The 60948-nt window shown below is 32.4% G+C and overlaps 2 long non-coding RNA genes and 1 pseudogene across 2 annotated transcripts in view; 1 reads left to right on the forward strand and 2 right to left on the reverse strand.

Moving 5' to 3' along the window:
• Nucleotides 1-8407, forward strand: part of LOC136275162 (uncharacterized) — a 12462-nt gene extending 4055 nt beyond the window's left edge. The window contains exon 3 of the long non-coding RNA XR_010713693.1: nucleotides 7664-8407. This is a non-coding gene — a long non-coding RNA (uncharacterized lncRNA). The remainder of the gene's footprint in view (nucleotides 1-7663) is intronic.
• Nucleotides 8408-24730: 16323 nt separating this feature from the next.
• Nucleotides 24731-26588, reverse strand: LOC136275044 (S-methylmethionine--homocysteine S-methyltransferase BHMT2-like; annotated as a pseudogene).
• A 29773-nt stretch (nucleotides 26589-56361) lies between these two features.
• On the reverse strand, nucleotides 56362-59250 carry LOC136275163 (uncharacterized). Its single transcript, XR_010713694.1, has 3 exons — nucleotides 59216-59250; nucleotides 57856-58038; nucleotides 56362-56710 (listed from the first exon to the last, which is right to left on the reverse strand). It is a non-coding gene; the product is annotated as an uncharacterized lncRNA (long non-coding RNA).
• Between the last annotated feature and the right edge of the window lie 1698 nt (nucleotides 59251-60948).

Below are 60948 nucleotides of genomic sequence, written 5' to 3' on the forward strand. Positions count from 1 at the left end.
ATTTATCACATGTTTATCCCAATGTACGGTGGATATCACTCATGGGATAAATTTTTGATATTCCACTGTGTGTTCTTACGCCACGTGACGTCATAGTTAATCATTACGCAGGTTTAGACGGTTGATTGGCATAGAATGAAAAAGTAAATAATTAATTCAGTTGAGGGGTGTTGAGATATAAATTTGAAACATTTAATGTTGTTTCAGTTATTTGCCATGAATTCATAAAAAAATGTTAAAAAATGAATGTCTGTTTGTTAAACTTCAAGGAACTTTTATTCCATGCGTAACGTTGTTGACGTGTTGTAAATAATGTGTTGTGCGGCTCACAATCACAATTTTTACAGAAATAGTTGGGATAAACAAAATACTTGGTAAAACATGTGATAAAAAGAATCTCTCATGATTTGCGATGGTATATGATTTTTATCCAACGAGTTGTGTGTTTTCTATCCCCTTGCCAAGGCTCGGGGATAGAAAACACACAACTCGTTGGATAAAAATCATATACCATCGCAAATCATGAGAGATCCTATATATATAATAATGTATCATATGATATATTGTTTTCCCTTGGACTGAAATGTCACACTTTCATTGGTTTAAACTTAGCACGTGATTGGCTCATATATCTCTATATTTGTTCTGTGAGAAATAATATTAGGCAATATGGCCGTCACTGGCCGACGTTTCGTTTACTCATTTCGACATTTCATAGTATTTAATACATAAACGGCATGCCGTAAGTTCTTAAAGTATTTGGAGTAGTTGCCCCTTGAAATTCTTTAAAATTAGAGTAGTTGCCCTTAGAATATTGACGTCACATTGTTTTGTCTGGAGCAGAACAAAATGGCAGCGCCGAAATTTGCTCAAATCTCTGCAGAGAAAGGGAGTTTCTGGCTCCGCCTCCGGCTCGTGCACTATGTATCAAACCCTGACTACTATTTAGGCATAGTACATGCACAACACAACACTATTATATAAATATAATATCATATGTAACAATATTTTGATTTATTATGTGATATAATATTATGTCACATAATACAATATTTAATCATAATTTAATTCTGATTGTAACGCCTCATTTGATTAACTTAACAAATTCATATATATATCGTATAACATAACTTGCCTACATCACAATACGATGTGCATGCGAAACGTATTAATCTGCTTGACGTTACGTTTAAATTTTGTACAGATTATCATATTTAAACTAATTAATGGGCTTTATTATTTGATTTAAATAGAAGAAAATTAAATTATAACCCCTTAGGAATAATTTTAATTTCTACCTATGTTTTACGAGTTATTTATACAAGTATAACATAACTTGGAACAATTTAGGCTTTTTAAATCATAAACTGCTCCAAGTTTTGTTATATCGTATAACATAGGTAGAAATTAAATTCATTTCTTAAGTAATCATGTACTATGATATTGTATTATGTGATCAAATACAATAATGTATAACATGATACAATGTCATATCATATGTTACAATGTCATGTTACATCATTATTTATTACAGTATTATATGGTAATATATATTAGTATCATAGCATGCAATATCATATATTAGTGTATTGATAATCATTAATATCTTACAATACTGTATGAAATGAACATATGATTATCATACAATTTTTTTTAACATATGATATACGATATTTTGTTAAAACAGTAACCATGAATAACCAAGATCATTAAGAATGATTTCATATAATATGATAAAGGTGGTCTCATAAAGGTAATGCCTCGTCTCAGTGAGGGTTGTGATTTGTGATTACCTATGTTTATATATTATTTGCTTCTTTATGGTGATGGTCCCTAATATTGTTCTACTAATCTCTAAATTCTTTAATGGTAGTGTATGGAAAGTCATAGACATGGGTTCAATTCCCATCACCACCATAAATTATTTTGATGTTGTTTTACTCTGGTGATGGTTTTTGTGTATAATTTATTCAATTTTGTCTACTGAAATTTCATTGAATTAACAAATTAAAAATTTTTGAGGCATGATTTTGCCAGTGTATAATGGTACATATATTTTATTATAGATTTCGGATCCTGACTCTCTAATTAGTATTATTAATAATAATGAGGTTATTTTGCAAGTGGTAGATAATTCTGAGCGAGAGAGAACCCGACAGGATGAATATCTAGCTTCCTATGGACTATATAGACAACCTATCATAGGTGACGGAAATTGTCTTTTTCGGTCTGTTAGTCTGGCACTCTTTGGAAATCAAAATCACCACCAAGAGCTTAGAAATATTGCAATAAATGAGATAGAGCAAAATTTAGGCTTATTTAGAAATTTCTTTTTTCATGATAATGGTAATTCAATGTTGGATTCAGAAATTCAGCAGGAATTAAATAATCTTAGACAACTAGGTACATTTGCTGGACAAGAGTCAATATTGGCTTTATCTAGAAGATTAGGAATTAATGTTTTAGTTACTGTTGGTGGTGATGTTGACAACCAAGACATAGTTACATTAGAACATGACTTTAGCAACTCAGTTTCTAGGATTCATTTAGTTTGGACAAGAGCGGGGGGAGGACATTATGAAACCGTGACTGAGGCTATTCCTATCCATCAAGAAATATTTGTGCCCTCAACTGCAAAAAGTTTTTATCATTGGAATTTAGACCCCTCAGCATGCAAAAAGTTTGATTTAGATTCTTTGAAAACTAAAACACAAGAGACGAATACTAATCAAACACCGGAATTGCCAAGACAGACAGACTATCTAAAGACAGTTCATTCCTATGACAAAATCCCACATGACAACCAAAAAAATTCTTTCAAAAATATGTGTAGAATTTGCAAAAAAACTTTTCATGATAAGGCAAACTTGAACCGCCATGTGAAGAATGTGCACGAAAAAGAAAATCAATGGAGAATGTCATGCATTGTTCCATCATGTGACTTATCATTTTTCCATGTTGATGATCTAGTTGGCCATTTAATAAGTTCTCATGAGGCAGAAATCGAAATTGAAAATCTAAATTTTGAAAATGTAAATACTTTTGAAAAATTTTTGGCTGATGAATCTTTGAATAAAAATACAAGATATGTTTTGCACCGACCAAAAACCCTCAATAAGGATGGTTCTCAAAGGTACACTCTTGTTTGTCATAGGGATGGCAAAAGACGTATTAATGACTCTAAAGATAGACAGAGAAGGGAGAATAAAAAGGGGTCTTGCAAACTAGATGGAGTGTGTTTATCCAGATTTTCTGTTTTAATAACCAGGGAGGGAACAGTTAAAGTAAAATATATTAAATCTCATACCCATTCGACAAGTTTTGAGGAAAGTAAATATCTACCAATTCCGGATCATATCAAGTCAGAAATTACAACTATGTTAGCCTTAAAAATTCCAATTAATACAATTCTGGATAAGGTTAGGGAGAAATTCAGTGACAGGAACAACCGTGACGACTTGACAGACATGAAACATTATCATTTGATTGACAGAAAAACAATTCACAACTTAAAGCAAAAAATAATTGACCCTTCTGTTATCAGACATAGTGACGATGCTACATCTACTTATTTGAGAGTAGATGCTTTACAGAGAGAAAAGTTTAATCCTGTTTTAGTGTTTAAACAACAAAATGTAGATGACGAGACAACTGGACTTAGTAAGGAAGACTTCATGCTGGCTATTATGACTAAACAACAACTAGATATGTATGAAAAATTTGCCCCCATGATTCTTTGCATGGATTCCACCCATAAGACCAATATATATTCATTCAAGTTAATTACACTTTTGGTTATTGATGAATTTAGACATGGATATCCGGTTGCATTTTGTATTTCCAACAAAGAAAATGAGCAGGCTATATCTTTATTTCTAAATGCAGTAAAAAGAAAATCTCCACAAACAAAAGTAAACATTTTGATGACAGATGATGATATTGCTGGGTGGAATGCAGCTAAGGGTGTTTTTGGACCAGATCTGCAACATTACCTGTGTATTTGGCACATTCACAAAAACTGGCGTCTTAAAATTCAACAATATATAAAAGATAGGGAACAGCAAGCAGAAATTTATTGTTTGTTATGTGCTGCAATGGATGCTAAAACCAAAGTTTTGTTAGATAAATACTTGGATATTTTAGTGCAAAAATTATCGTGCACAAACCAGGCTTTTCTTAAATATATTAATGATTTTTACTTGTGTAGAAAGGAAAACTGGGCAATGTGTTTTAGAACTGGTGAATATTCTAAGGTAAATACAAACATGTTTTTGGAAAGCTTTCATAATCAGTTGAAAACTGTGTACTTTGAAGGGAAACGAAATCGTAGAATAGATATTCTTCTTGAAACATTGTTACAGATAGAGAACAACTTGTATTTCAAGCATTTGGCCGCTAGCAAATTTAGCATCCCTTCAGACGAAAATATTCAGACAGCTGATAGACACAAGAGTAGTTTTGAAATTTCAGATTCCTCAGTTTCTCAAGTTAATGAAAACACATTTTCAGTTATGTCAAAAGGCAGCTTATATACAGTTATTGTAAATTCTAAAAAATGTTCTGAAAAACATTGTTACTCTAAGTGTAAAAAGGTACCATGTGTAGATTTGTGTCGGCATATTCTTGTTTGTAACTGTTTTGACTATGGTGAAGGAAACATATGTAAACATATTCATAAGGTCCAATCATTACTCTTTTGGGATAGAAACAGATGTGAATCAGATGATAAGTCAGAAACTTGTATTCAGACAAGCAAAACGGTCACAAGTCCATCACAGGAAAACTCTTATGCCTCCAGCAACTCACAGTCTATGAAGATTAGAGGTATACAAGATAGGCTGAATGAAATTATGTCTCAGGTCAATAATAGCCCCTTAGTTCAGCAACATAGGCTAGATAACATAATTACAGCATTAGATCACATCATTTCTGCCAATAATGGATGTGAAAAACTTCCAAACTCTCTCAAAGAGTTTAAGAAAACAGAAAAAATGTCATCAGTCGCTAAAAATGTGTTACAGCCTCGTTTTAGGTCAACAAATAAAAATCCTGGGAGAAAAACTAAAAAACCACTGAGCAAACCATCTCAACAAGAAAAAGATCAGTTAATAGGAAAAATTAATCAAGAGATGGAACAAGAACCCAGTGATTCCCAAGGTCAAAGGTCAGGTCCCTCTGTAGCACCATATCCACCTTTAAGGCTAGTTCCAACTACTGAACCCACTGTTCTTCAACCACAAAGTCAAGGTCCAATTATAAATCCAACTACAGCTCAAGGTCTACCATCTTGGTTTAGAATTCCTCCTTCCTTATATAATAAGAAGATAACAATTAAACAAAGTGATGGCAAAACACAAGATATAGTTTTTACAGGTGGTCAAAACAGTACAAATGTAGAATAAAATCTTTGTTGGCTTTTAGGGATGACATAAGACTGATGTAGGTGACACGAAAATGACCTATAGTAGGTTTTTCTCTCTCCAGATTTTGTTGTTATCTCCTTTGTGGGCGGCAAGGTCTGGAGGATGACAAAACAATACAACAGACTAGAACTCTCTCTCTCTCTCTTCAGATTTGTCTATCATTTCATTTGTTTACCATTCTTGTTGTTTTGTTCTTGTGTTATTTTTGTTCAAATGTTGAAAATAATTACTTTATTTTCATTTCTAGTTACTTAACTGCAGGTGTTGACTTGAATAATATATGTGTATTGATCTTTCATGGTTTAAAAAGTTTGTGATAGATGGTTGACATCTGTAACCAGCATCATGTCAGTCCAGTAGCAGACTGGCAATGGTGAACAGACCAGTGCTGAGTTGCAGTTTGTTTTTCCAAATTTTAATGTGCTCCAAGTTAACAGTTAAAAACAAAAATAAGTTTCACCTGCCCGTATTTGGCATGCAGATTTGTTAGTTTACTAACATTGTTTTAGGTTTAATTTATGTTAATTCCCTACTAACCAGGCCCCTTATACAGTTCAAGACTACATGTAAAGATTCACTATTGTTGCTTCTTTTTTTCCAGAAGTTGATAAATGCTTTGACTTTATAACACAGATTGATACATGTATAAGTTTTAAGACGTCTATAGCCAAATGGAGATAAATACAGTTATTGGTGTGCACTTTTTGTGTATGTTTTCTGTCTGATAGATAAGAGTATGGGCCGAAACTTTCCTGGTTGCATAAAATCATTTTAAAGAGTAATGAATTTATTAAAATCTACCAATAAGTTTTATTATGATAATTTGATATGCATTTGGAATGGGGGGGGGGGGGGTTGTTTTTTTTAATATTATTAAACGGAACCAGGAAGGTATCAGGGAATTTTTGATAATTTTTAGTGTAACAGTTTGATCTCTTACCTGACTGATGAGGCCCAGAGAGACAAATTGTAACACACATATATTAACAGCTTTAATATTATAATCTATTTTTACTTTTTATATTAAAGATTAAAAGATGATTGGCAGTGTTGATAAAAACAAGAAGAATAGGCATCTTCAGTGAAATTTTACCCAAAAAAATTGTTTTTAAGGTCAGACGACACGTTCCTCGAGAATCTTTTTGTATCTCCTCGTAATGAAGAGTTCCAATAAAAAATATTAATTTTATAACTACTTTTAAAATGATCAAAATTTACGTGGATTTGATTAAATGTCTAGATGGTCGAGTGGTTAGAACCGTGGCCGCTCACTGCCAGTAGCGTAAAGGTTTTAGAGGTCGTGAGTTCAAAGCCCCGCCCTGGCGGAGATATAGTTCTAATATAGTGAATTTCGCTCTGCTGCAGATTTATTTATTTTTATATCAGCAATTCAAGTGTATTTTCAAGAAGATTATATAGGAAATTGCATACTCTAGTAGTTTGCAGAAATGCCTGGTAAGGTACCCTAATTTTTTGCAAGAAAGCTTGTCAAAGTAGTAGTAAACCATTAACAAATTCCTGGAAAAAGTTATCTAAAATTGAGGAACGTGTCGTCTGACCTTAATTTATGGACGTTCATTTCGAAATCATAATTTCATTGTTCAAAGAAGGATATATGCTTTTAATTATTTTATACGAATCATTTTGTACTTTTTATGAGAGAGTGGAAAATATGTATTAGTTGCAAGTAAACCAATGTAGAGTTTAGAATTTGGTGTCAATAAATACATGATAATATGTAATAAATCATGTCCAGTAATGTCAATAAAACGTTTAATTTTTTTAATATAATTTTGGAAAATAAAAAACAACTTTTGTTCATGTTATTTAAACCTATAAGCTATAATTGTATAATGTACAATACACATTTAACACTACAAAAAGTCAACATTGATGTGATGGTGCATTTAAAAAAAAAAAATAGGTTAAGCTGAAAGTATTTGCAGAAAAATCATTCATTGATAATGCATATTAGGGTCATCAAAGCTGTATTTCCTATTATATGTATACATAAATGAATTAAATACAAATGCATGTTCATGTTTGTATATACATGTATTAGGCTATATGCAAGTATTCATAATTAAAGTTAATGTCCATAGGTAATGGCCTTTAAAAAATATTATTTACCATGAATATGTCTTAACACGCATAAAAGATTAATTATACTTTGGGAAAATATAGGAAAGTCAAACTGTTCTACATGCATTCATTTATGTTTAAATAATTTCCTTCCACAGGCTACCATCAGACTCAGGTGAAAATATGGATCATCTCAATCATCTGAATAAAAAATATTGCATTGTGAAGAGTTACCCATAGTTTGTTTGAGAATAATGCCATACTTTGTCCTATTTATCATATGAATAAATTTATTGTTATGATATGTATATCATTATACATATCATATTGGTAATGTTCTCAGAATTGTAAGTTCAGAGACAAGAGAAATAAACCAATCACAAGCTGTGATACATCATAACCACATCTAACTTTGAGAGGATCTGGATTATCCCGGCAAGATTAAAAGAAGAGATAATATATTTGATCAGAATGACAAAGTGTTGAATAAGTCTAATGAGTGCTCTTTGGAGGCTGATGATGTAATATCTGAAATTTTTAATCTTTTATGATCCAATGTGTCAGATATTCTGATACATCATCAAATTGTTATTTCAAATTCTTCTGCAGATAGAGAAAATAACAATATTAAAGAGTATGAAGGTGGCAATATATTGCAATAAAAAAATACATAGCCCACATTATTTTTTTCTGCAATGATTGCTACCTTTATAGCCCACATGAATCGTCAAAGAAAAAAATGTTTATTTATAGGTAGACTTAGGTAACTGCTATACTTTATACATATCGTCAAACATTGTTATACATGTTATATATTACTTTAATTTCTTTGCCAGAAAATATTTTTATTCTTGTAATACTTTTATTTTAAATTACAATGCCTAGCCCCCTTAATAAAATGGTGCGATATGCTACATGTATATCCATAACATTTTTTTAATAGATCATACATGTAAACAAACCGAGCACAATGTTTCTTTTTAATAAGTCAATGATATATTTGTTATGTCATCAAATTCCAAATATATTTTATGTTTGTTATACACCCTATGGGTTCATTATTTGAAATAAATATCTTATTCTTCATTCTACTTGTTAATTTATAAGGAATGTATGTGTATGCACGAGTCCCTCATCAAAATTAAGCCTTATAAACATAATAATATTTCTTGCGATGCTTAGGTTTATGCAAGGATGAATGTACCATGTATACGTCCCTGGTTTATGCTTACGTTATAAATATTACAAGTTCAGGGTCATTCGAGATCGAAAAGGGTACACTATATAGATCACTGAGTTACCAACAATGTTTATTTATTATTTAAGATAAGGTTTATGTGTAATATATCATTAAAATGGATGTAGCATAACATACCGACATACTCTCGATTCTATCTGAACAAACTCGAACTACAGGATGTTTACAAAATTTCGCGCATGCGCGGCAGGCCTAGTCCTAAGGTTGCAGATAGTAAGATTCTTTGATTTTTCCGTTTCGTACTCAACTAAAGCCGAATGAATACAATGCTATAATTGATAGACATTCATATGAATATTAATAAGATAACAACATGTTGATAATCATTCATTAGATATAAAAAAAAAAAGATACAAAGTAAATCGTTTCTGGCCAGTCTATACCCTTTTTAAGCGATAAACGTGATGATATTTTCCATTCCGTTCCGCTTTCCGTTCCGTTTTCCGTTCCGCGTTTTAGCAACACCCATACATACATGTCTGTGTTTTCCGTATGCAGAAAAGGATTAGTTAAGATCAGCTAAAGGAATTCATAATTGTGTTTTAATTGGATTATCATTATGATGTTGACCAATTTAGGTAAGCATAATACATGTAGTAGCAGTAGCACAATATAATAAGATGCCAGCATACATATATAAGTTCTACTTTCACTTTCTAAATGTGATCTCCCTTTGACAGCATACTGTATCATCATCTTTTAATATTTAAATAAGCTTATCATCGTTACCTATCCTATCGCATTTGTAAAGTTTCTGTCATTTTAGTTGCAAAAGTTATTTTTTTTCATTTGTCAGACTTGTACTATATTGAGTTGACCCCATATTGACCCTGTATAAACAATTTCTTATTAAATTTGTGTATTTCATGTAAGTAGGTGTAGACACTTATCATTTTTATATGAGTTATAATAGGAAGGAAGGAGTATTTCTTTCTTAATGTATTATAATGCATCAAATACAATATAGGTCATGACCTTATGGGACTGTTCTGACCCCACGAAACAGGAAAATACAAAATATCTTCTCAGTCATTATGATGCATCAAATGGTGTAAAGTACATTAATGACCCCCAGGTGTTGTCTTTAACCCCCCCCCCCCCTTGGAGACACCCTGACATTTTAGAACTAGAAATGATAATGTATTTTATCTTATTCATATGTTATAGAGTAGTGTTTGATCCATGTGGGTAATTCCTAGCCTAATGATGTCACTGCTTTGTTTAGGAGACTTTACAATTGCCCCAAATAGGCGAATACACATGGAAGTGATGCATATAAATTTTGTTTATAAATCTTAAAAATTGAATTAATCAATTTCCAAAATGCTAATGTGAATCACGAGAGAAAAAGCAATCAAGAAATGATTTAAAATTTGCTACTGTACACATGTAAGAATGTATTAAGAAGACTGAATCTTTATAACCAGGTTAGATTGTGGGGGGGGGGGGGGTGAATGTGGAGTATAAACATTTATAATTTGAATCATTTATTGTTATTAATTTTAACTTGTCGATGAATACTACTTATTGATCCCAAGGTAGAAATATGACCTCTGATCATATCTCAATAGATCATTTGTCACTTATGCAAGGTGTAATGTAATTTTTTTTAAAGAATAACATTTTTTACCAGTTTATAAAAGTTTTCAGACACCCAAATTATATTTTGATTTTAATAGATCATTCGACAAGGGGGGGGATGGGGGGAGAGAGAGAACAGTTTATATTTGAGTTTGTTTGGGAGTGGGGTTTCCAAGTCATATATTTGACAATTTTTTAATGTAATTTAAAATAAGACTAAGCCATACTACAGTCATAAACATGAATAGTATAGAACAAAACACAAACTAATACATGTATATATACAAAGGAAGTATTACAAAACAGATGATTGATCTATATCTGGGTTCTTAAATTGAATCATATATCATGTACATATTATATTATTGTTTCTTTGTTCAAGGCATTTAAGATGGTATGTAGGTCATGATCCCAAGTGCTCTTCCTGAAATTATTAAATAACATTAAAACCATTGAGATCCCCACCTTTATCCAAAGATATTATTCCTCCTTAGGTCATGCAGGCGCATCAGATCATTATGGCATGTAAGTCATGACCCTAAGGGGTCATCCTGACCCCCTTAGAATCAGAAATTGTCAATTATCTTTAAATTATTGATGTTTGATGATCCTATCTCTATTTAATCTTTATTATTAAGTCTCCCGAATGAAACTTGGAGACTTATTGTTTTTGTACGGTTCTTAATACATGTACTATTATTCTTCATCTTCTTTTTCTTCTTTCCTGCTCTGAACTTGTTTCTCAGAGATGGCTAAACAGAATTGTACAAAACTCTAGGATATGATAGGCTTGCATATCTAGTTGTGCACCCTGGTTTGATATTTCTCATTTTGGGTTAGACAATCACTTTTCGGGGGAGGGGGGAGGGGGTGTCAACAGGGTGTGGGGTCTAACATTGAACCTTGTAGGAAGAATCGTAGACTCTATTGTAAATGGTAACTTGAAAACGGACAAAGATAATAATATAGGGTTTTCATAATCATATATTGGCTGTTACTGGCAATATATAGGGTTTATTAGATCTGACCCCTGGGGTCATCCCCACCCCCCAGGAATTTGAAATTACCATATATCTCAGAAACTGTTATAATCATGACCCCTAAACCGTATATATTCATGTTTCTGATGTCAAGGGGCATCAAATGTTATGTAGGTCATGGGCCCTGTGGGTGGTCCTGACCCCCTCAAACAGCAAGTCCCTTAATATCTTCAAAACAGTTGAGATCCCCACCCTTAAACCATATATATTCTTGTTCCTTGTGTCAAGGGGCATCAAACGGTATGTAGGTCATGGGCCCCGGGGATGGTCATGACCCCCCTTGAACAGGAAGGGCACGAATATCTCGATCCCCACCCCTTAACCATATATATTCATGATCCTTAAAGGGTATCAAAAGGTATGTACCGGTAGGTAATGGGCCTCAGGGTTAAATTTAATTTTTCAAAACCTCCTATCATAAAACCTCCTATCATATAAAAGTTCCTATCATATCCCAAGATATGATGTGTCTATCCATTAAATCATAAAAGGACTTCTAGGATCTATGTTTTTTTGAAGTGATAAACTTCAATTTTCTGCTACTTTTTGACTCCGTGGATGAAATTTAAATTTTTTAAACCTTACTGCACATCTATATAACAGTCCCTACCATATCCCAAGATATGATTGTCCATCCATAAAATCATAAGAGGAGCTCTTGGATCAATGGTGGTTTTTTTTAGTGATAAACGTCAATGTTCTGCTACTATTTGACTCCCTGAATGAAATTTTAATTTTTAAAACCTTATTGCACATCTACAGGACAGCCCCAATTATATCCCAAGAGATAACGTAGCTACTCCAAAAGTTGTAAGAGGAGTTCTGGGAACCATATTTTTTTTGCAAAAAAACGTCATTTTTTGTTGCCGACTGATCCCCTTAATAAAAAAAAAATTCTGGAACCTGATCACGCCTCATTATGACACCCCCAATCATATTCTAGAAGATCATTTGGCTACTGCAAAAAAAAATGACGTTTTTGAATACATTTTTTTGGTAAAAAAAACGTCATTTTTCAGCCATTAAATGACCCCCAGGACAAAATTGAAAATTACGAAACCTTATTGCGCATCTATAGGATACCCTAAAACATATTCCAAAAGATGATTTGTCTACTGTTGAAAATGTAGGAGGAGTTCGAGGAAGAAGGTTTTTTGTGAAAAAACGTCATTTTTTACCAATTATTTGACCCCCAGGACTATCAGAGAATTTTTGAAACCTTTTTACAAAACAACATGATACCCCAAATCAAACTTCAAGATTTCAGTTTGCTGGTTTATAAGATGTAAACCATTTACAGTAGAGTCTATGATTCTTTCTACAAGGTTCAATGTTAGACCCCACACCCTTTTGACACCCCCCTCCCCCCCCCCCTCCCCCGAAAAGTGGTTGTCTAACCCAAAATGAGAAAAATCAAACCAGGGTGCACAACTAGATTTGCAGGCCTATCATATCCTAGAGTTTTGTACAATTATGTTCAGCCATCTCTGAGAAACAAGTTCAGAGCGGGAAAAAAGAAAAAGAAGATGAAGAATATATACATGTATTAAGAACCGTACAAAAACAATAAGTCTCCAAACTTCATTCAGGAGACTTAATAATTAATAAAGATTAAATAGAGATAGGATCATCAAACATCAATAATTTAAAGATAATTGACAATTTCTGATTCTAAGGGGGTCAGGATGACCCCTTAGGGTCATGACTTACATGCCATAATGATCTGATGCGCCTGCATGACCTAAGGAGGAATAATATCTTTGGATTAAGGTGGGGATCTCAATGGTTTTTATGATATTTGATAATTTCAGGAAGAGCACTTGGGATCATGACCTACATACCATCTTAAATGCCTTGAACAAAGAAACAATAATATAATATGTACATGATATATGATTCAATTTAAGAACCCAGATATAGATCAATCATCTGTTTTGTAATACTTCCTTTGTATATATACATGTATTAGTTTGTGTTTTGTTCTATACTATTCATGTTCATGACTGTAGTATGGCTTAGTCTTATTTTAAATTACATTAAAAAATTGTCAAATATATGACTTGGAACCCCCACTCCCAAACAAACTCAAATATAAACTGTTCTCTCTCTCCCCCCCCCCCTCCTTCCTTGTCGAATAATCTATTAAAATCAAAATATAATTTGGGTGTCTAAAAACTTTTATAAACTGGTAAAAAATGTTATTCTTAAAAAAAATTACATTACACCTTGCATAATTGACAAATGATCTATTGAGATACGATCAGAGGTCATATTTCTACCTTGGGATCAATAAGTAGTATTCATTGACAAGTTAAAATTAATTAATAACAATAAATGATTCAAATTATAAATGTTTATACTCCACATTCATCCCCCCCCCCCCCAATCTAACCTGCTTATAAAGATTCAGTCTTCTTAATACATTCTTACATGTGTACAGTAGCAAATTTTAAATCATTTCTTGATTGCTTTTTCTCTCGTGATTCACATTAACATTTTGGAAATTGCTTAATTCAATTTTTAAGATTTATAAACAAAATGTTATATGCATCACTGCCATGTGTATTCACCTATTTGGGGCAATTGTAAAGTCTCCTAAACAAAGCAGTGACATCATTAGGCTAGGAATTACCCACATGGATCAAACACTACTGTATAACATATGAATAAGATAAAATACATTATTATTTCTAGTTCTAAAATGTCAGGGTGTCTCCAAGGGGGCATAATCTTACAATACAATTTTACGCGCAATGACACAAAGAGCAAAAATAAATTAAACGGTTTAGGGATGAGGATCTCAGATCTCAGAAGTTAACAAAATATACAGTGTTTCATATCATTTCCTATTTCATAAAGGCGGGGGGTTAAAGACAACACCTGGGGGTCATTAATGTACTTTACACCAGTTGATGCATTATAATGACTTTAGAAGATATTTTGTATTTTCCTGTTTCGTGGGGTCAGAACAGTCCCATAAGGTCATGACCTACATTGTATTTGATGCATTATAATACATTAAGAAAGAAATACTCCTTCCTTCCTATTATTACTCATATAAAAAATATAAGTGTCTACACTTACTTACATATGAAATACACAAATTTAATAAGAAATTGTTTATACAGGGTCAATATGGGGTCAACTCAACAGTGCATGCAGTCTGACAAATGAAAAAAATAACTTTTGCAACTAAAATGACAGAAACTTTACAAATGCGATAGGATAGGTAACGATGATAAGCTTATTTAAATATTAAAAGATGATGATACAGTATGCTGTCAAAGGGAGATTACATTTAGAAAGTGAAAGTAGAACTTATATACATGTGTATGTATGCTGGCAGGAATCCCATGCTGGCATCTTATTATATTGTGCTACTGCTACTACATGTATTATGCTTACCTAAATTGGTCAACATCATAATGATAATCCAATTAAAACACAATAATGAATTCCTTTAGCTGATCTTAACTACCGTAATCCTTTTCTGCATACGGAAAACACAGACATGTATGTATGGGTGTTGCTAAAACGCGGAACGGAAAACGGAACGGAATGGAAAATATCATCACGTTTATCCCTTAAAAAGGGTATAGACTGGCCAGAAACGATTTACTTTGTATCTTTTATTTATATCTAATGAATGATTATCAACATGTTGCTATCTTATTAATATTCATATGAATGTCTATCAATTATAGCATTGTATTCATTCGGCTTTAGTTGAGTACGAAACGGAAAAATCAAATGTATACGAATTGTGAAACATTAACATGATTAAACGAGCAAATTAGCTATAACTTTTTTTAGCTCACCTGAGCTGAAAGCTCAAGTGAGCTATTCTGATCACTTTTTGTCCGTCGTCCGTCTGTCCGTCCGTCCGTCCGTCTGTCCGTCCGTCTGTAAACTTTTTACATTTTGAACTTCTTCTCTAAAACCGCTTATCCAATTTCAACCAAATTTGGCACAAAGCATCATTATGGGAGGGCGAATATAAATTGCAGAAATAAAAGTCCGATCTGTATTCAAAGCGGAGAAAACCTTGAAACTGTAGAAAAAGGGGGGTGCATTTTTAAAAATCTTCTTCTCAAGAACTACTGATTCCAATTCAACGTAGTTTAGCATAAATTATCCTTATGGGAAGGAAAATATAAATTGCAAAAATTAAGGTCTAATTCTGTTTCAAATCTGAGTTATTACGAAAATGATAATAAAGGAAAGGCGTGTTTCAATCAGTTTAATAGCCTCGGATTCGGCATCCGGTAAAATGGGTAGGCAAGACTTGGCCTGGGCAAAACAAAAGATAAGCAGTTATTAATCTGCCAATCTCATTAAAATTTCAGGATATTTGATGGACCAGTATATTTGTATTTGCTGTAAATATTGCTGCAAAATAATGCGTATTCGGAATTGATGATTGCCGATCTGCCCCGGCTTTTATTTTGCCACGGCCCGGTTTTGCTTACCCATTTTACCAAGACTCGTATTCCATACTTCTAAAACGAGGTTCTTTGTTTAAAGCAGCCATGACATTATACGAAAAAGGGTCGATCTGACTATGATGAATTTGCTTGTTGTGCAACAGTTCGCGTATGAAGGGAAATTTTTGAAACATGAAAAATATATTGGTGCCGATTTTGTGAAGTAAATTGAGGCTAAATATATTTCAATGCGTTGACAGTTTTCACACATGACGTTGATTTTAGCTTGTTCTGATTTTCGTTTCGTTTTCATTATTTATGCTTTGTAACCTGGAAACTGTCGTCTGTATTTCGTGATTTTTACGTATCAAATCAAACAGAGACTTCGGTAAATCAAACAGTTACGTTAACTGTTTACCTGCGCAAATTAAGCAAAATCTGATGTAGGAGTACTGAAATACAATTCATTCTATCGGTAATTCGGCATTATTTTTTGCGTAATGGTAGATTAATGCAATAGGTTTTTGTTGAGATGCTCGGCATTTTCTCTAGTTTGTTCAGTTTAAATAGAGTTTGATATCGCTTACGGAAATATGTAGGTATATACATGTATATATATGATTCATTTCGAAAAAATAAATTGTGTTCTTTATTTGTTATACATGTAGTGCATGTTTCTTGTGTTTAATTGTTAACAATTTCTATTTACTAACCATTTTTGAGTGTTTGCTTCGAATTATAAGCAAGATACAGAGATTTGCTAACAATTCTATGTTTGTACACAGATCTTGAAAGCTAAAGATTAAATCAAAGTACTGATAGTACTGAAAAGCGCTAACCCAGCTTCTGTATGTATATAACAGATATATGTATATAGCATTTCAGCTTCTGTATACGCACTATATTTCCTCATCACTGCATGACAGTCCCTGCAATGATGTATGTAAGCCCCGTACATTAATTTCACAATAACCCGTAAATTAGATTCACAATAGCCCGTGCAGTTATGTGCATAAACCCCTGAAACTGGTTCCCTAACCAGTTTAAATGATGTATACTTTTGCTTAGAGGGGGCGGTTATTCGATGCACCGGAAGTTGAAGTCTAACGACAATAAAGGGCTGAGCTATGCTTAGCGCTTTAAAAAGTAAAAAAATTGTCAATATTTATTACGAAAATTTTCAAAATCTGTTCTTCCAGAAACCAACTTATTGAATTGTAAACTTAACCTTTTTAGCTCACCTGAGAATGGGGCCACAAATGGGGGGGTCGAAGTTTAACAAATGAATATATAGAGTAAATCTTTAGAAATCCTCTTCTCAGAAACTAATCGGCCAGGAAAGCTGAAACTTGTGTGGAAGCATCCTCAGGTAGTGTAGATTCAAAGATGTGAAAATCATGACCCCTGGGGATAGGGTGGGGCCACAATGGAGGGTCGAAGTTTAACATATGAATATAAAAAGTAAATCTTTAAAAATCTTCTTTTCAGAAACTAATTGGCCAGGAAAGCTGACACTTGTGTGGATGCATCCTTATGTAGTGAAGATTCAAATTTGTGAAAATCATGACCCCCGGGGGTAGGTTTGGGCCACAATGGGAGATCGACGTTTTACATAGGAATATACACAGTTAATCTTTAAAAATCTTCTTCTCAGAAACTAATCAGCCAGGAAAGCTGACACTTGTGTGGATGCATCCTCAGGTAGTGTAAATTCAAAGTTGTAAAAATCATGACCCCCGGGGGTAGGGTTGGGCCACAATGGGGGATCGAAGTTTAACATAGGAATATATACAGTAAATCTTTTAAAATCTTCTTCTCAGTAACTAATTCGAAGGCAAAGCTGGAACTTGTGTGGAAGCATCCTCAGGTAGTGAAGATTCAAAGTTGTGAAAATCATGACCCCTGGGGGTAGGTTGGGGCCACAATGGGGGATTGAAGTTAAACATATGATTATATACAGTAAATCTTTAATAATCTTCTTCTCAGAAACTAATTAGCCAGGAAAGCTAAAACTTGTGTGGAAGCATCCTCAGTTTGTGTAGATTCAAATTTGTGAAAAGCCTGACCCCTGGGGGTAGGTTTGGGCCACAATGGGAGGTCTATGTTTTACATAGGAATAAACAGAGTCATCTTTAAAAATCTTCTTCTCAGAAACTAATCAGCCAGGAAAGCTGGAACTTGTGTGAAAGCATCCTCAGGTAGTGTAGATTCAAAGTTGTGAAAATCATGACCCCCAGGCGTAGGGTGGGGCCACAATGGGGGGGGGGGGGTTCAAAGTTTAACAAAGGAATTTATAGTGTAAATCTTTAAAAATCTTCTCAGAAACTAATCAGCCAGATGATTCTTTATAATTGTTAAGACTTTGGCCCCAGGACAATTCTTTGGCCTCACGAGAAGGTTGAGAGTTTACTGTACGTTTATATCCCATATATAAACTATTGTTAGGGATCTTTTTGAGAACTGCAATACTCAACACATGATATGACTATAAAATCATCCTGTTAGAAAAGGGACTAATGATTATAAACATAAGAATATCCAGGGGAAAATGGATTTTATTTATACAGGATTTACATGAATTATTGTATATTGTCCAGATAGTTTGTATTATGACTCCATTGAGCTGATTTTATCATACCTATTGTTCCTCAGGTGAGCGATGTGGCCCATGGGCCTCTTGTTACTTATTTCTCTTATATGGTATTGCTGGCATATTAGCGTAACGTACGCAGTTAGTGAAAGCGTTTTATGCGTGTTTTGAGTATTTTTATATTATTTTCAAATATGATGTACATGTATATACTTACATCAAAATTGAATTTTCGGTGTTCTAGACGATCTTTTATCATACAGACGATACAGTATCATTGAGATGGAAGAAAAAACTGTAGGACTGACGACATTAAAAAATTAAAATACAGTAAACATTGAAATACCCGGTAATTTGTGAAACTAGTAATTTGTGAAACTAGTATTTTTAGCAATGCAATTTTGTTTACGTTTGCATTACAAAGCATGCAGTTGTTTATTCCAGCAGCTATATACATATGATCCGAATAGAGAGCTCTAGACGTTGCCTGGTTTGATTTTCCGATTATATATTGGGACTATAGTCTGTCGATCCCAAAATATTCATGCAGCACATTTGGACGATTTATAATTGAAAATGTTGACATCTTTTCTCCATTTGGAAGTCACTCAGAAGACCTTGCACAATTTTTCAACACCATCATCCGGGTCTGTTAAAATGCAAAACCCCGTAGACTTCTTTATTTTTAGCCGTGTATTTATACCAGCTGATAAGCTAGAGAGGACGTTTTAAAGAAAGAATAATGAGAATGTTTAATGCTTCTAAAAGAGAATCGTTTGAACCCTGAGGTATATATAAATATACAGCAAAAAGTGAATCGAGGATATTTTGGGACAGAATATAGTGGTCAATGCATGTACTGTTAATTTTGAGGAAATAAATATTCTTGAATAAATAATCTAATATTGCTAATCTTTCAAAAAAAATTAAAAAGGTACATAAAGTATATCGTTTTAGCATACTTAACAAATCTATGAGGTAAATAACATTAGATAAGATTTTCCGTTTTCCTTCCGTTCCGTTTTCCGTTCCGCGTTTTAGCAACACCCATGTATGTATACACGTGAACCCATCTAATCGAAGAGCTGGGTAAAACTAGTACCCGCTAATGAGACATGCAAACCTGTGTTGTGTACGTAACTTCAGACAAAGATCAGTCATTTGTAACATGCATGTATTTTTATGACCTATTCTTCAAATCCACTTGCACTATTTTATTAGGTAAATAACAGCTTTAAGGTGGTGCAGGACACCTGCATATTGTGATGTACACGTATACTTCCTATTGAGATAAACAATAAAGTATGTTGACTATTAATTAAATATTTACCCCCCAAATAATGTTACCTAACATTGAAGCGCAATGGGTTAGAGCGTTTACATGTCTGTAAGAGCATTTGGGTCCAAGGTGTATTTTTGGTAATTTACGAATTTTCATGGGGAGGGGGGGTCTGGACCCCTCACTCCCACCCCTTCTCTAAATCTGTGCACTCGATGATGTTCATGTAGGCACACAGAAGCAAATCTAAAACCGGCAACCGCCACGGTGAGGGGGCATAATTTAATTTTTAATTTTGTTTGTAATAATTAAATAGACCATTATACTTCCTATGACATAAAATGTTAAGATTATTGATTAACTGAAAATTCACTGCAAACAGTTCTACCCCAAATTGCACATAAAGTGCTGCTCATGTCACGATGTGTATTATCATATGGGCAGGGATCTCATCCTTCAGTTATGAAAATTATAATTTTTAAATGTATTACCGGAGTTTGCATGTAGCCTTCATTTTTAATTAAACTGGTATAAAACAGTGTTATTTAGGGGCAAACACATGGTGCGGGTATTACTGTCTAATGACAGCATCTAGTTATCATTTATTACTAATTGTTTCTATAAAGTTTCTCTAACAATGTAGAGAAATGGGAATGTAGGAAGAAATACATTCGCATTGTTGAGAAAGTTATGTTTATGCACTCTTAAAGACTTGTTGCAACTTTGTCATACATTGTACATGAAGTATTTAATGTACCAAATTACTGAACTAACCATTTTCATATCATGTTTGAGAACAGGAAAGGGATTTTTCCCCTTTAATTGTTAATATTGTTAATAAATAGTAGTAATATACTGTTAACTTTTCCCATGCTTTTTGATTCATCATAATTAGAAGTATTGTGGAATGTCTTATCGTCATTGTTTCATTTCCTCTTGTCATTTATTTTCTTTTTATGATGTAAACCTTTAGTTACATAGGTACAAATAAATCAAAAAAGTTACACCTGTACATGTATTGCGTTTGGTAAAACATCCACTTGTCCCGTCTTCTTCGAAACCATTAAACGATGGCGGTTAGAATTGTATTAAACAAGATTAATGTTGTTGGATAAAAAACATAAAATAGTTTAAATACGAATCAGTTGACAACAATTTTTATTTTTCCAACTTTTTTAACAACCAGATAGTTTGTATCCCGACAGAAATGTGAACTCTTCATGTAAATGCTGAGCAGTAAAAGAGACCGTCTGGACCCAGAATTGATTCCCTTTCTTCAGTCTGATGACGAGATGACCCGAGGTGTTTTTCCAAGTGCTTGTTTGAGCGTAATTAGATATGCTGGCTAATAACTTGCCATCCACATATCCACCAAGATATGCATTGGAACCTTTGACAGTACAATAGGTCCAAGAAAACGAGTAGACGCCATCTAGCGGGGCTGTAAATTTACCCGTGGCTGGGTTATATCCACTTCCTTCGTTTACCAGAACTTTTCCAAATTTAATGATGGTATTTGCAGGTGTATTTGTAAGTCTTGTAGATAGAATTGCATGGAAGGCAATTGTTTTTCCATTGCAATCTGCTAAAAGAATATTAAGCAAATATATTGTCAGAATTCTAAAAGTCAACAGAAACCAACCTGATGCCTATGATGTTAATAATACGAAAAAGGGCATTTAAATTATCCAAAAACCTTAAAATTTTGACAAAATTTTTTTTGACAAGGCAAGATTTTTTAATGAGTTTTTTTTACATGAATTTCTACTGAAATAATTATTTTAAGATGAAAAAATCAGACAATTACCACATCATTTGTTTTTACGGGGTCATCTCAAAGTTTGTGAATTTTTAACACAGGACCCTATGGGATTTTGCTTGAAAAGTATAATTTTGCACATTTTTTACTTTTTTTTTAAAACTTTTGCCCCAGAGATTTCTTTGTTTGTTCTACATACGAAAGTTATTGCTTAAAGGCATTAAACGGTCAAATAAAAAATTCTTTTACCTCCTGGTTTGTTCCTGGGATGTTATCAAAGCTGTTTTTTTTTTGGGGGGGGGGGTCTTATGGGGGGGGGGGGGGTTGTATGCCCAGATTTGTCAGATAATGGCTATTTTTTATTTGACAAAGGCGGAAATGGTGAACTTTATAGTATTATTAAAACATTCACACATATTTAATAATAGATAAATATATAACATCACATATTAAGGGTCACTAACATAAAATACATAGTTACTGTCTTGAAATACATGAATAAAGCTAGGCGGGGTAAGAAAATGCGACAGAGTGCCAGGCTTGCTGCTCCCTCTTCGCGTTTTCGACCCGAACCCAAATAGATTATACTTCAAGGCATTTATGTTTATTCTACAACATAATATTAACTTTACACCTCAAACGAGGTATATTCGAAAATTGTCGCTGAATATCTGCAGTTGGCACATAACGCCATTGCGTTACCCAAACAAAATGACGATGTCACAATGCAAAAGAAACGCTGCGTGAAAGCATGCGTACTCGAACTGTACTCAGCCTCGTTAAATAAAATATTTTCGTGTTTAAATAATTACGCAAAATGAAAAAAAAATAAAGAAATGAAAGCAAACGGTTCAACTGAGAAACTGAAACTGTTCCCAGGTAAATCTACGTTCAACAGGGTGAAATTCCCTGATAAGTCTGCTTTTTCGTCTGTATATACATATTAAATACCCTTTGAGGACCCGGTTCTACATTTTGGTTCCCAGCCTAGTTTGTGGCAGATGTTTTTGTAACTGGAATAGTTACTGAGGAAGCTGCTTGGTTTCTGCTGTTCGGCATCTGAGAAGCTGGTCAGAAGCACACACAATAACGCCACAAAGGGAAGCATTGTCTTGAAATCCATTGAGGGTCCAACTTCATATGAAATGTAATGTACAGATGTACAGTTGCATCAAAATGAAACCTAGTTAAGGATTATGTATACTCAAAACTTGATGTTTCAAAAACACAAAATAGCAATATTGTAAACAAATATCGATTATACAGATAAATTTGATATAAGGGAAAATAGCCATGATATCTTCATTGACACAATTTCATTTTTTACTCATAAAGTTCACAGGAACGAAATAAAATGTCTTTAAAGGAGATTTATTTAATAATGGAAAATGTTTACATCTTTTCTCCATTCGGAACTACTCGGAATACTTCGCACATTTTATAAACTTTGTCAGCTGGGCAATTTTATGGCTAATGCAATGCAAATTCTCCGTAGACTTTCCATTTTCGAAATGTCCCGCGAAAAGAGATGGAAGCACTTATTGAAAAAGAGGATATTCGGACCAAATTTTGCATTTCCTTTTTTCATAAAAAATTTTTTTTGCAACAATCTAATCGTAAAAATTATGTTTCAATGTGTTTTTGCGTATCGTTTTACATATTATATTATGGTTTTATTGTCTCGTGTATAGTTTCAAACTACTGGCTGAAATCAAATCATAATTTTGAAAACACCTTGTATTAATTCAATAACAAAATAACACATATATAGGCAATAAAAGTTATCTTAGACATTCAATGGTTTCAAGCTCCTATAAGTAAGTTTTTTGTTTTGTTTTGTTTTTTGTTTTTTTGTTTTGTTTTTTTTGTTATACTCACTCAAAGAAATAAGAAAAATTCGGAATAAAATAAATTCAAACTTTGATGTTAGAATTTTTTTTAATCATATAATAATTAAAATTATTCATATTTTACTAATTTCCACCCTCCAAATCGTTTTATTATTTGTAATTATTTCAAATAAAGAAAACCTTGGTTAGGGTCCCGTGGACAATTTTTGACGGATTTTCGATAAACATTCAGAGGTCACAAGTCACAAGGTCATTAACCTAGTTTTTTTTGAAAATGAAAAATAGTTCAACTATAGTGGTGTAACAATTTACAATAAGTAGTCTTGTTAGAGGAATAGAGGAATTTTTGCGCCTCTGAGTAAACGTAATCCTTAAATTAAATTTTCTTGAAATTAAACTAAACAAAAATCTTACATGTAAACTTCACCTGCTGCTGCTAAACACTTAGGTATCCAAGAAATGTTTGTTTATATATCATTATAAATGCACGATACATAACGCAATCAGCCTCCACAATACATTAAAACGAAACATAAGAACATTGCGTGATAACATACATTATATTAAGTACAAACACGATAACTACAATGAAAACAAAACCCTGAAAGTAGTTATATTAGCTAAAAAAGTATTCTTATTTATGCTGATTTCAAAGTGAATTTATTATTTTACCTTTATCCATTTATATCCGATACATTGAGGCCTTGTATACGAAGATTTGTCAGTTGATTCATAGAAATTACATATGATGCTTTACATTTCGTTTCAAAGCATTGTCAAATCTGGGGAAATATGAGAATTTTTACAAGATTTACAAATTTTTAAAATAGTTAATCTTTCAATCTGTTGTGTTTATGTAAGCATTGTAACCCCTAGGCCTCTTGTGGTTTGTTTTCAAGGTCATTGTCTAGCTGAATAAATACATATATTATATTAAATCATAATATTAACTTTATTGTATTACGAGATGTTAATTGAATAAAAGGATGACCCAGTCACGCCATTGTAATTATCTCTCTTTCTCAATTGAAATTACGGTTAATGCACACAAACAAATTAGTTCGCGCTTCATTAGTGTTATAAGAGTAATTAATACACCATTTGTTGTAAACTACAAAAAAATGAAATAAGTAAAGTTGAATAGAATATTTGAAGCTACAGTCCATCTATTAGCTCTGCTTATTTTTATGAATACTGGAGTGCATCAATATTTTTTTCCATGATGTTTTATACTCTTAAACATTTATGTAATTTAAGAATAAAGAATTGTCACATCAATGTTTATTTGCCATAAATCAATGTATTTATGACATTAACAAGTCTTGATAGGGTCATAATTAACAGAATGGCTTTAGTAAATAAACATGATTATGATGGTTTTGATGTAGTTTACACACATAATAAATAGAAATTTAAAAATTACTGAATTAAAAATAAGAAGAAAATACAACAGGCTTTTCTTTTAATTTAGTATATTTGACTTTTTAAAGGATTACATACATGTGCAACTAGAGATATATATGTTATCAAGATATCTTTTTATCATCTTCGTGTACAATATCAATGTATCGAAATAAATGAAGATAAAAATACTAACTGTGCTTAAATATTAGACACTCTAATAGTACAACATGTGCTTTTTAAGAACCTCAGCCTTCATAACCCTTTAGGTAACAAAACGAGACATTTAAGACACAATTTCCTACAATATTTGTTAACTCCAGCTAAATAACAATATGCTAAACCCCAAAATTCGAATAAGTGATCAATAAGTTTATTTCTGAGTGATTTTTTTCTTGTACGTCTGTGTGTAGTAGGGGTCGTTCTTTTTTTCGTCTCCGAAGATGAAATGCTTTTCTATATCAGGAGAGTACTTCAGGGCGGGCGCTGGCTTCTCGTACACTGCCGCTACCTCTCTCAGAAAGTATGGTGCATTACCGCAACAAAGGCCGACGTACTGAACACCAATGCTTTTGCTCTCTTCAGCAAACTTCCGAATTTCCTCTCGTGTACAGTAACAGGAAGACAAGTCTAGAGGAAACGCCATTTTTTCTAGACATGGAAAGAAGAAAAAAAAAGTTTTATGAAAGAGTAAAGACTCATTATTGAGATAGCAGGTAATTTTCTATTATTTCAGAGAGAATTATGTCATCACAACAAGACAGGAAGTGACATCATCTAAATTGATAAACTGACCTGTGCCTGGTACAGTCAGTGAGAAGAAAGTCACTTGGTTCACGTTTGTTCTGTAATGCACTGGTAAAGGCCGCAATAGGTCCCTTTTAGAAAAAAGAAATTGTTTAAAAGATATTTGTTTTATTTGTTTTGATGATCATTTCTTGCTGGAAACGGGTGGTGGATTTTTTTTTTCAAATCTAGAAAATTTGTCACTTTTTAGGAAACTTGAACTTGTGTGTAATTTTTATAAGTATGTGGTTATCGTAAAACTCACAAACGTTAATCCTGAGCTAAATACTACGACTTTATATATTTAATATTTATAATGATGTGCACAGGGTACTGAAAAGGGCTCATACAGTATATATTTTTCACCTTGCAGGCTTTGCGGATAATCTTCAGGGGTTCAACCATTGTTCCAGGACCTCGTCCACAATTCAAACCCACGACATCCGCCCCAGCTTCTTCTAAACGTCTGCAAGCTTCATCAACAGGTATCCCATCATGCATATTTAGCGACATAGTAACTACTGATGGTAAGCCTGGAATATTCATGTAAAAACGTTTTAAAAATATTTGTGTTAGCTTCATGTTTTGTCTTGAATCTTTGAAGCAAAAAGTAACTCAACACCAGAGTCGAAACCAAATTTTGAGAGTAATTTTTCTTTATATTTCTTTGGCGGGAAAGAATGAATGAGAGAAAGAAAGAGAGAATAATTTTGAATTCGATCAAAGCAAATCAATTGGAATCTTGAAGAGGATGGGTTACAAATTACTCATCAGTCCTTCCTTAAATTTAGAACACTTAATTTTTTAAGAATTAATAGACCTATTAAAGAACATTCCGTTTACATGTATATTTTATCTGTCTAATTTCAATTCTTTTCTTTATACAAAGTTCTTAATCGTCTTCTTCATGAGATCAACACAGTAATTAAAGAATTGATCAATGACCATACAGCCCCTTAAATACCGTTGAAAAAAGGTTTGATTATTCGTTCATTACCATTTCCATACTGTTTGATGCACTCCTGGGCCAGCATTGCCTCTCCGAATTCTCCAAACGTCTCCACCACGATGAAGTCAGCTCGTCCTTCCACTGCCCACTCTATTTGTTCCTTCAAAACAATATATTTTCGTGGATTAAGTGAAGTGTAAGAGTTTCAAAATTACATAAACTCGTTGTTACTAAACAGCTAATTAACAGGCTAGGCTACTTTCTATAAAATAGTTTTGTAAATTCAATAGGACTCCTGCTTTTCCCTTCTTCATAAATGAATCTTCATTCGCGGAATAAGAATTGAGGTCATTTTTATAAAAAAGGTCATCTGAGATAAACTCATCACAAATCAAGAATTATGTTTGGACACATATATCAACTTTGAGTATTGTATTGTAGTTTTAATCTTTTGGCCATAACCATTAGAAGAAGCAGAATTTGAATTTTTCCTTCTTCTTTTTTTTAATTTACTTGTCAAGATTTTTTGGATGAGTCTACCCGCCGCCCCCCCCCCCCCCCCTTTACAAAATTGATGCTACGTGCCTGAGTTTCGACTGTTTTGAATAAATTGCCAATACAATATATATATATATATATATATATATATATATATATATATATATATATATATATATATATATATATATATATATATATATACATATATATATATATATATATATATATATATATGTTTTCAAGAAATATATTTGTCATGTTCCTGTACAATATTAATCCATCGAAATAGATGGGGATCTTCATTCAAGGAAACGAATAACTCTGCTTAAATATATTAGGCATTCAAATTATACAAAGGGAGCTCTTTAAAAAAACCTCAACCTTCCTAAGCTTTAACGTGACAAAACAACATATTTAAGACACAAGTTTGTACGATATATATTAACTCCAGCAACATATTGATACATGAAACCTCATAATTCAAATAAAGGATCAATAAGTTTTTTTCTGCGTGATTTTTTTCTTGTATGTTCTTTTTTGTCTCCGAAGACAAATTGCTTTTCAGGAAAGAAATTCAGGGCGGGCGCTAGCTTTTAATATACTGTTGCCATCTCTCTCAGGAAATGAGGAGCATTACCGCAACAAAGGCCGACGTACTGAACACCAATGCTTTTTTTTTCAGCAAACTTCCGAATTTCCTCTCGTGTACAATAACAGGAGGACAAGTGTAGAGGAAACACCATTTTTTCACACGGAGAGAAAAAAAACTTAGGGAAGAAAAAACTACTTTTGAAATAGCAGGTTATCTTTTATTTTTTCGGAAAAAATTATGTCATGCGTTTGTTTCTTCAGCAAACTTCCAAATTTACTCTCCCGTACAGTAACAGGAAGACAAATCTTGGAAATATTTTTTTAGACACGAAAGAAAAGAAATAAAACCTCTTGTAATAAAAGGTTATTTAAAATATTATAGATAAAATGATGACATCACTGACGTCATCTAAATTGATAAACTAACCTGTGCCTTGATCCGTGAGTGAGAAGACACTTGGTTCTCGTTTGTTCTGTAAGGCACTTATAAACCCTCAATAGACCATTTTAAAAGATGTTTGCATTGATCTCGTTTTGTTTTCGCTGTTCATTTATAGAAATGTGTGGGTTTTTCTTTCACTAAAATGCCGGTCAATAATGGAGACTATTCATGTGGAGATTGCAAGTGGGTAACCGTTAAACTTATAAAGTTGTTCCACGGCAAAAAACTACGATTATGGTTATTATGATAATCATTGTAATCAAAATGTACTAAAAAGGAAAAAAAAGAACATAAATGTTTTACCTTGCAAGCTTTGTATATAATCTTCATGTGTTTGACCATTGTTCAAGCATCTCGTTCACATTTTAAACTTACGACATCCGCCCCGGCCTGGCCTTTTCTAAACGTCTGCAAGTTTCATCAACATGTATTCCATCATACATATTAAGCGTCATAGTAAGTGACGTAGTAACTACTGAGCCGAAATATTTATGTTAGAAGTAATATGAATAAACAAAAAAATATGTATTGTTTCTTTTTTTAATCACCGACTACTGCCATTTTAGTTGTCGCTATCTATTGATATGTTCATCGCTGCAAACCCCTATATAAGGCCAACAAGATTATTTATGTTTCACTTCATTCAGTTATTTCATTCACCTAATTCATAGAGAGAGAGAGAGAGAGAGAGAGAGAGAGAGAGAGAGAGAGAGAGAGAGAGTGCTAGATGGTTCATACACCGACATATCAGATATACCTTAAACTTTAGATATTTTTAAATTAGGCGCAATAATACTGGTAAAAGAAAAATCCATATATAGTTCAATTGGGAAGCTGAGAAAATAAAAAAATTAAAAAAAGTTCATTTTTTATATTGAAAAAAGCTATGATAGTCCAGCCCTCTTTAATTATGACCAACTTATCTTTAGTTATCCGTTCATTACCATACTGTTGAATGCATTCCAAAGCTAGCATTGTCTCTCCGAATTCTTCCACTACATTGTATCTCCGCCACAAAAAAGTCAGCACAGCCTTCCACTGTCAACTCTGTTTTTTTCCTACATAAATTAGAGGTAATGTGATCAAGCTCACAAATAATAACCCACGCTAAGGAAATAAGGTAACTCAAGTATTTCTCTATTAAAAGTTATGGATGCAATTTTTTTTTCTCTAATAGTGACATTGAACTTGTACAAATGATCAAAGCTTGATAAGCACATACTTATAGGACTCAAACAATCTTTATGTCAAATTTTAGCTTTTAATCAGTGTTTTAATACAGGCAATTCAAGCATATCTTTTTCAATATACATCATAGCATAGCATATCATCCAATTTGTCATAGGATACCATAGCATATCATACAACATAATTCAATTGGTTTTTTTTTATTATTTTGTTTTTTAAAAATAACTGTTTTAATTGCCTTTTAGTGCTTAACTTTGGGTTTTTACTATTTTATTTCGAATTGTTTGGAACTTTTCTGTATGTGAGGGATTTTTGTTCTAAGCGTATACAATGTCATTGCATACCATATAATAAATGTTTTCATTTTTATGTCCCATAGCATAACATACAAATCTCATAGCATTTCATCAAAATCTTATGCATATCATTCAAATTGCATACTATGGCATGGCATAAATTTGATAAAGGTATGCATGATATGACTGTAAGAAATGGTATAGACAGGGATAATGCTTTATTCATCCATGACCTTGATCTTGTCTATTTGATCCCTGGTTCATGACACATCCTTAGGCGATCTTGATATTGAGTCGGAACATCCAATATTTATCTATAAAACGATATAAATCAGATAAACATTTTGAGACTTTTTCTTCCAATTACCTTGAACTTGCCTAAATTATCGTGTGACAAAAGCATGACACACCCTCTGGCCAAAGGCAACTTTTGTGGGAAGTAAAAACTGCTATTATTCCTAATATTTCCAATGTATTCAAAGAAATGAACCGAGTACAATGTTGCACTTTTCCTTTCAGTGACATTGAACTTGCCAAAATGACCTTCTGTCAAAATCATAACACAACATCAGATCATATACAACCTTTTTGTGAAGTAAAAACTTTTATTCAATATTCAATGTTTCTCAATAAAAAGACACACATGTCTGGACCTGATACGAATTTTTGTACCATTCCTTCCAGTGACATTGAACTTACCAAAACGACATTAGTTCAAAATGATGACACAGCCTTAGGTTACAAGCAATATCTGTTGGAATTAAGAACTTCCAATGCTACTCCAAAAGAAAAATATTGACCGGACACGTTTGCACAGACAGACGGACATATGAACGGACGGACAGACGGACATAGTGATTCCTATATACTTCCAAAACATTGTTTGCGGGGGGGGGGGTATAATAATAAACCCAGCGAAGCGAGTTTTGAGAACCAGTGCACGCGGGAAAAAGAAGAGTTAACCTACAGATTCATTCAGATTTTTTTTCTAATGGTACTATGACAAACAAGTGCTGGCATTTAACTCGTAATTTACGGTACCTTGAGGTTTGAGGACACCTTTGAGTACAGCGCAATCTTTGGTCAGACCAAGTCCTTCCATTTCTTGTATCGAGTCGAGATACGTAAACAACTGAAAATAGATTTTTAACAGTTTGACGTCACAATGATTTCGCGCTATATATCCCGCGATAAATTTTTTGGTGGATCAACAGCTCAAATACGTGCACTAGCTATTTCAGTTTAAACTGCAATACCTGCCTGAGATGATTTGTTTTTGGGAGTTGATTTTAATCAACTCTCCTATGCAGTTACTCAGACAAACCGAAAGTGAAAACAGTGTTTGGACCTCAGCACAATTCATTGCTGCTGACAAGACTTAGTTCTTGAAAATAATTGATAAATTCGATTTAATGTATGCTAAAGCATTGTGTTTCAAGGAAACTTATTTATAAATACCTTGAAAATAGTCAGACTTTAAATGGTACGAACAATTCAAATATTTTTTGTAGTCGTATGTATTCCTACGCTAGAGTTCAATATAGTCTCGTTCAACTCGATGCTCGGCTGTCTCTGTAAATCCTTATTGGAGATTTACGGTGTCAGCCTAGCGTTTGGTTGAACGAGACGAGTTCAATATTGCTTGGATCCAAACAATTTTTGAGAAATTTTTCTATATACTGATACATAGTTTGATTGAATAAATTTTATATTTAAATATTATTTAACATGACTCACATGGGGGTTTCTCGACATTCTTGTCGAAAAAGTCCAAAAATTCATATTATAAAAATGTGCGCAATTCAAAATAGAAACTACATGTACTTGTCATGCAAAATAACATATTGATTTTAAAATAAATAAACATCGACAAAATCAACTCCCGTCAGTTCTTCAGTACTTTGATTATTTCTATATTTTTTATTTTTTGGTTTTGATAGAGATATCATATATGTTTATAAAAGCAAGAGCCATACTTTACTATCATACAATCCAATTTGAAGCTAACTATGCATTAAGTAGGAAGAAAATTTAAAAAAAAAATTATATCTAAATTAAAAAGAATAAAGAGAAAAACAGTTAAAAAATATATGTAGATACTTATTGAATAGAAAAATGGGATATTACACACCTACAAACAGGGACCTAGGGCACGGATACAAACTACGTGCATGTAATTATATCGCAAAAAACCAAAAAAAATTCAAAATTATGAACAAGGAAAAAAGCAAGATAACAATAGGGTACAAAACAAAAATAATACTGTATTTACATGTATCGTTAACAATTTTGATCAAATTAGAACCAGATTACATTTTACAGGCATATTAATTCATTTCAAGAAAAAAAGGTTATGGGGAAGCAAGTCTATGTATTTTGTACGAATATTTTGAAACTCAGAAGCATTATTTTATTCTCTCTCTCTCTCTCTCTCTCTCTCTCTCTCTCTCTCTCTCTCTCTCTCTCTGTGCACACGATAACGTAAAAACACGCATCCCACAATCGACGCAGGCATTCTCATAGACGAAAAGTATATAACCCTTTAAAACTAATTCTTTATTGTTGAATAGTTATATATAATTTGCTTGGAAATGATGTGTCTCCCATATGCACTTTGCAAGCATTATTAAAAATCAAATTATTTTATGTTAGTTGATAACAGTCAAAATATCACCAAGTTGACAATGATGCAAAGAATGTGTAAAAGTTTCTTGTCGCGCGCTCGTCTCAACGGTAGCACCGTAAAACATATATTTAACAAATGCTTATATACTCAGGTATAATATGACTTGCTAAAAAAAAAAAAATTAGGGGAAGTTGATTGTTAAAGGTCACAAAATATTTTTGAAATTTTCGTGAATGGTGTTTTCTGTTTTCGCTTAAATGATGAAGCCATATTTCATAAAACAAAATTCGGAGTGAATATATTTGAAGGACTATTTTTTGAAAGATCTAAAGAGGGACTAGTCGGTATTATTCCAGCACCATTTGTATAAATTATTATCTACAGTTATTTTCTTAATTACCATTTGTAATTAGCAATGTCTATAAAGTTCCTCTAACAATGTAGGAATAAATACATTTGTATTGATAGGAATGTTAAGTTTATGAACTCTTAACCAACTATTGTAATTTTATTGTTAATTGATTATGCAGTAATCAAAAGTACCAACCATTTTCATATCATGTATTAGAACAGGTTAAGAAATTTTTCCCCTTAAATTGTTAATTTTGTTAATAAATACATACTGTAGTAGTAAAATACTGATAACGTTTCCCATGCTCTTTGAGATTCATCATAACTAGAAGTATTGTGGAATGTCTTATCGTCATTGTTTCATTTTCCTCTTGTCACTTTCTTTTTATGATGTAAACCTTAAGTTACATAGGTACAAAATTATCGAAATAGTTACACATGCATTGCGTTTGGGAAACATAAATCCGTCCCTTCTTCTTCTTGGAAACCATGAAACGATTGCGGTTAGAATTGTATCAAACAGTTTTGTTGGATATAAACATATATAGTACAAAATACTGACTAGGTTGACAACAACTTTATTGTTCCATTATTTTTAACAACCAGATAGTTTGTATCCCGACAGAAATGTGTACTGTTCAACTATAAGCTGAGCAGTATAAAGGAACGTCTGGACCCAAAACTGATTTCCTTTCTTCAGTTTGAAGACGAGATGTCCTGATGTATTTTTCCAACTGGTTGCCTGGCCGTAATTTGATATCTTGGCTATCAACTTGCCATCCACATATCCACCAAGAAGTGCATTTGAACCTTTGTTTGTAGCATATGTCCAAGAAAACGAGTAGACGCCATCTGACGGGGCTGTAAATTTACCCGTGGTTGAGTTATATCCACTTCCTTCGTTTACCAGAACTTTTCCGAACTTAATAATAGTATTTGGAGATACGCTAGTAAGTCCTGTTGACAGAAATGCATGGAAAGCAATTGTTTTCCCTTTGCAGTCTGTAAAAAGAATGTAAAGCAAATATATATATATATATATATATATATAAATATATATATATATATATATATATATATATATATATATATATATATATATATATATATATATATATATATATATATATAACTAGTTAAATCTCGAACCATTTAAGTCTGTGTTTAGTGGGGTGAAATTCTCAACTAAGTCTGCTTTTTCGTTTATATGTACATATATATATATATAACCTTTTGTACACTCGGTTCTACATTTTGGTTCCCATCCTATTTTGTGGCAGATGTTTTTGTACCTGGAATAGTTTTTGAGGAAGCTGCTTGGTTTCTGCTGTTCGGCATCTGAGGAGCTGATCAGAAGCACACACAAAAACGCCACAAAGGGAAGCATTGTCTTAAAATCTATTGAGGGTCCAACTTAATATGAAATGAAATGTACATCTGAGCAGTTATAGAAAAATGAAACACAGTTAAACTTACAGTTTTAGTTTCCCGAAATTGAACAAAACAAAAAATTAAGTCAATATGTACATACATTACCTTCTGCGCAAACACACAAATGTTATTAAAAATGTGTTCGTATATATATTATTATGAATAAATGATACAAAACGCAAAAAGCATCAACAAAACATTAAAACGAAATTTAAGAACATTGCGTGATAACATATCAAGCACAAACATGCGAAGTTTAATTCTAAATAAAAAAAGCAAGCATATTTGATGAACTTTAGTTTTCTTTAAATCATGATTTTATATTTACAATGACATTACCCATCTATGAACCTTTCATTGTTCCTGCATTAAATTGGAGTTGTTTTAATTTATTTCATATCAAGGCATAATTACTACATTAAAATTTCCCAAAAATATATATTTCAGAGGAACTGTAATTTATGCAGTGTGAATACCAACTGATTATTAGTTGAAATTGAGGTCTATTGCTAATGAAAAGAAGTGAGTGTTGCAGTTGAGAAAAAAAAATCACAGTTGAGAGAAGCATTTTTCCAGATGGATATTTTCTTGATTTATGTGTTGACAGGAATCTACCTGCTGTTTGTGAGTAAGTTCTACAATGTACGAAAATCAAAAAACCTTAGAGTGTGTTCAAACTAAAATGTTTTCTGCTTATGGTGAAAAAGTACACAGGGGAAAGATACAGCTAGAATGCAGACACGAGGAAACAAGCATAAAAATATTCTTGAATGCGACAAACTTTAATACAAAATTATTTGCAAGCTATTCTTATGCCAAATAGTGATTACAAAAATTTCATTTGTTAATTAGGGCATACTATAACTTCATGATTATGTTTATCAAAACGTAGGCCAGAGTAACCTCTTTTTCGAATTCTTCCATAATTATTAATTTCTTCCATCTTTATGTTCGATACGCTGATGCCTTGTAATAATAATAAGATATTTGTTTTTATGCATCTTTAAAAATTAATATATCAACATCTACGTTTTTTTAAAAATTCGATTTTTTTCATGGATTGACAAATCTTAGAAGTTTTGAGAAGTTTTCAAGATTAACATTTTTTAAGAAGAGTTTTATATTAATATGTTTCAGAGGAAAAATAGTGTTTAAGCGAGTTTTTGTTAATCCATCGGCCTCTTCGTTTGTTATTCATTATCATTGTCTACCTGAATGAATATGTATTTTGAATTATAGCATTTAATTTATTGTTTTATGACCAAGATATCCTACTTGAGGACGAAGAATGAAACAGAAACATATAGTACCCAAAGAAATTGTCTATTTTTTAAATTCAAAATACGGTCAATGCGAACAAAAATATAACTTCGCGGTTCTTTGCACGCTAGTGTAAGAGTTTATTAATATAATATTATATGTTGTAAAGAGAAGAAATCTAATCATGAATGGACTTTTCTATTAAAGTTAATTAAGTCCTAATTAAGTCCTAATTGTATACTTATAGTTAATAATTTTATACTCATGTAATATGCTGGCAGGCAAAGGAATTTTTATGACTCTCTCTGTCTCTGTGTCTCTCTCTCTCTCTGTCTCTGTCTCTCTGTCTCTGTCTGTCTGTCTGTCTGTCTGTCTGTCTGTCTGTCTGTCTGTCTCTCTCTCTCTCTCTCTCTCTCTCTCTCTCTCTCTCTCTCTCTCTCTCTGTGTACCAATACAATACAAAGCTGTTAATGCAATCAACATGCATATTTATTTTTTATGGATACTACAGCAGAAATCCGTTTCTGTCCAAACTGTTTTATAATCATGCTTCTTGCCTCCTAATTTATTTTATTATAAGAAAGTCACCAATGAATATTTGCAATAAATCGATGAAATGTTTATATGACAAGTCCTGATAGGGTCACCATATACTACATAGTTTTTAAAACATAAACAGTTTTATAATGGTTTTAATGAAGTTCACATACAAAATAGTTACGGATTGATATAGTACCGAATTGAAAGGAAAAACAACAGAAAATACAACTTACTCTATTTTACTACTAAAAGGATAACATACATGTGCAAATAGAAATATATATGTATATATCTATTTTCAAGAAATATATTTGCCCTGTTCCTGTACAATATTAATCTATCGAAACAGATGAAGATCTTCATTTCAAGGAAACGAATAACTCTGCTTAAATACTAGGCATTCTAATAATACAAAGAGAGCTCTTTAAAAAAAACCCTCAACCTTCCTAAGTTTTAACGTGACAAAACGACATATTTAAGACACAAATTTGTACGATATATATTAACTCCAGCAACATAATAATAAACGAAACCTCATAATTCAAGTAAAGGATCAATAAGTTTTTTTCTGTATGATTTTTTCTTGTATGTCTGTGTGTAGTTGGGGTCGTTCTTTTTTCGTCTCCGAAGACAAATTGCTTTTCAGGAAAGTAATTCAGGGCGGGTGCCGGCTTTTAGTATACTGTCGAAATCTCTCTCAGGAAATGAGGAGCATTACCGCAACAAAGGCCGACGTACTGAACACCAATGCTTTTGCTCTGCTCTCCTCATCAAACTTCCGCATTTCCTTTCGTGTACAATAACAGGAGAACAAGTGTAGAGGAAACGCCATTTTTTTACACGGAGAGAAAAAAAGAAGTTTTTATTAAAGAACCACTTTGATATAGCAGGTTATCTTTTATTATTCCGAAAAAAATTATGTCATGCGTTTGATTCTTCAGCAAACGTCCAAATTTGCTCTCCTGTACAGTAACAGGAAGACAAATTTTGGAAATATTTTTTTCTATACACGAAAGAAAAGAAATAAAACCTTTTGTAAATAAAAGGTTATTTAAAATATTATAGATAAAATGATGACATCAATGACATCATCTAAATTGATACACTAACCTGTGCCTGGATCCGTGAGTGAGAAGAAGGACACTTGGTTCTCGTTTGTTCTGTAAGGCACTTATAAACCCTTAATAGACCATTTTAAAAGATGTTTGCATTGATCTCGTTTTGTTTTCGCTGTTCATTTATAGAAATGTGTGGGTTTTTCTTTCACTAAAATGCCGGTCAGTAATTGAGACTATTCATGTGAAGATTGCAAGTGGGTAACCGTTAAACTTATAAAGTTGTTCCACGGCAAAAAACTACGATTATGGTTATTATGATTGTAATCAAAATGTACTAAAAAGGAAAAAAAGAACATAAACGTTTTACCTTGCAAGCTTTGTAGATAATCTTCAGGTGTTTGACCATTGTTCAAGCATATCGTTCACAATTTAAACCTACGACATCCGCCCCGGCCTGGCTTTTTCTAAACGTCTGTAAGTTTCATCAATAGGTATTTCATCATGCATATTAAGGGTCATAGTAAATGACATAGTAACTACTGAGCCTAGAATATTCATGTTAGAGCTGATATAAAAAAACAAATAAATATGTATTTTTTTTTTAATCACCGACTACCGCCATTTTAGTTGTCGATATCTATTGTTATGTTCATCGCCGCGTGCACACCCCTATATAAGGCCAACAACATTATTCATGCTTCACTTCATTCAGGTATTTCATTCACCCAATTCATACAGAGAGAGAGAGAGAGAGAGAGAGAGAGAGTCAAAAATAATTTTCGGTCAAACAACTCAAATGAAAATTATAAGGTGCTAGATGGTTCATAAACCGACATATCAGATATACCTTTAACTTTAGATATTTTTTTTATTAGGCGCAATAATACTGGTTAAAGAAAAGTCCATATACAGTTCAATTGTGAAGCTGAGAAAATAAAAAAAAGTTAATTCTGTGTATAAAAAAAATGGTTATGATAGTCCAGCCCTCTTTAATTATGACCAACTTATCTTTAGTTGAAAATTGAATTGAACTTTATTTATTTTACAACGATTGATAAGCAAGTTCTACAACTTATTTTAATATGATATCTTTATTTATCCGTTCATTACCATTTTTTTACTGTTGAATGCATTCCATAACTAGCATTGCCTCTCCAAATTCTTCAACTATCTCCGCCACGAAAAAGTCAGCACGGCCTTCCACTGTCAACTCTTTTTTTCCTACATAAATTAGAGGTACTGTGAGCAATCTCACAAATAATAACCCCCGCTAAGAAAATATGGGTATTCAAGAATTTCGCTGTTAAAAGTTATGGATGCAACTTTTTTTTCTAATAGTGACATTGAACTTGTACAAATGATCGATCAAAGCTTGATAAGGACATACTTATAGGCCTCAAACAATCTTTGTGTCAAATTTTAGCTTTTAATCAGTGTTTTTAATACTGACAATTCAAGCATATTTTTTTCAACATACATCGTAGCATCCCATTTGTCATAGGATACCATAGCATTCATACAACATAATTTCCATTTGTTTTTTTATTCATTTAGTTTTTAAAAAGTAAATGTTTACATTGCCGATTATTGCTAAACGTTTTTTACTATTTTATTTCGAATTGTTTGGAACTTTTCTGTTTGTGAGGCATTTTTGTTCTAAGCTCATAGAATGTCATTGTATACCATATAATAAGGGTTTTCATTTTTATGTCTCATAGCATAACATACAAATCTCATAGCATTGCATTAAAATCTTTTGCATATCATTCAAATCGCATACCATGGCATGACATAAATTTGTTAAAGATATGCATGAGATGACTGTACAAGAAATGGCATAGACAGGAATAACGCTTTATTCAACCATGACCTTGAACTTCTCCAGTTGACCCTTGGTTCATGAAACACCCCCAGGTCATAGGCAATCTTGATGTTGAGTCGGAACTTTCAATATTTATCTATCAAACGATATAAATCAGATAAAAAATTTAAAAATTTTCTTCCAATGACCTTGAACTTGCCTAAATTATCGTGTGACAAAAGTATGAAACACCCTCAGGCAATTTTTGTGTGAAGTAAAAACTGCCAATATTTCCAATGTTTCCAATGTTTTCAAAAGATATGAACCAGGTACTATTTTGCACTTTTCCTTGTGACCTTGAACCTGCCGAAATGACCTTCTGTCAAATTTATTGACAACCTTTGTGTGAAGTAAAAACTTTCATTCAATGTTACTCAATAAAAAAAAATTTCACATGTCTGGACCTGATACGAATTTTGCATCGTAATTACTTCCAGTGACATTAATTGAACTTACCAAAACATAAGTTCAAAATAATGACACAACCTGAGGTTACAAGCAATCTTTGTAGGAATTTTAGAAGAACTTCCAATGCTCCTCAGAAAGAAAAATATGGACCGGACACGTTTTCACAGACAGAGGGACATATGAACGGACGGACGGACGGACAGACGGACACGGTGATTCCTATATGCCCCAAAAACATTGTTTGCATTGGGGGGGGGGGGGGTATATGATAAAGCGAGCGAGGCGAACTTTTAGAACCAGTGGGCGAGGGGAAAAGAAGAGCTTAACCTACAGATTCATTCAGATTGTTTTTCTAATATTTTCTCCCATGGTGCTATGCCAAACAATGGCTTGCATTTAACTCGTAATTTACGGCGCCTTAAGGTGTGAAGACACCTTTTGAGTACTGTGCAATCTTTGTTCAGACTTAATCCCTCGAGATACGTTTACAACTGATAATAGATTTTTAGAAGTTTCGATAGAGATATCATATATATTAATAAAAGCAAGAGCCATACTTTACTCTCATATCAATCCAGAATGAAGCTTATCATGCAGTAAGTCGTGAAAAAAAATAAAGAAAAAAACCATTTAGATCCAAATAAAAAAAGAATAAAGAGAAAAACAGTTTAAAAATATATGTAGATACTGTATAATGTCAAGCTATTGAACAGGAAAACTCGGAAATTATACACCTACAAACAGGGATCGATCGAGGGCATGGATATAAACCATATGTTCGTAATTATATTGCAAAAAAACAAAAAAAAAATTGAAAATTATGAACCAGGAAAAAAAAGGTACAAAAGAAAAATAATACTGTATTTATCGTTTTTGATTTTGAACAAATTAAACCCAGATTACATTTTACAGGCATTTCAATTCATTCCAAGAAAAAAAATGTTATGGGGAAGCAAGTCTATGTATTTTGTACGAATTTTTTTAAACTCAGATGAAATATTCAATTTTCTCTCTCTCTCTCTCTCACTCTCGTTTCTCTCACTATCTTGTCTCTCTGTCTCTGTCTCGGTCTCGGTCTGTCTGTCTGTCTGTCTGTCTGTCTGTCTGTCTCTCTCTCTCTCTCTCTCTCTCTCTCTCTCTCTCTCTCTCTCTCTCTCTCTCTGCACACGATAACGTAAAAAACACCCATCCCACAATCGACGTATGCATTCTCATAAACGAAAAGTATATAACCCTTCAAAACTAATTTATAATAATTATATAATAATTATTATAATCATATATAAATTGCTTTGAAATGACGTGGCTGTCATATGCACTTTGCAGGCATTATTAAAAATTAAATTATTTGATGTCAGTTCATAACTGTCAAAATATCACCAAGTTGACAATGTGCAAAGAATGTGTAAAAGTTTCTTGTCGCGCGCTCGCCACAACGGTAGCACGGTAAAACATATATTTAACAAATGCTTATATACTATGGTATAATATGACTGCCTAAAAAATAAATCTAAAATTTAGGGGAAGTTGATTGTTAACGGTCACAGAATATTTTGAAATTTTCGTGAATGATTTTTTCTGTTTTCACTTAAATGATGTAGCCATATTTCATAAAATAAAATTCGGAGTGAAGATATTTATAAAATTATTTTTTGAAAGATCTAAAGAGGAACTGGTCCGTATTATTCCAGAGCCTTTTGTATAAATTATTATCTACAAGTAGTTTTTTTTTTTTAATTATCATTTGTAACTAGCAATTTCTATAAAGTTCCTCTAACAATGTAGGAATAAATACATTTGTATTGATAGGAATGTTACGTTTATGAACTCTTAAACAACTATTGCAATTTTATCGTTAATTGATCATGCAGTAATCAAAAGTACCAACCATTTTCACATCATGTATTAGAACAGGTTCAGAAATTTTACCCCTTATATTGTTAATTTTGTTCATAAACCTTAAGTTACATAGGTACAAAATTATAAAATTGTTACACATGTATTGCCTTTGGGAAAACATTAAACCGTCCCTTCTTCTTCTTAGAAACCATGAAACGATTGCGGTTAGAATTGTATCAAACAATTTTGTTGGATAAAAAACTTAAAATAGTTCAAATACTAATCAGTTTGACAACAATTTTATTGTTCCAATTTTTCAACAACCAGATAGTTTGTATCCCGACAGAAATGTGAAATCTTCATGTATAAACTGAGCAGTATGAAGGAACGTCTGGACCCAAAACTGATTTCCTTTCTTCAGTTTGATGACGAGATGTCCTGATGTATTTTTCCAACTGTTTGCCTGGCCGTAATTTGATATTTTGGTTATCAACTTGCCATCCACATATCCACCAAGATATGCATTTGAACCTTTGTTTGTACAGTAAGTCCAAGAAAACGAGTAGACGCCATCTAGCGGGGCTGTAAATTTACCCGTGGTTGGGCTATATCCACTTCCTTCGTTTACTAAAACTTGTCCAAACTTAATGATGGTGTTTGTAGGTACATTAGTAAGTCTTGTAGAAAGAATTGCATGGAAGGCAACAATTTTATCACTACAGCCTGTTAAAATAATTTTAAATAAATAAATTTTCAGTGTTTTATAGGTCAACATAAATCAACATGATGCTTATTATGTTGTTAATACTAAAAAAGGGTATGAATTTTTTTTTAAATCGTTTGATAACAAATATTATGGTGTATCAATGATATGTTTTCCTGTAAACAAATAATACAAAAAGAAACAACAAAACAAATTTTTGAGCTTACAACTTTAAAAAAAAACCCCAGGTAGGCTTACAGGGGGCGGATCTTTCCAGTTAATCGTTTGATCGGGTGAAATTACTTGTTAAGCTTGTAGATAGAGAGAAAGATAAATAGATGTGTCTATTTGTTTATGCCTCTGAATAAACATGCTATTCTATCCAACCCTGAAATAGTTCTGTGTTATCTGTCTATGATGAAATTCACCGGCGGCATTAGATTTCCCTTTCGGACTTTTTATTTCTGTAATCCAAGTCGTTGCGTTAAATTTAAAGTCTGATAACTCTGATCTGTTTACCATGAAGAAAATCTTCCTCGTCGACAAATAAATTGTCTTCTGTGAAATAAAAAATCACTACTCGGACGATAGCAAGTTATTTGTCCCCTAGACAGCATTTATTTCCCTTGGATGCGTTAAGTATAAAAGTTGCTGTCTCGGGGAACAAGAAACTTGCTATCGTCCTCATAGCAAGTAAACAGGTATACAACATGTTACCCTTTTCAGCCTCGGTTCTACATTTTGGTTCCCAGCTGATTTTGTGGCAGATGTTTTTGTAACTGGAATAGTTACTGAGGAAACTGCTTGGTTTCTGCATGCTGTTCGGCATCTGAGAAGCTGATCAGAAGCACACACAAAAACGCCACAAAGGGAAGCATTGTCCTAAAATCTATCGATGGTCCAACTTCAAATGAAATTAAATGTACAGCTGTACAGTTGAATCAAAATTTAAAGTTTACAACTTTAGTTTCCCGAAATTGAACTCAACAAAAATTCAGTCTTACATGCATACATTACCTACTGAGGCAAAACAATAATGCTACGTATATATATTAATATTAATAGATATACATTACGCAAAAAGCATCAACAAAACATTAAAAAGAAATATTAGAACATTGCGTGATAACCTATCAAGCAGAATCACGAGAATTCAAATTTAACAAAAAAAAAAAAATATTTGATTTTTAAAAAATTTCTTTTTAACCATGTTTTATATTTACAATGAGAGTACCACGTAATGATCCTGCATTGGAATGGAGTTATATGAAGGCATAATTAAAATCGAAATAAATATATATTTCAGACGTACGGTAACATGTGCGGATACCATCTGATTATTAGTTGAATTAAGGTATATTTCCATTAAAAGAGGTAAGTGATTCATATGAAAAAAATTAATATTTGAGTGAGGCATTTTCCGAAATGGATATCTTATAAGCTATGGGTTGGTTCAATTCCTTGTCCAGTCCGTGAATGATAAGTCCAGTTGGTGTTGAACAATAATTTGTTAAATCGTGATCGTACAGATTTTACAAAACAACTTTCAAAGTCTTACAAATTCAAATCCCAATCTCTCTGACTGACTAGCAGTTCCTAACATTTCGATTCTCGACCGTTCTCACTCTCTCTACATAAACGTATATATCATCATTCACACAGAGAGATAACTAATTCAGATTAGTTCATAAATATTTATATTATCATTATAAACAATCAACACTTCACACTGAACATGATATCTATATATTTAATGTATAGCGACATCAGCTCCGTAGCTATTATCTTCTGAATCATGCGCATAGCCAATTAATGTTTTATTTGAACTAAAATAATGAAGTATTTATCATAGTTTAATGTTTATCATTTGTCTGTCGAAGCTCTGAACATATACATGTATATAGTTCAATTCCAATATTCCAACCCTAAATTCCAAACTGTTGAAATCAAATAATTTATGATTAGATTTCGTATGGCAAATTATTGTTCGTCACATTTTTCGGCTAAATGTAATTAAACATACGACCAAGACCGCTATCTGTCGTGATTAATGTGTTGACAGGAATTTACCTGCTGTTTGTGAGCAAATTCTACAATGTATGAAAATCAAATATCTGAGATACATGTAGACCTTAAAGTGTGTAGAAATTAAAACAGGTTCTGCTTATGGTGTCAAAGTATTGGCCAGGTACTCGGGGGAAAACATACAGCCAAAATGCAGACACGAGGAAATAAACATTAGAATATATTCTTGAATGCGACAAACTTTACTACATATATGCAAGTTGATACATTTTCCATTTCTATGCCAAGTAGTTATAATCAAAACATTCAAAAAAATTAATAATAAGTGCATCCTACAATCTCATTATTATCAAAAGTAGGTTAGAGTTACCTTCTTTTCGAATTCTACCGTGATTATCCATTTTTTCTTTTATATGTTCGATATATTGATGCCTTGCATAAAAAGATAATTCTTTTGATGCATCTGAAATTAATAAATCATTATTTACTTTTTACAATTCGTTTTCATGCATTGCCGAATCTCAGAAGTAATTTGTTTTGAACATATTTTATTGAATAAACAAAAGGATCAGAAACAAGTTCTAACAACTTACAAGTTCCTCTCCTTAATTATAACAATAGTTGTCATGCATATGAGTATAGAACAAAAGAATATAATATTGATATACACAAAGAAATATCATTTAAATCTCAAGGATTCGTCTATAAACTTTTGTACAGAAGCAAAAATGCTTTTGTTGATATGTAAAGGAAGGTTATTGTTGCCATATAAAAGTAAATCAGTATCAATATTGACTAAATCTAACATAAACAATTGATCAAACATGTTGTTTCTCGCTCTAGAGTATTTTTTACAAGAAAAAAAGAAATGATACACATCTTCTGTTTTACCACATAAACACAACGGATTATTTATAATATTACGTTTACAAAGATCATAGTTTAATACACAGTTATGTCTCAGCTTTGTATGAATAATGTTGGTACAGCGTTTACCAAAAGAAAAATAAATAGGGGGTTTCGTAACTTTAGGCATATGTTTGCAAAACAAATTGATTGAGGTGGCTGTTCTGGCTTCTATATTTAGTGAATTCCATTGATTGACAGCATTGGGTACAAATGATTTTTTAAGTAAATCTAACCTGCACTTAGGAACATTAAACTGATCCTTGTTTCGTGTGTTGTATCGCGATATATTTTCCCTCTTATTAGGAATAATATCACATAAATAATCAGGGAGACTCCCCATGTTAAATTTGAACATAGTTTTCATCTTGGCGATGTATCGTCTGGTTTGTAAAATTTCCCACCCTGTTTCTAAGTAAAGCGCTTCCCTTGGTACAAAAATTGGCAACCCAGTGACAATTCGTGCAGCACACAATTGAACCTTTTCAAGTTTGTCTGCATCATGCACAGAACAGCCATCCCACACAATCGAAGCATATTCAAGGGTAGGTCTAATGAATGAAATGTATAATTTAGAGAGATGCTCTCTACCCAATTTATACTTAAGTTTTTTTAAGAGTCCTAATTTTTTGTATGCAGAGTTTACAATACCATCAATGTATTCAGACCAGCTGAGATTTTGAGATTCTGAGTAATGAAAAGTTTTGCAAGATTTACAATTTTTAAGAAGAGTTTTATATTCAATTATTTAAAAAAAAATAGTGGTTTATGAGAGAGTTTTTAATCTATTGGCCTCTACGGGTTTTTATTCATTATCATTGTCTATTTGAATGAATATGTATAGCATCGACTTGATGGATGACACAGATACATGTAGTGCCCGAATAAAAAGATCTCTTTTTTTAATTCAAAATATTGGCAACGCGTACTAAAATATAATTTCGCGGTTCTTCGCACAGTGGTGTAAGAGTTCTTAATATAATTATGATATATGTTGTAAAAGAGAACAAAAATCTAGAAATAAATGGACTATTCAAAGTTAAGTTCTTATAGTATACTTACAGTTAATAATATGCTGGCACGCATAGGAATCTTTATGACTATTCAAAGTTAAGTCATAATACTATACTTATAGTTAATAACTTTATATTTATGTAATATGCTGGCACGCATAGGAATTTTAATGATTCTCTATCTATCTATCTATCTATCTATCTATCTATCTATCTATCTATCTATCTATCTATCTATCTATCTATCTATCTATCTATCTATCTATCTATCTATCTATCTATCAATCTATCTATCTATCTATCTATCTATCTATCTATCTATCTCTGTACCTATGCAATACAAAGGTGTTCATGATAATATAGCAGAAATTTTTTGCTTTCCATACTGTTTTTTTTTTAATTATGTTTCTTGATTTTTGATTTATTGTATTATAAGAAAGTCACATCGATGAATATTTGCAATAAATCAATGAACTGTTTATATGACAAGTCTTGTTAGGACAACTATATAAAGAATAGTCATGATAAATAAATATTATTGTAATATTTTTCATTAAGATCGCCTACAGAACAGAAAGGAATTGAAATACTACATATCAATTGAAAGAATAACAAAAGATAGTGCAACTGAAACTTACTCCATATTACTACAATTAAAAGGATATCATACATGTGCAACTAGAAATATATATTTTTTCAAGAAATCTTTTTATCACGTTTCCGTAAGAAATAGAAGAAGGAATTATACTCGGAAGGTGTTAATATGAAAAGGAATGTTTATGATTCGTGCCATCCAAAACACATTAAGAATAACATACCTTATAATATAGCCAGGCGCCTTTGTACTATAATATCGGACAAAAATCTTCTAAATTCCAGACTAAGTGAACTACGATACCTGCTACAACAAAGGAACTACCCCAAATCACTAGTTGAACATGGAATCAAAAAAGCCACATACCATGATAGAAATGAGCTACTACAGATAAAAGATAAAGCAGAAAAATGTGTTATTTCATACGTCTCAACACACAACCCGAAAAATCAAGAGTTTTACCAAATTATAAAAAGCAACCTTTCACTATTAGAACGTGATAAAAAAAAATGAATGAAGTCTTAAACAAATTTCAGATCATTAAAAGTAAGCGACAAAGTCCGTCTCTGAAAAAGATTTTAACCCGTGCCAAATTTGAAAATTTCGAAGAAACACCAGCTGTCCGTAAATGCGAGAAGCCAAGTTGTGCAACCTGCCTTTACCTACAAGAAGACCAACAATTCAAATTCAAAAACGGCAGATATTTTAATATACATTTCTCTGTTACATGTGAAATTTCCAATTTAATCTACGTTATAATATTTACTGGATGTGTGGGGAACACTATATTGGTCAAACTGGGGATACCCTCAGACATCGAATGACCGTCTACCGACAACAAATTCGTGAAACAAAATACCAGTGCACGGCTGTTAGTGGACATCTCAGAAACTGTGCCAAAAACATTTTTCCGAGCTTTACAGTGTGTCCTCTCTATAAATTTTATAAAACAACAACCGAAAAAGAACGTGAAACAAAAGAAAAACATTGTATTTCATTATATAAACCAAAACTGAATGCATTATAATTATGAATGTTTGAATACATTTTATGTTTTTCATGTACAGTTATAGAATATTTGAATATATTTTATGTTTTTACCGTACTATTACAAAACGCTTATGCTATGACGTCATAATGAACTCTGAAAAGTGCAACATATACTTGATGTTATATGACGTCACAATGATCATTTGAAATGTATGTACTTATTTATCCATGGTGATTGTTCAAAACTGAAGATTACAATGAAACCGGTAGAGTTTTGAATCGGCTTTCTGTTATTATATATATATATATATATATATATATATATATATATATATATATATATATATATATATATATATATATATATATATATATATATATATATATATATATATTTAAGCAATTACATTGAATTTCAATCTAATTTTTGAACCTTAAAAAATACAGTTTGGCACTTTATAATGTCTGCGTTTTTTATAATGGTTCTTTAAATAATGGTTGAAACCCACTCAGAATTGCTACGTTTGTAAATTATTATATATCCTATTAAAATCTGCAAAGAATGTTTTCTTTAAAATATAATGTATGTTTATTACTGCCTTATACGGTTTTGTCGGTTTCTCATTGAATTCCGCGATTCCATCTAAAACAACTATCTAAATTGTTAAAAATAATTGTCATTTCACCTTAAATAATTTAGAAGGTACTGAAATACATCTAAACATGAATAAATATTGCCAAAACCAAAGACAATAATCTTATTACACTTTTATCAAAGCCGATAACGGTAATTTAGTCCGGAATGGTCCTGACGCGACAATCGAAAGATCTTTAACTTTGGGAACTGTATATTTATTCTTAAAATGAATAAAAGATAGAAAAATCAGCTTAAACAAAGATTTTTTAATGGTATTTTTAACCTATGTGAACAAAAACATGCCACAAGCTTTATTTACATACAAAGAATTGAGAGCCTTGTTCCACGCTTTTAACTCGACGACTTACTCTTAAATTTCATTTGATCATTAGAAATGCATCCATAACGCATTGTAAACTAGATGCTGTCATTAGACAGTAATACCCGCACCAAGTGTTTGCCCCTCAATAACACTGTTTTGTTAAAGTACCAGTTTTAGTAAAAACGAAGGCTACATTCAATTTCCAGTAATTTTTAAAAATTATAATTTTCATAGGGGATGAGATCCCATCCCATAATACAAACGAGAAGCCGTTTTATGAACGATTTGGGGTTGAACTGTTTGCATGTAATTTAATTTTTTAAGTTAATCAATAATTTTAACAATTCGTGTCATAGAAAGTATGGCCTATATAATTATTACAAACAATATAAAATTATGCCCCCTCCCCTCGGCGGTTGCCAGCTTTAGATTTGCTTCTGTGTGCCTACATCATTGTGGGTATGGATTAAGAGAAGTGGTGCAGACCCTCCTCCCCATTGAAAACTCCTTTATATTACAGTAATAGTAAAATTACCAAAAATACACCTCGGACCCCCGCCCCCTGCAAACACAATCACAATTACATGACTTTGTATTACTCTGACCCCCCCCCCCCCCCCCCTCTTATACATCAGAAGATTTTGATAACAACAAAAGCCTCTACATGTAGTTGCAACAAAGAAGATTGTAAACAGTGCAAAATAAATAACATACATGTAATTATATTGCGCAATGGTTTTCAATTCAGAACTGCCAGGACAGAAGATATAAATACTGGTTTAAGGTGGTATAAGACACATGTCAATATTTATGTGGATAAAAGTGCGTTATAATCAAAATTCTTTCTGGTGATGTTTTAGAATTTTAAGATATTAATTTACAATATATGCATTTGGCAAAAAAAAAAAGTTTTTAAATTTTTGGAAACTTAAGTAAAAAATAGAAAAGCCCAATCAGGTTTTGAACGTTCTACTTACGGACACGTAGTTAATGTTCTAACCCATTGCACCTCACTGTTAGGTAACATTATTTTGGGAAAAAAAATATATTTATACTTTATTGTTTATTTCAATAGGGAGTACATCACAATATGCAGGTGTCCTGTACCACCTTAAGACAGAAATGTGTGTTTTACATAGTTATTTATTACCTAATAAAATAGTGCAACAGGTTTTGAGGAATAAAGTCATAAAAATACATTAGACTTTGACCCGTGCGTGCATGGGTTGACATTGCATATTATGTCGGGCATTTACGAAAAAGAGACATCAAATTTGCACACCATTTTGACATTCAGAACTCTCGGAATTTTTCATATTAAACGCACTGAGTTAGAGTTATCTCCAGTATTTGCTTTCATGAACAGAATATATAGCAAATTTTAAATGAAAATTTACACGTATTTGTATTATCATTTTTTAGTTTATTCATGCAAATGTGATATTATGGAAACATAATCTAAAAGGATTCTGTGATTTAGCATGAATGTTATGCGCATGCGCAAGATTGTAAAATCCGAAATATTCAGACGATTTCCGGATTTTTTAAAGAAATTTTCTTTGATTTTAATTAGCGAAGCCTGATTGAGAAAAAATAATAACAAATTTGTAATCTCCAAGTACCAATGATGTTAAACATATATTAAAAAAAGAGAATTGTCTTCTGATTTCTCTGTATTAAAACCCAAAAATTCGAGTCTATAAATTTAATATTAATAGTAGTTTAGATGCATGTTACAAATAACTGATCTTTGTCTGAATTTTTTTATACAACATCGTTATGCCGCATTAGCGTGTACAGGTTTTACCCAGCTCTTCGGTTAGATGGGTTTCACGTGGTGTACATACCGGTAAGTGTTTTCCACAGTTATGCAGAAAAGGATTAATTAACATGCATAAACGGTTCTTGTGTGATGATCAGATTAGGGGATTCGTATTGTGCTCTAATTGGATTATCATTATGATGTTCACCAATATAGGTAGGCATAACATGTAAATAAGTGTAGAGACTTATTATCATGTTTATATGAGTTATAACAGGAAGGAAGAATTTTTTTCTTAATGTATTATGATGAATCAAATTTAAGGTACGCAATAACCCTATGGGGTTGCTATAACCCCAAGAAACAGGAAAATACCAAATATCTTGAAAACTGTTGAGATCCCCAACACTAAACCATATATCATAATTCTTGTTTCTAATGTCATTATGATACATCAAATACATGACCCCCAAGTGTTGTCTTCACCCCCTCCTTCTCTGAAATAGGAAATGATGATATATTTTGATAACGTTTAAGATCCCCATCACTAAACCCTAATTATTCTTGCTCTTTGTGTCATTGCGCATCAAATGGTAAATAGATTATGCCCCCGTGGAGACACCCTGACTTTCTAGAACTAGAAAAAAGTATTTTATCTTATTCATCTGTAGTGTTTGACCCATGAGGGTAATTCCTAGCCTAATGATGAACCTGCTTTGTTTATGATACTTTACTATTGCCCCGAATGCATACAATATTTTGTTTATCTTAAAAATTAAATATTAAATTCCAAAATCTTAATGTGCATCTAAAGAAAAAAAAAACAATCAAGAAATGATTTATAATCTGATACAGTACACATGTAAGAAGACTCTGAATCTTTAGAACCAGGTTTGATGGGGGTTGGGGGGTTGGATGGGGTGGATGGGGTGGATGTGGAGGATATACATTTGATTTTATTCATTTATTGTTATTAATTTTAACTTGAATATTAGTTATTGATCCCCAGGTAGAAAGTAAGACTTCTGATCATATCTCAATAGATCAATTTGTCAATTATGCAAAATGTAACGGTTTTTTTTTTAAGGAAAAACATTTTTTTACCAGTTTATAAAACTATTTAGACCCCAAATTATATTTGGATTTTTAAATTAATAGATCATTTGACAATTAAGAACAGTGTAAATTTAAGTCTTTTTTTTATTTTAAGCAACAATAGATGGCATTGCGAGGTTGTTTTAAGCAAAAACAAACGTCTTTTTATTTACAGTGTAAGGAGGGATTCATGCACGGATCCAGAAAGATTCTCGGGGGGGGGGGGGGGCACACAATTATTTGAGTTTGCCGGGGAGGTATGTTAGGCAATTTTATAATGTAATTTAAATAAATTGGAAGTTTGATTTTTAGAGGAGGACCTGGATCCCCCCCCCCCCTCCGACCCCATTGCACATCAATAGGACAGCCCCTATCATATCCCAAGATACGATGTGTCTATTCATGAAATCTAAAAGAAGTTCTGGGATGTAGTATTTTTTTTTTTGAATGATAAACGTCAATTATTTGCTATTATTTGACTCCCTGGATGAAATTTTAATTTTTAAAACCCTTACTGCACATCAAAAGGACAGCCCCTATCCTATTCCAAGAGATGACGTAGCTACTCCAAAAATTATCAGAAGAGTTCTAGGAATCATACTTTTGTTGCCCTTTGATCCTCGTGGTAAAAAAAAAAATTGAGACATGATCACACTTCAAAAGGACACCCCCAGTAATATTCTAAAAGATCAATTGGCTACTGAAAAACATATTGACGTTTTTGAAACTAGAATTTTTGTAAAGAAAAAAAACATCATTTTTCATATACCAAAAGACAGAATTGAATTTCTGAAACCTTATTGTGCATCTATAGGACATCCCCAAAGCATATTCCAGAGGTGAGTTGTCTATTGTTGAAAATGTAGGAGGAAATTGAGGAAGAAGGATTTCTGTGAAAAAAACGTCCTTTTTTACCAATTATTTAACCCAACCCCCCCCCCCCCCCCCCCCCCCACCAGAGAATTTTAGAAACCTTTTTACAAACATGACACCCCAATTCAAACTCCAAGAGTTTAGTTTGCTGATTTATTAGATGTAAGAGCAGTTTGAGAAATTAAAACGTGACAGAGGGACGGGCAGACGGACGGACGGACGGACGAACAGGGAAACAATAATATACCCGAACTTTCTTTAGAAAGTGCGGGTATAAAAATATAATTTGACCAAAAGCATGACCATGCCACTTTACTCTCTAATGGTAAAAAACGCGTGTTTTTGATAAACCTCAACCTTCCTAAGCTTTAAGGTAACGGAACGACACATTTACGATACACATTAGAAAGATATTTACTAATGTACTAACTCTAGCTGCAAAATAATATAACAAACCCCAGATTTCAGTAAGGGATCAATAAGTTCATTTCTGAGTGATTTTTTTCTTGCATGTCTGTTTGTACTTGGGTCGTCTCCAAAGATGAAATGCTTTTCTATTTCAGAGGAGCATTTCAGGGCGGGTGCCGCCGGCTTCTCGCACACTGCCACAACCTCTTTCAGGAAAAGTGGGTCATTACCACAACAAGAGCGGACGTAATTGAACACTAATGCCTTTGCTCTCGTCAGCAAACTTCCGGATTTCCTCTCGCGTACTGCAACAGGAAGACAAATCTAGGCAAAAATTCTTTTTTTATAGACATGGAATTTTTTTTGAAAAAGTATTATTTACATTTTAATAATGCATGTATTTTTTCATAAAATTCTCAATTCAGCAGATGTTAAATCAACAAGAATTAACGTAAGAAAATCAACTAACTCTATTTGTAAACTGTTTACATGTATGGCTTGCGCATTTGTGGTTTTTGTCAATAAATTCAGCTGGATTGAAATTAGCAGACATTGAGCTGTAGATCGAGTTGTACATTTAAATTGTGATGTACACAAGGAACAGTTAGTCGTTGACTAAATATTATCTTCTTTTCAATCGACTGATAGAAATTGAAATATTCCCACACTTCTGAGCGTCTACTGGCGGCCATTTTTGTTTATATACATGGTAGATTAATTTTTAGCCGAACCGAACCGAAATCTGGAATTCCAAATCGGTGTACCGAATCGACAGGAATGAATTGCGGTTCACCACAGGGGCCAAGCCCGTTTTTTGCGTTAATTTCAATGTGATCATAAATAAAGAAGGGGGTCAAAAAAAACTACCAGCTCGCTTCAAAAGCCTGAAAAAAATAAAATAATTGTTATCGCTGACAAGGCCGGCCATTGTGATAGCTAATGTTAAACTCAATTTTATTGGTTAATATTCCTGATGGTCCAATCAAAATCAGTCTTTCTCGAAGACGTCAAAATGGCTGGCGCTGTCAGAATCAGATCTATGTGGTTGCCGAATAAAAGTTCAGTATTGACGCTATTTTAGGAATTTATCGAAGTTTTTGTATGTAAGTAGCGTGCGTTTGATATGAGATTTTTAAAGATTTGTGCAAACGTTTCTCCATTTGTCGAGCTACTGTTGTTGTCATAGTTTCACACAGAGAATTTCTCTGTTTGTGAATATGATTAAGTTGGGGAATAGCTTGGTAGGATGCCAATCGGCTTTCTACTAAAAATACTACCCAACTTTCACGAACGTATCTTGTATTTGATTTGTATTCTAGACTGTAAATTGTAATATAAAAGTTCTTAAAATCCATATGGTGAATTCAGGGGAAAGCTCAATTCGTTACACTCGCTCAAGTTTACGCTGAATAAAAACTCCAAAACGAAACAAAAGTTCAACAAGTTGTATTTAAGTTGATGAAATAACGGTACATGGTATTCCAATGAAAACCAATTCTCGGAGTTCCGAGATAACAACTTAATAAACGTGCGGAGATTCCAGCACGGACAGTCCGATATAATTCTTTGTACAAAATCGACACTAACGTGCGGAAATCCAGCACAGCTAGCCCGATATCACACACACTCCACTAACGTGCGGGGTTCCAGCACAGTTAGCCCAACATATGACTTTATGCTAACGTGCGGGGTTCCAGCACAGCTAGCCCAACCGTTCTCTTCCAGATCTTAAACCATTCTCTCTTACAATTATTCTATTTTACAGGCATTGCTTTTTTCGATGACAAAGGAATAGTAATGGCATGCCAGAAAAGTAAACATTCACACATATAGCTGTTACGATAATTTCACACTTCTATTGTCCAACAATTATTTAATTTGCCTGGAGATTAACTTAAGAAGATATCAAAGACTAGTGTCAAGAGGATTAACATTTTGTCACATGAAAGCATCTCCGTTTGTTTGGTTTTTTTTTTTTGGTTATTTCCTTTTTTTGTTACAAAAGAAATTGCATAGTTAATTTCAGAGAAAAAAATTAAAGTTAAGTTCTCATAGCAGCTTGTAAATTTTAAATCGATAACCTGTTACATTTAAATTCTCTGAATTTTAAAACTTTAATGTAACAGGTTATCATTTCTGAGTGTTAACTCAGCACAAGTTAATTTTTCTATTTTTAGCATTTTAGAGTTACAATTTTTATTTCAAAATCATTTAAATTTTACTTATTTTAAATGCTTTGTTTTTTTCTCACTGTTAAAAGTTAAACTTTATTTCTTAATCGAGGAAATTTATTGGTAGCGTTTTACTTTTTAATTGTATAACCATAGCATCTAAATAATTTGACACTTTTCTGGAAATTATTTAGTTACGACAGATTGTCAGACAATAAGTTAATTTGTTAAATAAACTGACAAATTCCTCGTTCAGGCAAACCTTTGAAGATAAATTCTTTGTGTTATCAGAGCGACACTTTAGCGACTCGCGAAGATTATTCTATTTTCATTACGTCAGAAAACTTATTTACTCGTTTCGGCTTTACTTAATCTTCTCTTTGTTAACATACGTACATCAAAATTCATCTAATTGACTTTATCACCTTTTTGGCCTTTAGTAATCAGTGTCAGCTCGTAGAAGAAATTCTGTGAAAATTAGCCCGCTAGCATTTAAATCAAGTATCCTGATTGGTCAATGAGAGCAATTCCAAATTAAGCCGGATGGTTGGTGAATTTACTTAATTCACTTTCCATCCGACGTTTAAAGAATAAAATACCATGTTTTACAATTATCCAACAAAAAGTTTATTTTATTGTGAAAAGCAAAATTCAAGAGTTGCTTTTCATGGATTATATTTTCATGCCCATCGATCTCATCTCAACGGTCTATGTGATAACCAGTTTAAACCGGTTTTTATAAAACAGCTGTTCTTGCTGTTACTAATTTACTCGGTCCGTGATCTGCAATTTTTATCGATTTATTAAAGTAAATTATTGATTTCATCAGTTAGGGAATGTAAATATAAGCATTGAATGATTTATTTTTGACGTCGTCGTGTCAGTAACTGCCGTCAGTTGAGCAGACAATTTATCATAACGCGCTAGCGCGTTATTCAACTTGTCTGCTCACGTGACGGCAGTTATTGATCCGACGACGTCAAAAATAAATCATTCAATCCTATAGTGCAGAACCTGCCCGAAAACAAATTAATTTACAAACTGAATTTTATGTTAACCGGACACGGTTTTTAAATAAAATGTAAAAGATAAACTAAAATAATATTTGATGAATTTTTACACCTTTCGTTTTCATCCGCCATATCTTGATTAGGCAAATTTATACTTCTGCAATTTTCACTTAATTGATTTAGCCATATTTTAAAAAATCGGAGCAAAAATATTAAGATTATTTTCTACTTAAGATCTGAATAGAGAAAAGCCTGTTTGATTTCACTACCTTTTGCATTAATTATTGTCTACGGTTACTGTAAAAAAAGAAATAAATCTAAAGTTTTGCAACATTTTATTCCAAATAACGAATTCCAATTTACATTGTTTTTATAAACTAAAGAGATTTGTCAATGGATATTGAATACGGAGATTTTTTTAGATTCAAATTACCATCGGTTACTTATAGTTTCCATAAAGTTACTCTAACATCGTTGGAAGAAATACATTTGTATTGTTGAGAAAGTAAAGTTCTGCACTCTTTAACAATTGTTGCATCTTTATCATTTATTGTACATGAAATAATCAAATGTACCTAATATTGAACAAAACATATTCATATCATGTACAAGTATAGGTAAATGGCTTTTTACAGGATTTTTTATTGTAATGGAGCAGTAGGTAAATACTTTTTTTTTCGAGATTCATAATAATGCGAACTTTGAACACTTGAGGAGAGAGTATTATCGTAATTGATGTATTCCCTATTGTTATTTTCATTTTGTAATATTAAATTGTATTGTCAAATTATCGAAATATTCACACATGAATTGATTTGCATTTGGGAAGACATCAAGCAATACCTTCTTCTCGAAAACCATGAAACGATTGTGGTTAGGTTAGAGTATATTATAATATTTTGTTTGATAAATGAAACACAACATGATAGTACAAAAAAACAAATCAGATTGATAACAATTTTATTGTTTCAATTTTTTAACAACCAGATAGTTTGTATCCTGACAGAAATGTGAACTCTTGTTCTAATAGTTGAGCAGTATGACCTAACGTCTGGACCCAGAATTTATTCCCTTTCTTCAGTTTGGTGACGAGATGTCCTGATGTATTTTTCCAAGTGCTTGTTTGAGCGTAATTAGATATTCTGGCCATTAACTTGCCATCTACATATCCACAAAGATATGCAGTGGAACCTTTGTTAGTAGAGTAGGTCCAAGAAAACGAGTAGACGCCATCTAGCGGGGCTGTAAATTTACCCGTGGCTGGGTTATATCCACTTCCTTCGTTTACCAGAACTTTTCCAAATTTAATGATGGTATTTGCAGGTGTATTTGTAAGCGTTGAAGATAGAATTGCATGGAAGGCAATTGTTTTTCCATTGCAATCTGCTAAAAGAATATTAAGCAATTATATATATATTTATATATAATTCTAAAAGTCAACAGAAACCAACCTGATGCCTATGATGTTGATAATACAAAAAAGGGCATTCAAATTATCCAAAAACCTTTTGACAACAGTTGGTATGGTGTTTAGCGAGGTCGGGTCTAATTTGTTTTGCCCTAGATTTTTGATGAATTTTTTTTACATGAATTTCTACAGAAATAATTATTATTTTAAGATGAAAAAAATCAGACATTTACCACATCATTTGTTTTTAGGGGGTCATCTCAAAGTTTGTTAATTTTTAACACAGAACCCTGGGGGATTTTGCTTGAAAAGTATCAATTTTGCACATTTTTTACTTTTTTTTTAAACTTTTGCCCCAGAGATTTCTTTATCTGTTATACATACGAAAGTTATTGATAAAAGGCATCAAATGGTCAAATAAAAAACCCTTTTACCTCCTGGTTTGTTCCTGGGTGTTATCAAAGCTGTTTTTGTGTGCCCAGATTTGTCAGATAATGGCTATTTTTATTTGACAAAGGCGAAAATGGTGAACTTTATAGTATTATTAAAACATTCACACATATTTAATAATAGATAGATACATAACATAAACATATTAAGGGTCATTAACATAAAATAAATCTACATAGTTACTGTCTTGAAATACATGAATAAAGCTATATTAATATTTAGGCGGGGTAAGAAAATGCGACAGAGTGCTAGGCTTGCTGCTCCCTCTTCGCGTTTTCGACCCGAACCCAAATAGCTTATACTCCAAGACATTTGTGTTTATTCTACAACATAATATTTAACTTTACACCTCAAACGAGGTATATTCGAAAATTTTCGCTGAAGATCTGCAGTTGGCACCATAACGCCATTGCGTTAGCCAAACAAAATGATGATGTCACAATGCAAATTAAATGAAACGCTGCGCGAAAGCATGCGTTCTCGAACTGTACTCGGCCTCGTTAAATAAGATGTTTTCCTGTTTAAATAATTACACAAAATGAAAAAAAAATAAAGAAATGAAAGCAAGCGGTTCAACTGAGAAACTGAAACTGTTCCCAGGTAAATCTACGTTCAACAGGGTAGAATTCCCTTTTAAGTCTGCTTTTTTCGTCTGTATATACATATTTATTACCCTTTGTTGCCTCGGTTCTACATTTTGGTTCCCAGCCTAGTTTGTGGCAGATGTTTTTGTAACTGGAATAGTTACTGAGGAAGCTGCTTGGTTTCTGCTGTTCGGCATCTGAGAAGCTGATCAGAAGCACACACAATAACGCCACAAAGGGAAGCATTGTTTTGAAATCCATTGAGAGTCCAACTTCATATGAAATGTGATGTACAGTTGCATCAAAATGAAACATAGCTAAGGATTCTGTTTACTCAAAACTTAATCTTTCAAAAACACAAAATAGCAATATTGTAAACAAATATTCATTTGATTATACAGATGAAATTGATAAAAGGGAAAGTTGCCATGATATCTTCATTGACACATTTTCATTTTTTACTCATAAAGTTCACAGGAACGAAAAAAGATTTTTAAGGAGATTTATAATGGGAAATTTCTACATCTTTTCTCCATTCGGAAGTACTCGGAATACCTCACACAAATTTTCAACTTTGTCATCCGGGCAATTTCATAGCTAATACAATGCAAATTCTCCGTAGACTTTCTATTTTGGGTTGTTTATTGAAACCTGAAGCGGTAGAGGGGGCGTTTCAAAACAGATAATCTAGACATTTTTCATATTAGTGGATATATGATTATCGAAATATCCCGCGAAAAGTGGTGGAAGCACTTATTGAAAAAGAGGATATTGGGACCAAATTTTCATTTCCTTTTTTCATGAAATTTTTTGGGCAACAATCGAATCGTAAAAATTATGTTTCAATGTGTTTTTCGTATCGTTTTACATATTATATTATGGTACGTTTTATTGTCTCGAGTATAATTTCAAACTACTGGCTGAAATCAAATCATAATTTTGAAAACACCTTGTATTATTTCAATAACAAAATAATAAATGTATAGGCAATAAAAATTATCTTAGACATTCAATGGTTTCAAGCTCCCATTAGTAATTTTTTTTTGTTATACTCGATCAAAAATACTAGTTGGTAGAATTAAGAAAATCGGTGTAGAAAAAATCGGAACAAAATAAATTCTAACTTTGATGTTCCAATTCTTTTTAATTATATAAAAAGTAAAAGTATTCATATTTTACTGATTCCTTCCTTCCAAATCGTTTTCTTATTTGTAATTATTTCAACATCAAAAATTTTTTTTTAAAAAAATCGATAATAAAACATTCAGAGGTCACAGGTATGAAAAAAAGGTCATAAACCTAGTTTTTTTGAAAGTGAAAAATAGTTCAACTATAGTGGTACAACAATATACAATAAGTAGTCTTTCCTTCCAAATAGAGGAACTTTTGCGCCACTGAGTAAACGTAAATTTAAGTTTCTTGAAATTTAACTCAACAATCATATCTTACATGTATACTTTACCTGTTGTGGCAAAACACTAAAGTTATCAAAGAAATGTTGGTTTATATATTATTATAAATACACGATACATTACGCAATCAGCCTCCACAATACATTAAAACGAAACATAAGAACATTGCGTGATAACCTAGTACATTGTATCAAGTACAAACACGAGAACTACAATGAAAACAAAAACCATGAAAGTAATATTGCCTGACCTTTGATTCCGTTTTTTATTGATTTCAGAGTATCATTTTTGGCACCATATTGTTACTGCAAAACACTGGAGTATATTGAATTTATTATGCATATAGACAGTTATGAAAAATGATTCAAGATAATTTTAAGACCACTGTAACGTGTATAATTACCAAAATGAGGTGTATTGCTATCGAAAGAAATAAGTGTTTCATGTACACATGAGAAAAAAAATGATCGTTTTTTTTTAATGCAATTTTAGATAGGTATTTACACAGACGGATCTTCGTGATTAATGTGTTAACAGCAATGACATTCTGGCTGTCTGCAAGTTCTACTAAGGTAATGTAGGAAAATCAGTTGTTTGCAATAAAGTTAGACAATTTTTTTCTTTTATGGTGACAGAGTTTTGGTACTGGGGGAAAGATATTCCCGGAATACAGACATTAGAAACAAACATAAAAAAATGTTTTAATTAAGGTACCTCACTACATCTAGACTTATACTTTTTAAGACACTACGTCACAAGATGGCGATTTAAATGTTTTGTTGAACTGTTTATATCGTTCGATTCGGTTATATACAGTATCGTCGAAGTTCAGTGGTTAAAGTATTAAGCTTCTGAACCGCAGATCATGAGTTCGAATCCGCCTGAAGCTTTTGTTCATGTTTACTGATTTAAATTTTCGAAAATGCAAGTTTTCATCCAAAATTGCACATCTTTTTGCCTATTTGCCTAAATACTTCTTATCCATTATGATATCTATCATAACCAAATAATTTTCTGCTGGTTTGATAAAATATTTCAAGGTGTAGTGAGCCACCTTAATGTTAGGCCGCATGGGTGGTCAACAAATTACCAATCAGATATGACTAAAACTTTGATATGTGATATTTCTATGGCCAACGATGAACATTTAGTAAAGAAATTACCAAAATATTGTAGATTAAAAATTTGACCATTTTCCTATATTTTTAAAACAAAGCTATTCTACGTAAGGAGATTATCATAGACCAAAAAGGGACACGATTTTACCCACTTAAAATATACTTAAATGCGAAAAACTATACTAAATGTACATTTACATGTATATAAGCTGTGACATATTCCATTTTCATGCAAAATAGAGACTAGTATCACAAAAATTTCAAAAAAAATAACTTTGTTAGTGCATCCTAATATTTAGAGATTATGTTTACCCATACAAATACATGTTAGTATATAATATTTAATCATAATTTTGACTTGATTGTTTTACGAGATTGAGTTCAAAAGATGATCTAGTCGTCCCATTGTAATTATCTCTTTTTTAAATCAAAACTACGAATAATGCGCACAAAAATATTAATTCGTGCTTCATTTGAGTGGCGTAAGAGTTATTTATGTACCAATTGTTGTAACCCCCCCCCCCAAAAAAAAAAAATCAATGAGTAAAATTGAATTGAAGATTTGAAGCTACAGTCCTTCTATAAGTTATGGCTAATTTTATGAATACTGGAGTGCATCAGTATTTTTTCCATCATTTTTTATGCTCTTTTT

This window comes from Magallana gigas, chromosome 4 (assembly GCF_963853765.1).
Source record: "Magallana gigas chromosome 4, xbMagGiga1.1, whole genome shotgun sequence".
Lineage (NCBI taxonomy): Eukaryota > Metazoa > Mollusca > Bivalvia > Ostreida > Ostreidae > Magallana > Magallana gigas.